We start from the raw sequence: 64762 nt of genomic DNA on the forward strand, positions 1-64762 counted from the left end.
AATTATTTAATAATTTTATATTTTATTGTAAATAACTAATTTTCATGATCAATTTTGTCAGGGTTTTTGCACAAATTTGTGGTATGATTGATTTAGATAAAAATTTCTGATTTTTTATTGATTTATATAAAATCATTTTTGTCATGTACATTTCTTTACTTACTTTAAGATATGCTCTATATTTTGAAGGAATTTTATTTATGTAAATATTGTCTTTATTTTGTTGGGGTTCTTGTAAATATGTTGAATTATTTAGATCATTTTTTGCTTTTTCCCATATTTCAAATAAATTCAAATTTTGTTTGATGGGTTTTGTATTTTTTTTCTTAAAAAAATCTCACTTTTGAAAGTAAATATTCAATATAGAACTTCGATGCTTCCTTTAATTAATACTTACACATTGTATTTAATCAATAATATGGATATGACTATTAAGATTTCCTGCAATTTTTATTATGATCGACTTTGTGGCACTCAACATAAACTAGAATCTCGCACATATTCGATAATTCAATTGAAATAGGGTGCGGTTTGTACAGAGCATAAGCTCTAAACAATCAAATAAGAGCTTACCTTTAAATAGTGTCGAGAAATGCAGTTTCAATACTGGAAATCTTTGTGATAGCCTTAAAATATATTTTCATCTTTATTTATAAAGTTTAAAGCTTCAAAAATAGTGTAGATCGATATATCTATAAAAACTTGATAATCTTGAAAATTGACGGTCAAAAAATGCGTTACAAAATATACTATTTTTCAAACTTGAAATCCATTTTTTTCTCATTTCCATGCATCTTGATGTCGAGATGATCAATTTGAGGATATTTGAGCATCAAAATAACATCTTCTAGTGAAAGTTTTGAGGTAGAGCTCAAATTTGATTGATAAGAGCCTCGGCTCTATATAAACTTTTCCCATTGAAATATATGACACATTTATCCAAATTTCCCCTAGAAACATAAAATTTTGATGTTTAAAAAAAGTGAATATTTTTCAAATATTTTTATAAGCTTGAGATGACTGAGTTGGTCGAACCGATCCAAGTCCGCAGCTCTACCAAGTTGACTAGGACTGATTCAACTGCCCTAGGGGACTTTTGGAACACTTCTTATAGTGTTTCAAAACCACATATTTTTTATTGTTGGATCAATGATCTGGATTGAGATTGGTTTGAATCGATGATCTAGGAAATAAAAAACATGAAGTAGGAGATTATAGAGTGGGGATAGAAAGGGGATCTAAGAAAATGTTGAATAGGTTCAGAAAAGGGTAAAAAAACATAAATAGGGCATTTTATGGTGAACTCGTACCGATCTCAATCCAGATTGGCTACTGTTGATATCGGACGGTTAACATCACGTTTGAGACTTCAAAGCAAGTGTCACGCCATGCTCTTGTCCTCCCGCGCTACAATTTTTGCTATTTTCTTTTTATTTTCTTCATATTTTAAAAAAAAAAAACAGTGAAAACCTTTTAGGGCTAAACCCTCTCTCTCTGTCTAAACATGCAGGCTCGATGACTCTGAGACGAACTCTAGCTTTACTTGCCCGATGTTGCCTCTCACCTCAAACTCTAACCCTAAATCACTTTTACGCCCTCAAGCCCTTGCCTCTTTACCGTATTCCTAAATGTCATCGCTCTCTCTTTTCAATTTCTGCATCGCACTTCCGCCAGATTCCGGCCAGGCAGGCGATTTTTCGGCCGTTTTCAATGCCGGGAAACTCGAAATCCGACCATGATTTCGGCGAAGAATTAGAAGAAGATGATGATGCTGATGAAGAATCAGAAGAAGATGATGATGCTGATGAAGGATCAGAAGAAGATGATGAATCTGATGAAGAAGAAGGGGAAGGAAATTCAGTGTCGAGATGTGTGGTTGAAAGGGCGGATTCTGCTGTTGCTAAAGCGGAAGATGCAGCGAATATTGGTTATAAGGTGATCGGCAGTTTGGGACCCTCGGATCGTCCATTCAAGCCGTGGGAGCCAGTGTTTGCAGTTGTTCAGGTATGTCTATTGTGTCTGAGAGTGTTTTGAAATTGCTGTCTCTCCATTTCACGCCATTGTAACGATCTGCTGCAGCAAGTTTTGCTAAGTTGTCTATTGAATTGGCATCCCTGGGAGGCTTACTGTTTTCTTATTTGTTACATTTCTTCTGTTTATTTTCTTGGTACCAATTAAAGTGAAAATGTCTCATTTCAAATGACTGTTTGCTTCATTATTTTCACATTGCTGTAGTATTCAGAATTTTCTGTTTGAATTGAGAAATAGCCATGCACATTTGAATCACAATGGACATGAGTACTCAGGGGGGTGAGGGTGGGAGGGAGAGCAGGTAGCAGAAGTCTAGTTTCTAGTCAGGGTATTACGTTTAGGTTGGTCACAGAATTATGGGGTGGTTCGTAGTTGGTTAATTGATATCATGTTACTCACTTCTCACATTGATTTTGACAAAGTTCATTTCTGAGCATTGCTGTAAATACTCTTTCTTTGAGTGGTTAATGAAGGAATCAGCTGGTAACACCAGGGACTTATTTTTCAAATGCATTGATTCCATTGAAATAAAATCTAGAAACATTGTGTACGATAATTGTACTCTTGATTCCTGAAATGGAAATTGGTAACCGATAAAAAGATAATTCCATCCCTTGTCAAATTCGATAGAACCAGCAAGTTAGTAACTAGAGTGCTTTCTATAATTATTATGAGTTGTGACCCTGACCAACAGTTTGGAAGTGGCATCCTGCACAGTCCTGCTTGCTTCAATAAAACTGTCGTTGCCAACAATGTGACATAAAGTTCATGATGATGCTAGGCAAACTCCTTTATTGTCCGGAAAGCCTTAAGAGAAAGTTGTGGGAGGAGACATCTCAGAATCCCATTTGTTAATTTTTTTATCAGTTCTTCCCATCTGTAGAAGTTTTTTTTTCTAAATAAAAAATTTCCCTTCCATTATGCTAGGCTTATTAACTTGAGAGAGTGAGTAACCATTATGACTGCCAAAAATGTAGAGGAAAAAATGGTAAAAATATGTTGGACGGGAAGATGTAATAGAATGGCTAAAAATTGATGTACAAATGTGAATATTCAGTGCTTCATCACAAGCGGGAACTGATACCAACTGAAAAACAAAGTTCTAAAGTTTATAGATATCTAACTTCTATTACTATGTGTACTTTGATGATGCCTAGGTTATGACACATGTTTATTGAGGTGCAGTGCATATAAGTTGGCTGTGCGGCACTGGGAAAGGTCCTGTAGTATGTACATGAGAGTGAATACCTTGATGGAATTGAAGAAGCCTATTGTTTGTAGGTTCATGGGCATGGGGACCAAGGGGATTTGGCAAGTGGCAATGGGGTTTCTTGGACTGGAATGAAAGTTGATTGAGCTTGGAAACTTTACGGGGTGAGGCTGATCTTTGAAACAAAAGACTGAGAACAAGGAGATGTGAACATCTAGAGTCTCTGTTTTAGGAAAAGGTGCTCCAGAACTGCTGAAACCTGAGTACTATACTGATGATCTATAGTTTATACCATGCATCATCAGCACACTCACGTAATGAGATAGAATCGATGACAAAAAGATCACATTTCCCTTTCTTGCCAGCCAAATAGACTTCACTTTTTTTGAGTCAACGGCCCCAGCTTCTACCAAGTGATCATAGGCCATAGGCGCATAGTCGCCTGAACCATCCGACGAATCATATGATGAGTGGGCACCATTCGGCGTATCTGAATAAAGGTATGGCGGATTTGCCAAACTTGGGCTGGTGAGATCAGAAAAAGCTTGCAATATGCCAACGAAATAATAAGTGTTACGTACTGATGTTCTATAGCTTATACCATGCATCATCAGCACATTATAGAATCTATATGCCAAAGAAATAATAAGTGTTATGTACTTATATCAATACCATGCACACATTCTTTAATGCCTTATTTGATCTTTGAGGTTGCAACTTGTTTTTTCTGCCTTTTCGTATTGTTATGTTTAGTATGAGATTAATCGAATGATATAGCAGTAATAATTGTTAATATAGTAGCAGTTCTAGACTCTGCTTACATGTCTAATTTCTGGTGTTAAGTTGTCAGTCTGTCTCGCACTTGTGGAGTATTAGATTCTTGAGGGCTACATGAACTGTTTCTGGCTACTGCTGCTTATTATTTTGTATATGATATTTCTACTTTGCTGGAAGTTCAAGTATGTGAATTGACTATCAAATTGGTAACTACTATTCTGCTTGTTCTTTTATATCTTTTGGTAAGTTATGTGGACATTTTTTTGCTGAATTTGGTCTTCTTGAAGATGGACGATATTATAATGTATTCCTTTTCGCAACCTGGGACTCCTTGAATTCGTGTTCTCACTATTTAATATGGACTTCCGCCTTTGTCTCTTCCAGATTGGTTCTCATCAATTTAAGGTCTGCAATGGTGATTCCATCTACACTGAAAGGCTGAAATATTGTGAAGTAAATGACAAGGTATAAGGTACCTCAAAATGCACAAACTTTTGGTTCCAAAAAAATTAAAATGCATGCAGAATCTTTTTTCTTCCTACTTTCTTAAGAAAGATAAACATGGTGTTTACATGGATATGTGGGTTTTTTCCTATTCTATTTGTCCTTTTTCCAGTCTTTTACTTGGGTATGATGCTTAATAATTCTCTATAAGCAGAATAAGCAGAATTTTGATGCTGAGTTCTCTTAGCATGAAAAGAGTTTCTTTTGGACTCCATCTTGAGCAAGCTTAAAAATGGATATGAGATTAGCTTTCAGTAAAGCTGGGTGTTCCAGAAAAAATAAGATATCCGAGTTGTTTTTATGAAGTTAGACGATATCCATATTCTTAATACTTTATTTTCAAGCAGCATCATGGACTAGAATCGTAATGCTTATCTCCATTTCACAATTCCACAAGTGAAAAAATATAGGGTCTGTTGAGGTTGAAATTGAAAAACACGGGGTTCGTTATGGGGCAAGCAAAATAATTTGAGTGAATGGAGCAAATAAAATATTGAGATGCATATTTTGAGAATTAAAAAAGAAGAGGAAGAAAAAGAAGAAGAAGAACAAAAGGACTTGGAATTTCCAGATATACTACATCAATTTTTCATAACAAGAAACACAATCATGTTTCTGTCGGCCTACTGATATGTGAGCATTTTGCAGTTGATTTTGAATAAGGTTCTGATGCTTGGGTCAAAGACACAGACCATCATTGGTCGGCCGACTCTGCCAGATGTGGCTGTACATGCAGTGGTTGAAGAACATGTGAGAGACCATAACTTCTAATTTACATTTTCTCTTCCTCTCACTAATGCTCTGAATTTAACTGTCGATAAAATTTAACACTATAATGCATTTTTACTCAGGCCCTGGATGCCAAAGTGATAATTTTCAAGAAGAAAAGGAGAAAAAACTATCGCAGGACCAAGGGTCACCGCCAGGTAATATTCACTAATATGGTTTGAGATTGGCTAATTTATTTCAATAGTGGTGGGATTGTTAATTTGGGTTTTCTTTATTTTCTTTTTACAGGAATTGACTAAGCTCAGAATAACCGATATTGAAGGGATAGATAAACCAGAAGCGGCTCCAGCTGCTGCTTAAAGACCAAACATCTGTGTGTGTGTGAGAGAGAATATCTGAGGATAACGTGAGTCAAACCGAACTTTGGCTTAACTCAGAATGGGCCCCTCCTGTTATTATTAGAGTTGGGGATGATTTTTGGAGATAAATATCTGAAGATTTTTGGAATTCCATTCATTGAATGTTTCATTAGTAAGGTGTCGTCAGTCTGCTAACTTTTGCCATGGATGTTTGGTTATTTCATGATAGACACTGTTGTTTTTCATCTGTCAATCTTGTTTTTCTTTTGGGATCTAGCCTCTTCTACCTCAAGATTTTGGGTACTAGAGATGGTTGTCGGTAAGGAAATAACATTAATATTCATTAGAAATAGGGTTTTGATATGCTATTTTAATTATTATTTTTTAAGATTGCTCGATTCCATTTAGACTATAGAAAAATCAGAGTCCATGTGGTTATAAACTTATTTAACTGTTCAATTGATAACTGTCCTATCCATGTATGGATGGTGATTGTGAGCGAGTTGGACCCGCTAGAACATGACATGATACGATGGTGGAACCCACTTATTTCGATCATTGACTGTAGGGATGATTGTAGGGAGAATTGCTAAGACTCTCAAAAATATACTTTTTAGACACTCTACCCTCACTTTAAACTTTTCTCACTTATTTTTTTCAAAAACCATCTTTTATACTTGATACCCTCAATTCAAAAAGTTATATTTTTTTTTTATGAAAATACCCTCCTTTCACATGACAAATCATTTTCGAATCCTAATAAAAGAAACACCAGACCGTATTTGTACAATGCCGACGGACAGCTCAGTCTGTCGTTTTTTTGCAAAATTTCGAATTGTCATATTAAAACATTGGACCGTAACTTTCAAATGTCGAACCGCCACCATGAAATGTTGGACCGCCACCATGAAAAGTTGAATCGCTTGGGCTGCCACCCCAACCAAGATCAGCACCATGAAATGTCGAACCGCCCATTCTCGGACCGCCACCAGGACCGTCATAATGAAACGTTGAACTGCCCATCCATTCTCGGACCGCCACCAGGACCGTCACCATGAAACGTTGAATCGCCCATCCATTCTCGGACCGTCACCATGAAACGCTGAATCGTCCATCCATTCTAGGACCGCCACCAGGACCGTCACCATAAAACGCTGAACCGCCCATTCCAAGAAAAAAAAATTGGGGGACCGGTTGGGGTGTAAAATGATGATGATGCAACCATTAATTGGACGGTGATGATTGGACTGGCTATAACCTTCAAGACTGGGGGCATAATTTTGATAGTGTATGTGGAACTCGCAATTTTCCCTTCATTGTATGGTGATGATGCAACCATTAATTGGACGGTGATGATCCGAGTGGCTACAACCTTCAAGACTGGGGGCATAATTGTGAGAGTGTATGTGGAACTCCAAGGAACATGGTGTAGACTTGTGCGCGTAGACTTCTATGGGGGGGATGTTTGTGCTTTATTTCGAGGAAGTTTTCCTTGTTATGATGAGCTTTTAAAAGTGATATTGAACTCATGAAAAATATTTATGAGTCCGAGAGAGGGAGTGATTTCAAGTCTACAGTAATATATGAAATGTACATTTAAAAATAATATCATGGGCATTTTTTCTGTACTAGATATTAAATATATATTTCATACGTTCGGTCTAAAGTGGTTTGGTCTAAAGTAAAAAGATAGACTTTAGTTAAAAACCAATTAAAACCAATGTTTAATTAATTTTTATTGGCTGAATCAACCAGTTTTGTATAAATAAACTTGCCAAACAAAGTTAGGCAATTTTTTGCAATAAATTCTATGACTTTAAATTAGGAAAAAGTTTATGAGGTGTTAGGCTTGTACTATTGATGTTAAGTGCACTCCAAACACCTTTTGGAAAAAGGTTGCTGGAAACTCTCAAACTAATCATCGCGATATATGGATACGAAGAGAAAAGAATTTGAAGTCATGAAAGAAGTGCATCTTATGATGCAATATTTGGACTGACCATTTTTCTAAATTTTTAATTGTTTATTTTGGTTGGTCTTCACTATTTTTTAGAGCTTTAAATTTCAGAAGCAAGTCCGATAATAGGTTTTTGTACCATTTAAAGGTTTTTCGGGACCAAACTTGCATTTTTCCGCATAATTTTAAAGTGTGTTGTACTTTGATTGTTTAGGGTTGATGTCTTACACAAAACTCACCTTTAAAATATTAATCATATTATTTTTATAATTCTAAAATTTCATTTAATCAGTTTGACCGATAGTTGAACTAGTTTCGACTGGATCAAACCCTTCATAAATTCATTGGCCAGTTCGATTACTGGAATACTATTATGCTCTCCTCGTAATAATGAATAGTCTAATACAAACAAATTTTTTAAATACACCCAAAAGTTTCTTTTTCTAACCCAATAAACATAAGCGGATCATTTGATGAGAATATTAGATATAGGCATTATGGGGATTCTTTTTTATCCCAAATTTGTAGATGGCCCTGTCATCATTAGAGGAGCAATTGTTAAAGAGAAATAAATGATCTTGAGTTATAAAATGCCTACAAATAGACACTCCAGTTTAAATGATTGAGGAGGACACAATTAAATGTTGGAGAAGGACTCAATGACATAATTCTTTTGCATTTCAAGGAGGGCCTTTGGGACATTTTCACCCAAAGACAAAAAAAAACATTTATCAATGATATATCTCAATTATGAAATGGAAGAAAGGGAAGGGTTTATAAAACGGATGTGGATGTGCCTCTTTGTGCAAGCTATGTCTCTTTCCTCCACAATCTAGCTTAAGGTGGAGGTGGAGTATTGAGTATTTTGTACAACTTATTTTTTTAGTTTGTAGAGATTGACTTTGCGATATTTGTAGTTTGTAGATATCTCTTAATCACTATCCGTACGATCAAGGGATGTTGATGTATATTGTTATATATATTTATATGTCAATAGAGAAACACACATTTTTCTCTTCAATTACGATTTTTCATATAACATGGATATGTGTATATAGTTGAGAATGGTTTGAGGTCTTAGCGGTAGTATTGTTGAGTTCCATGGTGAGGTTTTTGATTTCATTCTCACTAAAAAATAGGGGCTCAAAATCTCTATTGACTTACCATTTTACTTACCCAAAAAAAATATATGTACATAGTTTTTCGAGTGTGCTAGATGGCAATACCCATATCTAATGCTTGAGAAATCCAACACTTTATCTAAATATTCATTCTTGAAATCTTACTATACAAGTAATTAATGTCACGTGAAAACCCGCTCTCCCTTTTCTCTAAATGGTAGATGGAGCAATCTCATACTCCCTTTTCTCGAAATAGTGTATGTAGTGGTAGTGACCGGTGGTTGAGAGGCTAATTTGGAGATTAGCATTACTGACGCTTACATGTTAAGACATATATATATATGCAAGGAAAAAGCTGATGTAGGCCAACTAACCTACAATTACATATGAGTTCAATGATCCAAATTGAAGATGAACCGATTTAATGATTACGATTGAATTTCATATTAAAATTTTATTTTATATTTATATGAGTCCAAATAAGTTGAAATTTTGACAGTGTATTCTTTAAAAATACTAGAATCTAACAAAAATATAAAAAATAATAATTTATAAAAATTATATTGACCAAAATATCCCTAAAAGCTTTCAAAGGTATTTTGGTCAATTTGTATTTTATGAATTATTATTATTATTTTACTGGGATGCACCTTGATGATAATAATGGACAACTAAATTTTCATTTAATTTGGATATGTAAAAATAAATAAAAATAAAATATAAAATATTGTTGTGACCGTCATATTGGTCTATATTGAATTTGAGCCGTTTGACTCATATGTTGTTGTAGGCCAATAAGCTTATGCCATCTTTTTCTTTTATGTAAATGGACCTTAACAATATGTACATGTTGTGTCTTTCTAGTGTCTAAACATTGTACTGGTGGGTCAAACTAGTAGTCCACTAGTTCAAATCAATTAGAGCCACCTGGATCCATAGTTCACTATATATATGGAAAAAAGAAAAAAAAAAAAAAAAGGGTTGAAAAGTAAAAATGGGGATTAAAAAATGACTAAAAAGAGAGAGAAAAACACTTAAATTAAACTTGAATATTTTCTTACAAATAATAGGACATTTAAATCAAAATCAGAAATTAAAATAAGAAATACTTTAAGAAGAAAAACATAAACAAAAATCAGTCTTAGATATTTTTGGTTTTGATTCAAAATTTTTATAGCGCATTTGTAAATCAATGGGATAGGTACAATTTGGAATGAATTTGATGAAATAAAGAGAGAAGATTATCTATTTCAAGATATAAAAAAACTCCATAAATTTGGACTATTTTGCATTTCAACAGGGATCTAAGATGAACAATTCAAAACAAATTTAAATTGATTTGGTAAATAATTGAGAGAAAGATTGCAATAAAGGTGGATTTGGTTTCGAGGCTCAAATGACAATATTTTTATAGAAAATCTCCCCCAAATCAATTTTTCATAAAAATTGGTTTTAGTGGCATCGTGAAGGGGGTCAAATAAGCACTTAACAGTGCAAAAAATGCCAGAAAAAAAAAAAAGGAAAAAAAAGGTATAAAAAACCTAAACCTATTATTTAGCTAGAAAGGGGTGTGGACCAAGTGGCTTGTCTGATTATAGATATACACCCGGTTCCTCACCGATACTGAGTTGACTGAGCGATTATACACCGGCCCCTACTTCCAGAATCTTGAGTTGAATCGAGTCATACCAGTCAAATCGTGTTCACGCCCCAGTGAATGTATTTTGATCAAGAGAGTCGCTCACAGTTTGATTTTAGTTCCGATGTCTCAAAGTATTTTATTTTTAGTTTTTTTATATAAATTGTATGATTTTGAAATTTGGTATGCGCCATCTTCTCATACCTATAAAAAATATTAAAAATAATTTTTTGATAAAATATAATGACCAAAATACCTTTTGAAACTTTTAAAGGTATTTTGGTCATTTTATTTTATTTGAAATATTTTTTTATATTTTTCGTTAGTGCGAGTTTAATAGAGAATTGGATGTCCAAAATTTGATGTCAAAATAGTTTATATAAAAATAAAATAGTGTAGAGATGTGACATTGCGATTGGAGCAATCTTAGCCCTTCATTCAGAATGGACGGTTGGATAAGGAGAAGTATATAAATTTTATGCTAAAAGGCTTGTCCAAAAAAATAACCAGCCTTAAAATATATTTGCAAAGTTGGGCCTCTCGTATCATATTCAACTTATATATTGAAATTGAATTGAACCGATATATCATCGTATGCCCGTGTACACCATTGATCCTTGGCGTTCATGTGGTCCCATTTATCTACGCTGTACATAGTAGTCCCTTCCTCACCATGGAATCTCACCAACTTGACTTTTTGACATATTGGTCCATAGAAAGTATAGAAGTAGAAATAGATGCCTTCAATAATTATTTGAATGCTTACATGGTCCATAGAAAGTTTAGAGATATAAATAACGGTGCGGCTTCTATAAGGTTGCAACCTTAAACAATCCAGTTATAGCGCACCTCCAAATTCTATCATGACATGTAACTTTGGTGTAAAACATTTTTAGGATTATCTCAAATAGCAATGATCTAATGCAACAGTTGTATTATAGTATAATGCAACGACACTTCTAGAAAACCATGTTTGTGGTATTTGTATGACCCCAAAATTTGCACACATACTCTCTTCATCTCAATAATCACGACTCAAAAAAAAAATGAGTCCCCTCCAAAAATGAATCTAGACCATTCATTTTGTGAATCTCAAGATCTTAGATTTTATGAACTCAAAATCATTTTTTTCTTTTTTAACATTGTTCATCTAATGATGATAAAGCCATCCAAAAAATTTGGAAATGAAAAAATCCTTCCAAGGCTTGGATCTAAGCATCTAACCAAAATGAACAGCCTATGTTAATTGGGTTAAAAAATACTTTATAGGTTGTGTTTTCAATTTTTTCTTTTTTTGTGATTGTTAATTAGAATGAAAAGAGTGTATATGTCAAATTTGGATCAAACAAATGGCCATAAGATGGTTTTTTACGATTATTTCATATCTAATTATAAAATTTTAAACTCTAAAAATGGTTAAAATCAAGTAGATCTATAAACATATGAAAATCTAAGAAATTGATGATCTAGATAATGTGTCGCAAGATGCACTATTTCTAGGACGCAAAAACTTTTTTTTTTTTTTCCATATTCATACATCTCGATGTTGAGATGATCAATTAGAGGGTTTTTCAATATTAAAACAACCTTTTCCAATTGATTTTTTAGGTGTATCTTTAATTCTACATTTTAATGTTGGAACCTTGTACAAACATTTTCCTATAAATAAATGCCTTTTATTATTGGAAAAAGTTTATATGAGGTTGCAACCTTAAATTGTAGAATTAAGGTGCAACTATAAAATACATCATAAAAATTTGTTTTGATGTTGGAAATCTCTAATTGATCATCTTGACATTGAGATGCATGAATATAAAAAAAAAAGAAAAGGATTTTGAGTTTTGAAAATAGTTGATTTTGCAACACATTATTTGGACCGTCCATTTTCAAGATTTTAAAGTATTTATATATCGAATTGATTTGGATTTTATAATTAGAGATGAAAGTAGATTCTCAAGCCTTCCTAAGATTTTTTTTTTTACACCAAAATTATACTTATGATAAAATTTGGAGGTGTGCATTAATTTGATTTGTTTAAGGTTGCAACCTTATACCAGCCACACCCCTTTATTGTTTTTAGTTTGAAAAGTGGTGGATTTTATTTCAAGGTAACATGATTTTAAACTATAATAGAAATAATGATTTTTGAGTCACACATTGGAGTATAAAGAAGAGAAAATGATGTATTTTTATTGAAACATTGTTTACTTTCGTGTTTATAAAACAAAAGGAGAGGTGTAGACTCATGCAAAGTACACAAAACGTGTGACACCTGAGGGACAAGTCACACTTTGCACACTTTTGAATAGTTCTCAACTTATGGAGCCACTTTATTCGTTTATAAATAATGAATTTCATCCGTCAATTATTTAGATAAGCTCTATAACCTGATTTTTATGGCTCTCTTGTTCACCTGCACCCATATTTTCCGTTCAAATGCCTTTCTGACTGGACGGAGCACATGAACAGTATGATTCTGCCAGAGCATAACACATGCCTCTTAGGAACATATTGTTTTGGTTCAAATATTCAAATATTTATAAGTAGAAACCCGTTGTATCTAACAATCTTCGATAATTAAGGATAAGATGGTATCCATAATGGTAGGCGCCATAAAAATAAGTTTAAATATGGACCTTCTAACCCATTTTACCTACAAAATGCAGTGGAATCAAGATTTCATGACTCCAAGGTTATCTAGACATCGTTTGTAAGCCCAATATTTAGAAGTAAAAGTGGTTTACGTGTCTTAAAGATAGATGTATAGTTGTGGTAGATGTATAGTTGTGGTCTCTCATAAAAAAGAAAAAGCAAAGGCAAAGATTAAAAATTTTATTAAAAAAATAATTAATTTTGGTTTTTAAATTTATCTTTTTTTTTTGCATTCATGATCTCTATGTTAGAGATTATATACACCCAAAAGAATTTTGTCAATAATCAATAGGAAAAATTAATCAAGGGCATATGAGTCCTAGGACACATAAAAACTTCGTCCTATTTAGAACATCTAAACATCTTTCTTTGACTGCATGGAAGGATGTAAGAGAAAGAGCGATGCAAATCACAATAGGGGGCTGGCTGGCTGGCTGGAACAAGTTGTTTTTTTGAGTCTCTATGTGGATGACATCACACTTTCTTAATGACAAAAAATATCTTTATTAAAAAAATGATCACTATATAAAATAAGAGTATAGAAATATCCAAAATTGTGGAGTACAGTGATAAATTACTCCATAGTGTGAACACCCTAACATAACCCTATTTTATTTATTATCTTTTCGTAATTTGTCACTAAACGGTTATTTTGGGTTTAGTTTAAAGATAATGGCATATAAAATGCTGTAGATTTCCCATGTAGTGGACGAGTCTAAGTAAAAGTAATGTTATTTTGAGTTCCCATGAGTAAATTAGTCAATTATTTAGAGCTCTTATACATGGAAATTTGTTTGTCTAAATGAGGACTTGCAATATGGAAATTAGTTTGCATGTAAACTTATTTATGTGGGGAAATGTCATACAGGTAGATTGGTCATTTTATTGTTTTATTAATAGTAGCTTAGTTAATGGCTTGGGCCTACAAGTGGGTTTATACATTGTACATTGTTGTAGTAATAGTTGATGTTCTTTTGATTAATGAAATTGAAAAAAATTCCCTACCACTTTAGTGTAACAGAGAAACCCCCCTGCTTTGTGTAGAGTTGCAACCTTTATTGTAACAGTGGCATGGTTAGGGTTGGAAAGACCATTGTTCATTTCCCTTTCTTGACAGTGGTCAAGGAAGTTTTATTCTTGTTGACCGACGTGATCAACGGGGTTTTCAATCTCTCCTTCTCGAGTGCTGGTTTACACTAGAGAGGGAGAGATAGAAAATATTCATAGGAGAATTAAAGGGTTTAGAGAGAGTGAGAAATCCTACATCCAAGATCGCCGCCCCACTACTGCAATTATTTCCTTCTCACCCAAACCAAATAGAAAATCGTCACAAGAAAATGTATCTCATGATTTTAAGAAAGGGGAAAAGTTTATATAGAGCTGAGGCTCTAAACAATCAAATTAGAGTCTAACCCAAGAATTTCACCAAAAGAGATTGTTTTGATGCACAAATACCCTCAAAATGGTCATCTCAACCTCAAGATGCATGGAAATAAAAAAAACAAAGATTTCAAGTTTTGGAAATAGTGCATCTTGTAACGTATTTTTTTACTGTCAATTTTCAAGATTTCAGAAATCTGCTTGTTCTACACTATTTTTTAAGTTTTAAATTTTTATAATTAAAGATGAAAATATATTATAAGGCTATCACAAAAGTTTTCAGTAGTGCAACTATATTTCTCGACACTATTCAAAGGTGAGCTAGACTTTGATTGTTTAGAGCCTCAGCTCTATACAAAAGTGCAAACTGCACCCACTAGAAAATCGTCACAAGAAAATGTATCTCTCATGGTTTTTAAAAGTGAGTTGGAATTCCCTTCCAACTTAAATTTTTTAAAAAAGCTACAAAAAATAAATAATGGTATGCATTGGTCTTTTCTGTTTTTTTGTATTGGAGATTCCAATTTGATGAAGGCATTGCGGAACTAAAAGAGACTTTTTATGTTTTTCCCAAGACAAACTTTGTGAAGCCCCCTTGCCTTGTTGGCTTCTTCTACCCTTTTTCCTACTAACTTCGCCCCCAAGCAATTTAGTATGGTACAAGTTTACTCAACACCCTCTCTCTCTCTCTCTCTCTCTCCAACTCTCTCTCTCTCTCTAGCATCTAAAAGCCTTTCTCTCTCTCCAACTCTCCCTCTCTCTCTATATCCTCTAAGAGCCTCTCTCTCTATATATCCTCTAAGACCCTCTCTCCAACTCTTCCTCTCTCTAGCTTCTAAGAGCCTCTCTCTCCAACTCTTCCTCTCTCTAGCCTCTCTGTCTCTCGCTAATTCTCTTTCTCTCTCTTAATTGGAGCCTCTCTCTCCAACCCTGTCTCTCCAATTCTCTCTCTCAACACTAGCTTATTGTCTCTCCAATTCTCTCTCTCAACACTAGCTTCCTATGGACTCTTTAAGAGAAAAGGTTCCGGCTCTCTCTCTCTCTCTAATTGAAAAGGTTATTGCTCCCTCTCTCATTTCAACTCTTGCTTCCCAAAGACTCTTTAGGACACAATCTCTACCTCTTGAGTCAGCAAAGAAAATGCCAAACATAGAATTCTCTTTCTCATATAATAAAAATAATTAGGAAAGAGGGTGCATGTAATCATGGTGGTAGCTCTCCACACCCGGTTACTCCATCGTAGTATCCATTTCTACAATTGACATCTTTAATTATAACACCTTCATAATATAACTCCCCAATCTATATTCGAAAAAAAATAATATTTATTTTTCTTAGGGCTTGGGCTCATGTGGTTAGCTGAGTTAATGTCCTGTGTCTCAAGTTCAATTCCTACCAATGATCCACCTAAAATAAATAAAATATTATTTTTATCTCTCTACAAGGTCCTATAATTCCAACACCACCACCACGTAGAATCAGTAGGGGTGGAATTGGAGATGGACCTGACCTGGGACCCGAAGGGTAGACCCAACTTAGGTCCGGGTATGGGTCTAAAAATTGGACCCGACGGGTCGGGCCGGGTCCAATTTGTTGCCTCCCCCTAACTTATTCACCTTTTCTCTCTCCTCTCCCTCAGTTTTTTCGTTAGTGTTCTCCCATGAGGTTATCTACACGAAACACAATTTCTTTAAGGGAAATTGTTTCATGAGGCTGGACCGCATTTCTACATATGCAGTCAAAAAAGCATAAAGTATCCATCTTAAAGATGGATGCAAGTAGGTTTTCCATCTAAAAACAACGGAAACTAGCGATTCAAATGTTTTATTAGTAGAGTTATTATTTATAGTTTTAAAATTTTATTTATTTATTCATATTCATGATCTTCATGTTAGAGATCACAAGTCTTTAAAAGTAAGTTTTAAAATCTATCTCAAAAATAGATTTATTAAGAGGCCCGTATTTCTACATATGCAGGCTTGGCCGTATAGAAACCAGGTTCTTTATTTAAAGAGGGCCAAGTGCAAATATAGTTTTAGGGGACCTTAAAAAGCGAGGTAAATCCAAAGAAACTAGAGATTCAAATTTAGAATCTAATCCCCAGTTCAATTTTTAAAAAATAATTTAGCAAGAATGCAAATAAGCTTCTCTCTCAATGTTTTAAAACTAATTTAGCAAGATTGCAAATCAGCTTCTCTCTCTTCTTTGTCGTGCTAATTCAAACAGGGAAACGTTTCTATATTTACCATACAACATAGAAGATCAATGCTTCCTCTACCATCCAGTTGTTCAATTTTGATCAAGATAGCCATTCACCGTTTGATCTTAGATTCGATATCTCAAAGTATTTTATTTTTAATTTTTTTATACAGATTGTATGAATATGAAATTTAGCACGTGACATATTCTCATTGGGATGCACATATAAAAAATATTAAAAATATTTTTTCGATAAAATATAATGACCAAAATACCCATTGAAACTTTCAAAGGTATTTTGGCTATTTTATTTTATTAGAAATATTTTTTATTTTTTATTTTTTGCTGGTGCAAGTTTAATAGAGGATTGGACGTCCAAAATTTGGTGTTAAAATAGTTTATAGAAAAATAAAATAAAAATAAAATAGTGTAGAGATGTGATATTGTGATTGGGGCAATCTTAGCTGTCCATTTAGAATGGATGGTTGGACAAGGGGAAGTCCATCTCTACATAGCATACAATCCCTTGATGGCGAAATGGAGAGATAGGCTTGGCACTTGAAAAAGTGAGGTAAATCCAGGAGAAAGAAGCAACTAGAGTAGGGCTGGCAATAAGCTTGGCAGTCCAGGCCCGATTCGTTCAGTTCAGCCTTAAAAAAGTAGGGGCGGGGCTGCATGATGTGGCGTGAGGGCCGGGCTAAGCCAAGATTGGCTCGAATTGGCCTAGCCAGGCCCTTAGGACCTCGGCCTAGCTTGCCCTAAGGGGACATGATCGCCCGCCCGATTGCCCCCACTTAATCTTGAGATTCAAATTTTATTATCTTAACTAAAACCCTGTTAAAATTTTCTAAATTACTTCTAATAATGTCATTGAAAGAAATGATAGGATTACTCTTTCGGGCAAGCTTTTTATGCCTCCCCTACATCAGCATAGAAGTTCTATCCTCCCTTTTATCCAACCATCCATTTTGAATGGAGGGCTAAGATTGCCCTAATCACAATGTCACGTTTCTACGCTATTTTATTTTTAATTTTTTTTATAAACTATTTTGACACCAAAATTTGTACTTTCAATCCTCTATTAAACCCGTACTAGTGAAAAATATATTTTCAATAAAATAAAATGATCAAAATACTTTTAAAAATTTCAAAAATATTTTGGTCATTATGTTTTATTAAATTTTTTTTAAAATATTTTTTATAGGGAAAAGATAGACCTTCTATATTTAGGGAGAGCATAGAAACCTGTCCCTACTCTTTTAACATTCACTTTTCAGTAGGGCCAATACCGATATTTTATGGGACATTTACGCGCATTACCAACCGAATTTTTTTTTTTTTTTTGTCAAAGTGAGAAGTGAAAATTTGAGTGATCTCTCCTCCTTTCTCACTCTTTCCAAAACTTTCTCCCTCCTCCTCTCTCTCTAAATTGACCCGAAGAAGCACTTTCTCTCTCTTGCTCTCGAATTGTTCATCTCACTCAGTACTACACTCAAAAAATATTAATTTCAGTCCATTCCCATTTCCCTTTTCTCGCAATCGCGAAATGTGCTTTACTTTCTCTCTCTAAAATCTTTTTTTTTTTTTTTTTTCCTTTCTCTCTCTCTCTCTCTCAATAAATGTTCGCCGTTTTCAGGGTTCTCTCTCTCTCCTTATAATCTGCTCCTCGCAAATACCCCATTTTGCTTGTTGTCTCTTCGACTCTTCGTCTTTTACGCGAGTTTTGGGTTTGAGTGCAATTCGCGATGAAGCCCATGTAAATACCAGCTTATGTGTTGATAAATTGTACTTAGTTTCACCTCTTTAATTTGAAAACATCGTTTCTGCGATGAATTTTGATCACGATCATTTGTTGGGAATTTTGATCACGATCATTTGTTGGGGATTATGGGTTTTCTTTTATTTTTGAAGGAGTTTCTCGAACTTTGTTTCTGAATTTGGGGGTTTTCTTTTTTCTGGTTTACGGTCTCTGTTGTATTTGATGAGTATGTGTTTTTGTTGGATTCTTATCTCTCATGCGATGCTTTTCTCTCTTTACATTTTCCATTTCTTTTTTACCGATACTATTTTTTTTTAGTTATTCGTTGTGTTTCTGAATTGTGTTCTTCTTTACTTTTTGGGGTTTTGAGTCATTTACAAGAACAGAGGAAAATTTGCTGTTTCTCTTGATATCAGTGATATCTATATCCATATCCCTCGATTTGGTCTTTTATTCTGCTTAATTTCTTCCCCCAACTTCTTTCTTATGCATTTTTTTCTTAATTCTGCATATTTCACCGATATTCTCATTACTGGTTGACAAAAAAAATGGTCCATTTTTATTCTAGAGTCGATAATTAACTTATTTTATTGTTTTCTGAAATAGGTTCTCCAAATTGATAATTGGGAATTCATCGACTAATTTCCCCCACATGGCGGCAGAGATGGGTGCAAGTTCAAAGGGCGTGAGCATTGACTCTCCAATTGATAATAAGAAGAGGAAGCTGAAGGAGGTATCTGTTTCTTTTAAGTAATTTGTCTATTTACTCTTACTGTTTTTCTGAAACACTTCAAACTCAGGGTTGTATTGGGGCTCACTATGCGCTGTATCCACTTCATGAGCAATTATCATCTTTCAGCAAGAAAAATTAGTTTTTTATGTGTCTTTCTTGTGCCATTGCTGTATGGAGTATACTACGGCATTGTTAAAGTATTGTGATCACATTAGCAGTTTTTGCAACAATATATTTTAATGCCTAAATGTAGCGTATCTGTGTTATCAATATGACCAAGAGTTAGTTTTAGTCTAGGGCTTGCTGACTTATATGCAAAATGCAATTTTGGAAGGTTTTATTTATATTGATAACTGTAATCCTGTTCTTTTCAGAGACTGTAACCCTGTAACTCTGTTATTGGTGCTTCTGATATTAATTGTTGCCTTTTTATGTAATTGCCTGGGATAGACATAATTAACGTTCAGATTATGCATGACACTCAGATTATGCATGTGGTTGGCCTACTTATCACTGCGATCATATTGTGACTGGTAGCTTTATTGTCTTTGGTTGTTTTGGATTGATGCTTCTTTTTTATCTTACCATTACTGAGTCGAGCTTCATGTGAACCTGGGATCAATTAGAGAGAATGATTTTGCAGTATGTAGTGAAGCCACTAGCGTGTAAATAAAAGTAGCTTGGGCCCAGATCATATGTCTCATGTTTGAAGTTCTGACTCATTGCATACGAGAGATACATATTAGGAGTTCTGACCTAACCTTAAATGCTGAATGCTAACTTGCTAAGGAGGAAATGTTTATTAATAAGAAATGGTTTTGTAAAAAATTGACAGTCTGGTGTTTGTAGAGGAAGAGTGAGAGTCCACTAATCAACGTACGTATCACCAAAAAAAGGCCTTGGAAGTCCACTCTGTGGATATTCTGCTCATGAAATAAACATCATGGATGTCATAGTAAAAGTAGATATATGAGTAAATCGTATGGTCAAGTCTTCTAAAGCTGTGTTGTTTGTCTTATTTGGCTCACATCTCAGAGTTGGTTTAGGGGAATGCTATTTGTACAGTTGTTGTTATTTGTAGTTTCTTACCCATGTAGATGACTGGTGATTCTAGGGAGCCAGTGCTTTTAATATTAGCACATATTCTTTTGGTGGTAATAGCTATAACATAATTGAGAATGTGTTCTAGGGTGGCCGAGGTGCTCAGGGTAGCGGGTGCCACAATGTGACATGTTGATTCTCCATCATCAGTCCCCAGTTAACAACAAAAAAAACTATGACATAATTGCAAACAGCAATCCTCAATATTATTCTCTATGTACTTTTCAGTATTTATTTCCATGAATAAGTATTTAGGAACAAGAGGCCTCTTTGCTGCAGGAATAAATATAATTAATTGTTGCAGATCATCTACTAAATTTAAATGGTTCTTTTTCTTTCGTTATTTTTATTTTCTGTGTTTTGGTGCTTTCTGTTTAAGGTTCCATACGGATCAAATGTTGAGCTCATCGTGGATGATCAGAATGACATTATTGAAATTGATGAAGACGAAGATGTTGAGGAAGTTGACGATGATGATCTCGATGATGATATGTGCATGCAAATTCTTGAGTGGGACTCATCCATCTCCTTTAAGACTGAAAAGAAGGTCAGGCCATGCTTTCATTAGCATTGTTTATACTCTGGAATATATACTATGATCCAATGCACTAATGGAGAACCATGGTTTGTTAGGGTAATCGCTGTCCACTGAAATGATGGATGTTGAAGGGGCATTCATGTGACTTACCTTTGAGTCACATCTTGTTTTGGTGGCCCTACTCTCCTCCACAACCATTCGTCAATTTATTGGATTGTGATGATTCTAATGGACAATGGGTTACCTTATAGATTGTAATGCAATTGACTGATGACATTTTTGGCTGTGGTCATCGATTAAGAGGGTTTAATCAATGAGTTTTAGGTTCATATCAAGGGAAAACGTTTTGTCTGCCCTTGGGTGGAAGGCTACATTGGTCTGCCCTCACTCATTTTGTGGGCCCTAAAGACATAGGTTTTCATGCAAAAGTTTGCACACACATCCTCTTTGCTCCTACAAAGGAGCTCTTGTAGAATATTTAGAATTGAAAAATGATATTTTTGTGCTTAGTAAGTTCAATCTAGCCCTTTAAGACCTTGATATTAATTTATTTATCCATATATTAATTTTTTAAACTATTCATCTGGTGACGCAATCTACAAAATTTGGGGTTAAATAAACCCCCATAGGGGGATTTAACACCATTTTTCCTCTCTTAAAATCTCAGACCCTGTCGCTGCATTTCCTCTCTCCTAAAAGCGGAATTTTTTCTTTCCATCTTTTTAATTTCTTTCCACGATCTTTTTAGTGAGGATCAGGATGGTGTGGGTACGGGGCACCAAATTTGGAGTGAAAAAATTGCCCCTAAGGCCCCTAAAATCAGGATTGGGAAAGGTCAAATGTTTTCTTTGATATCAATTATAATGTGCTTTGTTGCTTTAAAAAAACAACAAAATTATAATGTGCTCTGTAAATTTGATTGCGCAGGAACCAGTAGGCAAGGCTCCTAAAACAATTGATCAATGCATAAAAATGTATCACCCTATGCCAAGCCAAGGTCTGTGTAACTATCTAAAAATGTTCGATTATATTCACCCATCTTATCATGCAGAGCTGGTCACTCACATGGTGTTGGTGGTTCTAATTTGCAGAGTTAATTGTGGAGTTGGACTTGAATGGGCCTCATTGGGTGAAGAATTACCAGAATGTGGCTCAGAGCAGTGACAGGGCAACAACGAGATCAAGTAGCTTGCTGCCTCCTTTGCCTCCAAAAAGGGAGGAAAAGATTGGGGAAGCTTTACCAAAATTCAAGCAATTTGACACTGTTAAAGATTTTTTGGACCACCATTATTTTTCAGGGAACCAGTCCACGAACTTGTTTAACGGAGTATGGGGTGCTAGTATAAAACAACGTGCTAAGGTAGGTTGGAAACTTCCTTTGTTTGCATTTGAAGAAATATCATGGCTAGCTTGAACACCAGTCAGGTGCCACAAGAACTCAAAATATCATGACAGCCTTGGACCTGTCAAATTGTTTTTCTAAATGACGGTTTTATACTCTTCCAACTTTAAAGATACGGATGAATGAGGGTGTTTTAGTCAAATGTGGTTTTGTAAATTCATATATTTGTCTTTCTGCACTAACTTCTATAGTATTCTTTAAAAACTATTTTAGGGGTAATATAGTTATTTCAAATATTTAAAGGGGAAGTAAATACTTCAGGCTTCTGGACTACATGTGGGTGTTTTTATGTGGATTGTTGTTAAATTGGCTCTGTTCTTTTTATTATAGACTCAGACAAGCCAAGGTTGGTCAAAGAAAATACAGCAAGACTGGAGCATCCTGGAGAAAGATTTACCAGGTTATTCACTTAGGGCTATCACATGTTTAATATCTTTTTAAAGTCTTTCTATGTTGAACATCCTTTTGGAGGCATTTCCTTTTTCCCAGTGAGAAACATTTGTTCCGAAAATGATCTTGTTAATCTGTTGCTTAATACCTGATTTATGCATGTTCTCTTTTCATATTTATGCATGTTGCAGGCAATGAGCTTTGAAACTTTATCCCTAAAGTTGTAACTGTTTAATGTATAACATAAGAATTTGTTTAAACAAATCCATGCACTTGTTTGTGTTTGTTGTGTGTGAAAGCTTATGCATGTGGTTTATATGCATCGGGTGGTGATCTAAACATGCGCTTGCATGGGTCTTTTTGTGTGCAATGTCATTCAATAAAGGGTGATTGACAAATGGAAACTATGTGGAAGCTTGAAAGCGAGTTTGGGTACTTGTATTATGGTTATGAATAATTTTGGCAACTTGACTTAGTGGTTCGGGTGTAAGTGCTGGGAAGATGTCTTCTTGAGTTGCAATCCCAGTTCAACTAGTCAAATAAAAAGTAGTGCTTGAAACTAAAAAGGTATGTGGCTCTTAATCTATCAATATGAGTGCCATAAGGAACAGAAGAACGAAGTGGATGAGTGAGAACCTAAAACTTGTGCAGTGAGGATGAAATGATCACATCACATTCCTCAATTGCCTGAAGAAAGAAGGAGAGGAGAAAGAGCTACATCTTTATTGGCTCTTTGAATGGCTGAGCCCTTTATAGGAGGTATTTTGGGTTATGCAAATGACTAAATACTGTCAGACTAACCTGTGTGTACATATGCTAGAAAGTGAACACATTAAACATGGGTTTGATACATTAACGCTAGAAAAGATACATATAACATGGTCTTTGCCTAAGTTCAAAAAGTCTGCCACCCAGTTACCTGGGAGGTCTCACTGCCCTGCCCTGGGCTTATATGGCCCAATTCGGGACAGTGGCCCTGGGTGGCCAACTAATCGCCTAGGGCCCTTTTGGCAAAGCCCGAAAATGGGCCTTGCCAAAAGGGCAAAATTCTTGTTTTCAAGGGGGGAAATTGTATTTGGGTGGCATTTTGGCCCCCAAAACCCAAGAGAACTTGATTTGTGTCACAAAGGCTAATGTTTTTAGTGTTTCATATTTTTGTGAGTATTGTGTTATGCTAAACTTTTTTAATCATTTTCTTGTATTTGTTCTTGAAGTTTGGTTTACAATTATGATGAAACTTCATGAGTATTTTGTTTAGGGTTTGCTATTTTAGTGATTATAATATATTTTGAGCTATGTTTCTAATTTTAAAATACGAATTTTAAATTTTATAATATATTTTTGGCTATGTTTGGCTTTATTTCTAATTTATAATGCAAATTTGAAAATATTACTCTTTGTTTGGCTATAATATAGTAATATACAAATTTATAGCCAAACATAATATAATATTTCAAAATTTATAGCCAAACATAAGAGTAATATTTCAAAATATTTAATATATCCCCCCCCTGCCCTTCTTTTCACACAGTATCGCCCTGTCAGCTGCCCGGGCGGTTGGGACCCAGACCGGCCACACGACCGTGCCCATCTTCTTGAACATTGGCCTTTGCTGGAGAAGAATGATGAGTTTCTGACATTTAATGTCCATTTAGAAATTAAAGAGCAATTGTTTCTATCCATTAGAGGTTTACTTCACGATATATGTATATCTAGATGCTGAGTGTGCTGTTGCCGACTGCAGTTTTCTACATTGCAGATTTTAGGTGTGAGGCTAGAGCCATAGAATTCGTCATCATATTCTCGTTTTTGTAACCAGGAAACATGCAGGAAATATGAAAAAAAATACTGAAGTGGGTCATTTAAAAATTTGGGGATTTAGAAAGTTATATGGAGAACTTTTTAAGGTGGCCTGAGGAGATGGCTCGTTCTCAATCTTTCCTGTGGAGCAGTGACTTTGAACCTTGTTCCTAGGATGGTCAATGATATTGCAGGTTCCCTATCTTTAAGTGGACTTATAGAGATGCTCTTTCTGTGAGGTCTGATTTGTTTCCCTATCTTTAAGTGAACTTATAGAGATGCTCTTTCTGTGAGGTCTGATTTCTCTACCTCTCTAGTCCATGTACACCTGTACTTTTTTTTGTACTGTGAGATGGAACTTAGAACCTTGTTCGTAGGATGGCCAATGATATTGCAGGTTCCCTATCTTTTAAGTGAACTTATCGAGATGCTCTTTCTGGGAGGTCTGACTTGCATCTCTTTTGATTTGATTCATTGCTTCTCTACCTCTCTAGTCCATGTACACCTCTACTTTTTTTGTACTGTAAGAGGGAACTTAATGTATGTGGTTTTTCTGAATATATTTCTTTAATCTTTACATTTACAATGCAAAGGGCGCATGGTGGTTGTTTTTTATTCGTTCTTTGTTAAAATATTTCTTACGGGTGTGAGAAATAAAGCTACAACATTCTTTGATCTGATGATGGTTTATGGTCTCCGCCCAAAGTAGGTCTGAAGATGACACATTGGAAATGTTGGGCTTCTGAAGCCTGATAGAAACTTTATTTCGAGTAGAGAATAAACCAGGATTTTGAAGAAGGAAACCTTGGTGATATTCTAGAAAGAGAAATCTAGTGTTTGGGATGAGAAAGAAGTAATCTCGGAGCCTTGTCATTTGTTTGTGAGTTTCTCAATTTCCAGGATGAAGAGAGGTTGGAGAGGTTGTTGGAAGAGAGTTGTTTGCAGGTAAGTTGCTTCTTGGGCTTTGTTGGGTCTTCTTGGATGGGTGTTTTAATATGGGGCCTGTGGAGAATCCATTATTTTCTTGTTATGATGTTATTTTGTATCTAGTGGAAGACTGTCTCAGCCTATGCATGTCGTGTTCTGGAACTCATAAAATTCTTACCTATATAATGTTGGTATCCTTTATGAACCAAGTGTATATTTTTATGTATGTACCATTTCCCAACATGCATGTTTCCATGCACATATGTAAGTCTACGTATACTTGTGTACACGTAAATATGCATATAAAGAATTGTTAAGAACTTCAAAGTGTGTTATGGACAGAGGGCACTCGTGCATAAGTATCTTTATGAACATGATTATGACCGGTTCTCTTTGCCCTCGCTCCTTTATATATTTGAGCATTGATCAATAAGTGTGCTTTTCCAGCATCGATCAATTTATGTGGATATGATTTGATTGCTAAGCTGTCTTTCCCACCTTGGCAGATACAATCTATGTTAGAGTTTGTGAAGAAAGGATGGATTTAATGAGGGCTGCCATTGTTGGACCAGCTGGGACTCCATACCATGATGGCCTATTCTTCTTTGACATCCACTATCCTTCAAACTATCCTCAAACACCACCTGTAAGTAGGTACAGTAATGGAATACTTTCCCTGTTATGATTACTGTAATATTTAATTAACTGTTGGTTCCACTTTTGCAGGAAGTGTTCTATCATTCTTTTGGGCTTCGGCTGAACCCAAACCTCTACAATAATGGGAAGGTCTGTCTTAGTCTTTTGAACACTTGGCATGGCAGAGGTTCAGAAATGTGGGACTCTTCCCGCTCAACCATGTTACAGGTGTTGCTCTCCATCCAAGCGATTGTTTTGAATTCGAATCCATATTTCAATGAACCAGGATATGAGATCCAAAAGGGAACTCCTCATGGGGATAAGAAGGCGATCGCTTACAATGAGCAAACATTCTTCTTATCATGCAAGACGATGATATATGTGTTAAAGACGCCACTGAAGGTAGGATCATGAAAATGTAGTTTGTGCTTTGAGAATATTTAGAAGGAAATTACTATAATCCCAATGGATATACAGAAAACCATAGTCCATTGAACCACCACAGGGCTTTGAAATGATGGGTGGTGTTAAGCACATATACTGTGGTTTTTCCATTGGTTTTCACATGTATGTCTTCTCCACGGGTCTTATGCTTTCCATTGTCCATTTGTTTTATATGCTTTCCATATTTAGTATTATGAATGCGTATCTTCTTTGTTATTCCAACTACTTGTTAAGTTGTACTTATTCAAAAAAAGAAAAACTGCTTGTTGAGTTGTACTAGCAGCTCCTTTTGGTCATTATAGCGGTTCAGATGTTCTGGATAAACTTTAAAATGCTCTTTGTGGTTCTAAAAGTTTTTGAAGCTTGTGATTCTTATGTCATAGATGGAAGTTAACCATTACTTTTCTTCTTTGCTCTTGTTTGTCACCACAGCATTTTGAGGCCCTTGTGGAGGAGCACTTTCATTCACGTGCACAGGCTATTTTAAGTGCATGCAGGTCATACATGGATGGCGTGCAGGTTGCATGTCTTGTAGATGGGATTCAGGATGTTGATGAAGGTGATAAAAGTAGTTCTAAGAAATTTAGAGACGCAGTTGGTATTATTTACCCAGAACTTGTGGCAACTTTTTGCAAGGCAGGAGCTGATGTAGAAGACTTCATAGATAGGAAATCGAATAAGTTCATCTAGGTATGATGTTCATTATTCATTCCTGCACTGGACTTTTCTGCATAGTTCCTTTGGAAAATTATTTGTCTCTATTTTCAGTTTGAGGTTTTAAGTATATTATCTTATATTCCTTCTCATGCAGAATATGTGAGTATGTTGTTATGTATTGAGTTTGTCTAATCTTTGAGATTGAGTTTGTGTAATCTTTGAGACTAAAGTTTATTTTAATGTGTTTCTTTTGTTGTCCCCTTGGAAGTTGGCATCTTCATTTAAATTCCAGCTGCTACATTCGTCTTGTATGACAGATATGATAATTGATTATTCTCCAATTTGTGGCTTTTCCGTGTGCCATGTGCTGTAGGTTAGGAATAAGAGAAATCTGATGCTGAGAAATCTTGTGAATTCCTAAGATTTCTGTTCCTATTTTTCAGTGTGATTGGAATTTTATGTACGATTGCCCAGAGCCTATGAGATGCATGGGTTGGCACTTGGAAAGAGAGTGAAATTCCATAAGCTTGGGAGTCCATGGGTGAGAGACCCTTAATTGCCTGAGATTAGGTCAAAGAATCCCAATAGTGTACAAGTCGTGATGGAGATGGAATTGAAGAGATCACTAAAGGGATTTCCTATCTATTGTCTTTATGAACTTGAGAGTATCCTTTCCATCTTCCTAATGATTATAGGTGATAATTATTATTATTGGGGTTTGATCTAACGCTATATTTCAAGGTTGGATACATTAAGAACAGTCCCAATTAATATTGGAAATATATTTAAACAAAAAATTATATGTTTATCTGATATTCAGCTGAAAAGTTTCATATTTTTACCTTATCATAAAGTGGAATGTCTTAAATGTTTGCTCAAGAGATTAAACTTTAGAAAGTTAAGATTGTAACACATATTGAAGATAGAATGCTAAATATTTTGGAAGCTTTTAAAAATAAGAAAGGTATTTTGAAATTTTAAGTTGTTTCTAAATTGATAGGCTTGACAACTCACTAGCTTACTAAAGTTGAAAAGAGACTAAATATTTTCTCATAGGTACTGCAGATAAATTTTACAAATACCTTTGGTTGAAAATATATGTATGTACTTATTGTTCAAGAAAAATAAATCCTATTGCTGTAAACGACGTAAAATTATATTATATTATATTTATTTGTATTTTTTAACTGAATAAAATTAAATTTCATATATACCGACTTTTAAAAAAAAAATCCCATGAGAAACATATTAAGTTCTAGCAAATTCTATGTAAGTTGACCACAATTAAAATGAGGGTGTGGTTTGTATAGAGCTCAGGCTCTAAACAATCAAATTAAAGCCTACCTTCAAATAGTGTCGAGAAATGTAGTTTCAATACTGGAAATCTTTGTGATAGCCTTAAAAGATATTTTTATTTTTATTTATAAAGTTTAAAGCTTAAAAAATAGTGTAGATCGACAGATCTATGAAAACTTGAAAATCTTGAAAATTGCTGGTCCAAAAATGCGTTACAAAATACACTATTTTCAAAACTTGAAATCCAATTTTTTTCCTCATGTCCATGCGTCTTGATGTTGAGATGAACAATTTGAGGATATTTGGGGCATCAAAACAACCTTTTCTAGTGAAATTTTTGTGGTAGGGTCTTATTTGATTTTTTAGAGCCTCGGCTCTATATAAACGTTTCCCTTAAAATAAAGGGGAATTTGTCAAATTAAAAGGTTAAAATAAGGCCTAAGCCGTATGGAAAAAAGTAATGCCTCACCTTAGAACTCACCAATCAGAAAACCTTCAAATCAATCTTCTCGACCTTGACCATTATTGTTGTTAAAAAAAGAAGGATTTCAAGTCCTAAAAATAGTGTATATTGTAACACATCATCTAGACCGTCCATTTTCAAGTGTTCATAGATCTGCAAGACTTGTACCATTTTTATAGCTATAAATTTTATAGTCGGAGGTGGAAATAGATTTTAGAGCCATCACAAGGATTTTTCATGCCCGAAGTGTTCTCCAAACAGGGTTTCGAGGTGAATGTTTACTGTTTTTTTCATATGGCCTTGGCCTTACAGAATCTGCATCCTTTGTCAGAATGGCCATTACAAATGAAGTATTTAACATTTTGCCCATTTGCGACTATTCCTTCCAACTCAAGATCATGTGTTTTTCTATGTGTATTTTGAAATTAAATTAAAATAAATATGTTAAATTGCTCATTTCTGTAATTTGATAAACTTCCCTTAAATAAATTCTATATGAGATGATCCAATATAATATAGCCCTACAAAATACCCTACCAAGACAGAATAAAAAAGGCTGGGTTAGATTGTTTCGGGTTTTTGGAACAAACGTCAAGGTTTGAACCATTGACCTCCCTCACTAAAATCAATATGTCTAGCATTAAGCCGATGTCTAGTCGTCGAGAGCCGATGTCTAGTCATCGAGAGAACATATATAAAATTTAAGACTTTATCCATTAGAAGCTAATTTAGAACACACTCTTTCTCTCTCTCTCTCAAACTAATTAAGGTCTCTTTATTCTCCATACGAAAAAAATTAGGACTCTCATTCCCTTGGAATCCTTAATATTAGAGAGACTGGTGATTCTATTCCTGATGAATGGTTGATATTGATCTTGACAAAATCAAGTGCTGTTATTGCCCGTTAATGACGGAGAGATGCCACCTCTAATTAGTGTCATATTAATGCCAGATTTAGTCATTGAGTTGGGATCTCAACATTTATTCAGTGCTTTAGACCACCTTCGCTATGGCCCTGTTCTTATCTTTCATCAAGAGACAATGATCTTCTGTAAATATACTAGCTTTACTTGTTATCCTTGTACTACCATTCACCAAGGAAGAATGCTGGCAAAATTAAGGACCGAAACAGGTAGGTAATTTATTAAAATTACATTCCAAGTATGAAGAAATTAATGGAACAATCAGGGTTATCAGGTTTCCTTTGGAGCTTGCTTTGGTCTGTTTGTGGAAGCGAAGCGCTTTGGCTAATTTGAGGGAAGTCTTCAAGTGTTCTTTTAGAAAAATGAAAAAAAAATAGAAGTTGAAAAAATACATATATATATATATATATGTATGTATTTTACTGTAAACAGGTATGGTCTTTCATGAATCCTAAACCAATGATTATAGAGCGGAATGGTGGAACAAGAGCTGTGTAGCCGAGCCCAAATAGTTGGGATAAGACTTGAATGATGAACAACCAATCAAGAGAACTTCAGGGAGCATCATTTTTTTCTTGTTGATTTCATACTTGTAATTTGGAAGACTATTGAAAAAAGGGCAAAAAGAAGAAGAAAAAGATCTCATGCACAATGAAACTGTGTTTATGCTCTCTTAGTACTATGCTCATGTTTAAAAATAAGTATGCACATCATTTATTTTATATTTAAGCTCAAGATATTTACGTCTTTTACATTAGTTTGCCAATTTTAGACGGATGAGTGGAGGTTTCCCCAACCTTATTTACTCGTCTACAATTGACTTGTCTTCAATAGTGGTAATCTTTTTTAAATATCTGACATTTGTATTGCTAGCTACTAATTCATTTTGTCTTACTAAAATAAATAAACCTGAAAATGGTACCTTCGAATCTTATTAACAGGTGAATGTGAACTCTAAAATTTCCAAAATTGATGTTAAATTTCCAAGGACTTACCAAAAAGGGAGTTAATCTCCACAAATAGGCTTGACTGCAGAAATCCTTATTAAAGTTCTGTACTTCCAGAAACTAGGCAAGTTAGCGTTTTCGGTAAACTTCATATTTTTTGTTCTAATAAGTATTAGCGAGATTTCAAAAACTAGGAACATTCTTCAGTTATGATAGCGGTTCCCTTCGGTTTGGAGGCAAAGCCAAAGACTTGGGCCCCGTTGGCCAAAACAAAGTGAATCTGCAAGACTCTTTACATGTAAAGTTTGTCATTTATTTCCAACAAGATTTCCTTAATCATAAAAAGAATAAATCTTGCATTTTGCAATATGCATAATGATACCTATCCTGCATTTTTCTCTTGGAGATTTTCAAGGCCTTTTGGGACTTCATCCTACTTCAGAAGGGCCCAAACGAAATTTTATAGAAGATTTATTGTAATCAATGTCACTAGATATGTGTATAAATTCAAATCTTCTAAATAGGTGAATGTGAACTCTAAAATTTCCAAAATTGATGTTAAATTTCCTAAGACTTACCAAAAAGGGGGTTAATCTCAACAAATAGGCTCGACTGCAGAAATCCTTGCTAAAGTTCCGTACTTCCAAAAACTAGCAAGTTAGGATTTTTGGGAAAATTCATATTTTTTGTTCTAATATATATTAGCGAGACTTCAAAAACTAGCAACATTCTTCAGTTATGATAGTGCTTCCCTTCGGTTTGGAGGCAAAGCTGAAGACTTTGGGCCTCGTTGGCCAAAACAAAGTGAATCAGCAAGTCTCTTTACCTGTACAGATCGTCATTTATTTTCAACAAGATTTCCTTACTCATAAAAAGAATTAATCTTCCATTTTTGCAATATGCTTAATGACACTTATCCTGTGTTTTTCTCTTGGAGATTTTCAAGGCCTTTTGGTCCTTCAGGTGAAGTCCTACTTCAGAAGGGCCCAAATGAAATTTTATAGAAGATTTATTGTAATCAATATCACTAGATATGTGTAGAAATTTTCTTGTACCCTCATTGGATCCAAAATGTGGCATCTGGATAACCCTGATGCCATCGTTAAGTGGAATTTGTGGCATTCTTTTTGAGGTCCCATGTGTAGTTTGTGGTTGATAAAGCAGTGGTGCTCATGGGTATCACTCAAAAATAATGTACTGAAAAAAATCATGCTCGCGAAATTATGGGAACAGAATGAATCTGAAATTATGGGAATACAGTAGGGTCTATCTAATTATTCTGTGGAATGTGGTAATTATGCCCTATTGTTCCTGATTTTATCCGAGTTGTAAAGGCCTTAGTAAGACAACACTGTTAATTGGTGACCTTATTGAAAAGCACTTGTGTGGCATGTTCTGATGGTGCTGCAATGCAGAACTGCTATGCGGTTTGAGTTGTTAAGACTGTTGTTTGTTACTTCTATTTTTGATAAATAAGTTTACTTAATTGCAGCACATGTGACATATGGGCAAGCACTGTGTGAGAGAGAGATGTTTAAACGGAACTATAGAAGTTTCTAGATATGAACTGATTGTCTAGGATTTGAGATAAATCCTTCTTTACACTTCATGCATATGTGTGCATGTATATATAAATGCACAGAGTGAAGGGCAAGGGGGTGGTTTGCATTGGAGATAAAAATTTTTTACATTCTTATCCTGGGGCTTTCTAAATCATCTGGAACATATATTTTGACGCTAAATGTGCTTCACTTAAACCTAAACTCAGTAGTTTCGTCTATCTACATTGTAGAAATCTTCTCCATTCAAGGGGAAGTTGAGCTCAATCCAAACCATCTCTCAGCCCACTTGCTAAGAATAAGACTAATATCTCCAATTATGGTTCTAAAGACCAAGGGTGACAAAAGGTGGCTTAGTTTCAAGCCTCCTGAAATGATTGACAGTCTTGTGAGATAACCATTAAACATAAGTGAGAAGCTATGAGTGGCTATGCATTCTGACATCCATTGGATTCATCTATTCGTAAATTCTAACTGGTTAATGTGGTCATGTGCTTCCTGCAGGGCAATTGGAAAACGTAATCCTCGAGTCCTGAAACTTTGAACTAGAATCCAACAATGCATGAACTTCGTAGGCATCCATCTGCCTTCAAGAACTGCATGATGAACAAGAGGCCTTAGGAAAATTCTGAGAAGGATATTCTCCTATGAATTGTTTGAAAAATTTGAGAATCTTGGTTAATGCGTAACAAAGGTTGCATCTTCATTACAGGTTGATGGATTTAGAGATTAACCTTCTCATGGGTTTTATATGATGAGGATTATTATGAAATACGGCCTTTTTTAGGAAATAGCTACTTTCCATAGGTGTTGTATATCTGAAATGGCCCCCCTGATATGTCGGTGAAACTAGCCTCATGGACCTCTACTGTGTTTCTTGGAGTCAGTAAAACTTATGCACACTAAAAATTTGGCATCCACATGATTGATTGAGCGTACCACCACTTCGTTCCTTGTGATGATCGTTGAGCTGGTTGACAGTTAGATTATCAATAAACGTTTGAGTTGTTTTTGCATTAAAATAACAAAGTGTGGTGTGTATAAGCGCTACCCATTTGAGTAATTTTGTATTAAATTTACTTGATCTAATTAATCTCTAGCATCATTTTGTTTTGTTGTTGGGGTGCTTTTGTTCTCTTTAGCACACATGACAACATGTAACCAGTAAACTATCTCAATGTCATTTAATATCTGAGTCCTGATTTTTTGTTTTTTTTTAGTAGGTTGATATTTGAGATGATGAAGGTCTTGAAGCAGTGCAAGATCTGAGAAACATCTCCACTGTACAGCATTGCTTTCCAATTTTGTGCAGCAACTAGCAGGAACATTTGATCTGGACTGCATTTCTATTTGATTTATCTGATCTCTGGGGAGAATGGATGTTGAAGAACTACAAACTTGTTTTGGTATATATATAGGAAGTATCAAGTCATAATCCGCTAACACTACTCAAATGGTAAGACTTTTCATTTACCCAAGAAAGGAGCAGTACAGTAACATAGGACTCCCTTTGCTTGTGATATGGTCAAATAATAGTTTTTTTCTCACACGACGAGTCAGAGAAGTAGAGAACTCTCTTTTTTGAGTTTCAGGGTACCTGGAAGTGTTTGTGAATATCAGTCTATTTTTGGAAGGGGTAATCAGAAAAGTTGAAATGCAAATTTGGAATACTTTCTTCTTCCCCATCTGGTTTATGTGTTGTTTTTAATTTGAATCGTGTGTAGGTTATATGTGCATTATGGTGGCATGGGCCACTGGTTAAACAAGAACAAACATATTAGGAGGCTCTCTCCCTATGTTCCTCCCTCCCTCTCATAGTACTTATGTATTGAGCAAACCATGCGTTGAGGTAACATGTATTAAGCATGTTACTCTTCACCCATGATCCCCGTTTATAGACATGTGAGATTGGTGAATGACATGCTTGATGCATGTATACTTTTTCCTTCCGCAATGCATCACACACACATATCATAGCTCTCTCGCTCTGTCGCTCTCTCTGTCTTTTGCAAAATTAAAACCATGTCCCAATTATTTTGGCATTGGGTGTGGGCAATTCGTTAATTTTGGTTTTCTTAATAATCATTGAGATTGTAAATATGGGTACAGATCTTTAAACGAGCTGATGGATGCTGTTACTCAATATGTATGGGTGTAAGAACTGGCTTCTATCTAGTTCTTCCTTTGATTTGAAATGAAGGGCATTGATTTTCTATAGTTTGATTTCTTTAGAAACATGTCATACTTGTAAGCTCATTTTCCATAATTAGGAGCAATATGTTACGCCACTTTTTTCCTGTTAATTGTAGTTGTAAGTCTATCATATAACATGTCTCTGATGAACTTAGCCAGGGAACATTGACTCCACTGTGGTCGAGTATTAAACCAAATATATGCACTGTTTTTAGGAGTTTTAAACAACTGCTACAATGCATGCAGGGGTTTGTACTCATTATTAGCAGTTTCTCCTCTATTTCTCCTGCTCCATTCCATGTGAGTTTGTCCATATTTCAGTTAGATCTGGGTTTTAAAAAAGGTCTGGTATGTGTGAATGGATAACGTTATAATTGCTTAGCCCAATCCGTTGCAACGTTTGTAGGGTTGGCAATAGGCTGGATGGCCTGGGTTGGCCCGCTCCAGCCCTAGAAAAGTAGGGCATGGGCCACGAATTGTGGCTCGAAGGCTGGGTCAGGGCTAGGGCCAGGGCCAGGGCCGGCCCAGTTTGGCTTTCCTGGCTCTCTTTTTTCCTTGTTTTCACTTTTAATTTTTCATTTGTTTATTGCCCGGCCTTAACAGAGCTATGGCTTGGGCCTGGTCCGGCCTTGTAGGGACAACGGCCAAGGCTGGCTGGGGCCTGTTACAACCCTTAAATGTATGGAGGTGAATGGAGGGGATGAAAGAATGTCACAACGTTTTTTTTTTGGCGTAAAAATAGATGTTAGAAAATGGTGTTAAGAGCTGTGGTAACTGGTCTTAATGGAAAGGAAAATTGTTTGGTGCGTACAATCCCACGCCTGTTACGATGTGGGCTTGGAGGGGCTTGGAGATCTACACCGTCCGCTAAAACCAGACCCCGTAAATAATAATATTCTAAAGAAAAAGTAAATCAACAGTTCAAATATATTTTATAAAAAAATCATTTTCAGTTTGAAAAATTTATTTATTTTTACAGTTAATAGTCTCCAAGTTAAAAATTATATATTCCTTAAAAATTAACATCAAATTCTATTTCAAAATTAAATTCTTAAGCTGACCGCATTTCTACATGTTAGTTTGTGGGCTCATAGAAACCGTCCAATAGATAAACATACAAATATGCTGGACAATTAATAGTTAACACGTAACTCACTTTGTTCCCTTACAAATCCTTGTTTTGTTTCCTTAGCCCTAGACAACCACGTCATTTGGTTCGGGCCACTTAAGTGGGGGTAAACCATTGAAACTCAACAAATAACCATATTAATATTAAATAGGATGAATTGAACACCTTGATGATTTAAAGGAAGGAGAGTAGGCGTGGCAATGGACCTACATTCAGAAGGGCGATTGGACCCAACCCAGGTCTAGGTATGGGTCCAAAAATTGGACTTGGTAGGCTGGGCACTATTCGGGTTTGGGTCCATGTGGACCTGACGGGACCTGACCCGAACAGTGCTATTATTTAAATAAAGGTGCAGTTTGTATAGAGCTATCGAGAAATATGGTTTTAATATTGGAAATATTTGTGATAGCCTTAAAATATATTTTAATATTTATTTATAAAGTTTAAAGCTTCAAAAATAGTATAGATTGACATATCTATAAAACTTGAAAATATTGAAAGTTGACGGTCCAAAAATGCATTGCAAAATGCACTATTTCCAAAAGTTGAAATCCATTTTTTTCTTGTATCCATGCATCTTGATGTCGAGATTCTTGATATCTAGATGATCAATTTGAAGATATTTGGGCATCAAAAACCACTTCTAGTGAAATTTTTAAGGTAGGCTCAAATATGATTGCTTAGAGCCTCGGTTCTATATAAACTTTTCCCTTTAAATAATATTTAAATTAATATAATTATATTTTAAGTCATAATATTTAAAGACTAATGATCCTATGAGACCTCCCACACCCATGTGTATAGGACTCCAAAAGATCATCATTAAATTTGACACAGATATCTAGAAAAATCAAGTCCCACATATGTGATAATTTTTTTAGAGATATGTGACAAATTTAATGGTGATCATTTGAGGTCCTAAACACATAGGTGTGGGAGGGTCTCATAGGATCATTACTCATATTTAAATAATACATATATATATTTAATATAATATTGAGCCGGGTCCAATCGGGTCCGGGTCCAAGTCCGGGTCCGGGTCCATGTCCGGGTCCGGGTCCGGGTCCGGGTCCGGGTCCGGGTCCGGGTCCATGTCCGGGTCCGGGTCCGGGTCCAGGTCCGGTAACTTCATGTCCGGTCGGGCCACCCCTAAAGGATAGAGACTTGTTTGTTGTTGACTCCTGTGGGCTCTGTTTATAACAAAATATAGTGTGTAATTTCAAACTGTTTCCTATGACCTCACATCCTCCCAGTGTTTGAAAACCTGGCTCAGGTGCCCCAGTCGTGTACGTGCTGGGTCCAAGTCGGCCCTGCAGAATAGGCTCGATCAACTTGGGTAAAGAATGAGACTGATAAAATATAAAAATTTGCGAAAAGAAAAAGAAAACAGTTATTCAAAATCAAAATTCGATTTTATTAAGAGGTATAAAACAAACTTCAAATAAAAAATTAGAATAAAAAACTATTTGAGTGTAAAAGGTGGAAAAATCGTACAAAAAATTGATCTTGGAGATTTTCTGTTTTGATTCAAAATTATCAACATTTGTGAATATCATGACAATAGGCATCTTAGGATAAATTTGAAGAAAGATCTTGGAGATTTTCTGTTTTAATCAAAATTATCAACGTTTGTGTATATCATGACATAGGCATCTTAGAATAAATTTGAAGAAATTTGGTGAAATAGTGAGAAAAAGTCATGCTTTAGATTCTGTAATTAAAAAAATCCCTAAATTTTGGAGACTCGATTTCTGTAAATATTTTGGATCCAACAAATAGTTATACATATGTTTTTTAGAGGGCTCCAATGCCAGCATTTTGAATCAAATTTAAGATGGTTAGTTTATAAATGTGAGAGATTACAAGAATGGCAGGGCTTTAGGGATAAAAAAATGAAGATTTTCTTCTTTTTTTTTTTGAAAAAGTTTTGCTTAATGCAAATTTTGATGAAATGAATAGATAGGGCCTAAGAGGGATGAATTTGGTTCCAAATCGATCACAATTTAAAAACTGTTTTGCATTTTCTTCATTTGACAAAAAGAAGAAAAGAGTAACCGGTCGACTTGCCCGCATCCGGGCGGACCCAACCTAGTCGCTCTCCACGGCTGGTGCAAACTTTGGATTCTTGAGTTGGATCAACGATTTTTTATTTTATTTTTTATTTAACATTATCGTCAATCATCACCAGCTCCTAGCTTTGAAGTCTATCAATGTGTTTACCAATGTTTTAAAAATCAGACTACAATTAATGTGTATGTTTATGTTTTAAAAACGGACAATCGGATTAAACTGATCACCCACCAGTTTTGAGTTGCACTGTTCGAGTTGAACACTAGCCATGTTGACGGCTCATTTGGTTCAACTCTACGATAGTAGAACAAAAATAAAATAAAATAAAATTTAAAATATTAAAACAAAGCTTAGGAACTTCAATTCATTCTAAAAACACTTTCAATTAAAAAAACTTTTTTAGTATTATTTGTACACCCTTAGGTTTGAGTCCGTGTTGAAGGAGGAACTTAGACGAGGTGGTTGTCGGTCTTGGTTCGATTGGGCAGATCCGACTTGAACCGGCAATTTGCCATTAAAGGAATATGATGAAAACACTATAAATATTTCAAAAACTCGAGCAAACTTTTGTCAAAATTTAGAAATAGTGTTATATATTTTTATTTAATTTTCAAGTTCCACTTTTTTGGAGTTCATATTGTATTTTAATTTGGATGCGGTTTGTATAGGGCCGAGGCTCTAAACAATCAAAGTAAATTGCATCTTCAAATAGTATTGAGAAATGTGCTTTCAATGTCGGAAATCTTTGTGATAGCCTTAAAATATATTTTCATCTTTAATTAAAAATTTAAAGCTTAAAAAATATTGTAGATCGAACATATTTATGAAAACTTGAAAATCTTGAAAATTGATAGTCCAAAAATACATTACAAGATGCACAATTTTCAAAACTTGAAATCCATTTGTTTGTCATATCCATGCATCTTGAGGTCGAGATGATCATATTTGAACATCAAAACAACCTCTTCTAGTAGAATTTTTGAGGTACCCCTAATTTGATTGTTTAGAGCCTCTCACTTATATAAAACTTTTTCCTTTTAATTTTATTTTCTTCTATACACACCGTATTGGGCTTAACTTTGAGGATACTTATTCTCACATTTTGTAAAAAATACCAAAACCTATTTTATAGTAAATAAATGTCAATAACACCTCTAAAATTTTGAAATTGTAAAGGTATTTTGGTTCTTTTCATTTAACAAGTATATTTTTAAATACTTTTGCAAGTGTGTAATGCTGAGAGTACGGATTCCCAAAATTTGACCTAATCTAATATATATATATATCAAAGAATAAAAATGAAATACAACGTCCACTAAAAAAAAATAGAACTTCAATGTGAAATATAAAATATATAATACTTTTTTTAAGTTTTGTTTTTAAAGATTTTTCTCTTAATTTACCTCAAGTATAAATGATGAAAGAAGCTTATTACTTTTCTATTTTGGTCCTCGCACTTTAATAGTTTTATTGGGGTTTGGTTTTTTGCCCTTTTAAAAAAGGGCAAAGTTTATATAGAGCCGAGGCTCTAAACAATCAAATTAGAGCCTACCTCAAAAATTTCACTAGAAGAGGTTGTTTTGATGTCTAAATATCCTCAAATTGATCATCTCGACATTAAGATGCATGGATATGAGAAAAAAATGGATTTCAAATTTTGAAAATAATATACTGTCAATTTTCAAAATTTTCATAGATCTATCAATTTACACTATTTTTAAAACTTTAAACTTTCTAAATAAAGATGAAAATATATTTAAGGCTATCACAATGATTTTCAGTATTGAAACCATATTTGTCAATACTATATGAAGGTAGGTTCTAATTTGATTGTTTAGAGCCTAGGCTCTATACAAACCGCACCCTTTAAAAATTATGCAATTATGCAGCATCCTTTCTTTTCTTTTTCTGTTTTCATTTTTTTTTTGACCCACAGGGCAATATATAATCTTGGGATAGAAGCGTGCGTGACTCATTAAGGATATGGGGGAAAGAGACAGATAACTGATACAACTTTCATTCCATGAGTAGAAATAAAACAAACAAATGGGGCCAAATACACCACCTCGCAATGATCTACATGGGAACCCATTTAGGACCCTTACGAGTATCCCCCATTTCCATCTATGGAAATATCGGATCACCTCTGAAACGGTAAAAAATTCGAAAGAAATGTATATAGTGAGACTATTTATTTTTGATACAAGAAAGTCATAATCATCATCAAGAAATGTATATAGTGAGACTATTTATTTTTGATATAAGAAGGTCACAATCATCATCAAGAAATGTATATAATGAGACTATTTACTTTTGATATAAAGAGGTCACAATCATTATTAACTTTTAAATTTGTAATCAGGTGGTTGAAGATGTGTCATTATTTGAACAAAAAGTCTACAATAAAATATTTCGAATTTTGTTACATGCTTTCAAGATGCTCTAGTGTATAAATTGATGACCACTAAGCTCATGACCCACTTTGCCAACAATCTCAAGTGGCAAACCACTAGGCCACATTGACTTTGCCCAAGATAAACATATGTGGCTTCATTGATGAGCAGTTGAAGAGTAAAGGGTGAGGCTTGTAAAAGGTTGACACCTTATATTATTGAAGTAATGCAACCTTCAAAACTATACCGAAAGATGCAGTTCCATGGCGAAAAGCTTTACGAAGTATGGAAATCTATTGTTAACCTTAATTACAAAAAATTAAAGCTTTAAAACTGATGCGAATCAAGCAGATCTATAAACATTTGAAATTTTTGAGAATAGATAGTCCAGATAATGCATTGCAAAATGCACGATTTTCATGACTTGAAACTTATTTTTTCATTTCTATACATATTGAGGTTGAGATAATCAATTTGAAGTTTTCTAGCATCGAACTAAACTTCCCAATGGTTTTTCAAAGGTGCTCCTTTAGTAACATAAGGTTGACACTTTATATATATCAAGATTAAAGTGGGTTTTAAAGCATCTACCTAAATCGTCAGCTACCTAAATCGTCAGCTCAATCATCTCCATTAAAAACTCTCTAAGGAGACCTTCAGAGGTGGAAATGGCTAACCGTTTGACAGTTTTATAAGAGGGGGAAATGGCATAGCCTTTGTTAGGGACTTGAGAAGAAAGTATAGAGATAGAGAAATAGTTGCTAGAACATGTCAAAGATTGGGATCTTAACATGAGTCCCATAAAGCCTGTATGCATTACTCCTCATTGAAATTTGATGGCAGAATTTTGAAATTTGACAAATCACTATTTATACATTATATTTCTCTAAACTTTAGGTTGCAGCTTCATTTTAAAAAAAAATTAAATAAAAATACTAAAAAATATATTGAACAAAAAATATCGACTAAAATAGATTAGGGGTATTTTGATTTTTTAAAATATTTTTATTTAGATCTCTTTATAAAAAAGGAATATCCCAAATTTCATATAAGTATATTATTTAAATAAAAATAAAATAAAATACAAAATTAATTTTTGACTATTAGATATGGCCTTGTAAAATCTCTCCCATTGCCACATGGTGTGAGCAAGATACTCTTCCTTTTATTTATGTTTGTTTCCAAGGTTTAAAAAAATGGATTGGTGACTCGAATCCATTGCCACATGGTGTGAGCATGATACTTTTCCTTTTATTTATGTTTGTTTCCAAGGTTTAAAAAAATGGATTGGTGACTCGAATCGGTCACACCTATACCCGTATCGGATCGGGAGAATCAATGGATCGGATCGGAAGAATCGGTGGAATCGATAATTTTTGTTTCAATTTTTTTAAAAAAAGCGTTCATCCTTTTTTTTTCGCTCGACTCGGTGAAAAATTGGTCGGAATTGGTGAAGAATCATCGCAGTTCCGCAAAAAAATTGGCGATTCTGCTACGAATGTGAATGTTTTGGTGTAACTGCTGTTGTGCAAATAATATTATTTATAGCATGGTTTCTACTTTCTACTAGCTTGGTATGCCTCCTTTCAAGGTGGTAATTTTGGGAATACAACCCATTCATAAAAAATAGCAAGTTATAGAAATGTTAAAAAACCCGGATCGGCAACCGGCCATTTGGGAAACTAGTCCAGCTCGGTGAATAACCGCTCTAGATTGGAAAAGTGCTGATCCAATTGAGAGCCATTCGAAAGAATCAACCAATAAAAAAAAAAAAAAAAAAAAAGAATCAACTAATAAAAAACTAAAAAATAAAAAGAATTTTAAAAAATTAAAATAGAAAATAAAAATGGATCTCCCAAACTGGCCAGTTCTTAGTGAGACCCTCTCGGTTCCTAACATACTACAAGAGCCATACTGGCCCCTCAAAAAAAAAATATGGATTAAGCACTTTCAATTTAAATCGAGCATTTCCGATCCAGACCAACATGTTTTGAAAAATATTGGCGGATAGCATAGTCATCCCGAAAGCAACTGGCCCCTCAAAAAATAAATATGGATTAAGCACTTTCAATTTAAATCGAGCATTTCCGATCCAGACCAACATTTTTTGAAAAATATTGGCGGATAGCATAGTCATCCCGATAGCAGCTAAAAAAACAAAAACTTCGATACTGATCATTGTAACCATGAAATGTAGGAATTGTATACAATGAGACCATTCACCTTTGATACAAGGAGATTACAATTACTTATAAGCATCTGATGTGAAATCTGATAGCTTAGGTGTGTCACATTGTTCGAATTATTATATTTTGAACTTTGAGCTTGGTCAATGAAATATATACAACCACTCAATTTCACATCCAATGGTCAATATTATATATGATCTCCGTGTACTAAAAGTAAATGATCTCATTATATACTTTCCCATTAAAATGCCCATTTCAATAAGAGTCGTAAAAGCAGGTAAAGATATGGGTCCCATATGACTGTTAGGACATAAAATTTTTTAATGTTATTGTTGGTTTCTTTTTTACTAAGTTTAGGTTTTTTCAAGTTTCCTTTAATTCAACATTGGCAAAAATATGTATATTCCGAGTTAGAGAAATACCTTATCCAAAGGGCTTATTTTCTCTCTACTTCAAACCACTTCTATCTTTCATTACTCTTCTCTTTGGTTTAAGAATGGGCTTAAGGTTAAGCGGTCAGGGTGATAGGTCGTCATAATATGATGTCTTGAGTTTCATTCTTTATCATTAGTAAAAGATCTCATCCCTTGAATTACATGGAAAAATAATAATAATAAAACACTCTTTTAGTTCGTTTTCTGGTGAAGTGAAAATTTATCGTATCTATTTTCCAGATTTTGTAATCAGTTTTCCATTTTTTTCAAATCTGGAAAGAATATCAGGTAAAACGTTGTACTTTGGGAATATAATTTAGGGACAATTACGAACATATATGTTATAGTTTACGTTATTACAAAGCTACCGAATAGTTTCGGTTATTATCTATTTGTCTGTATTTTTCTTGTCATAACGAATTTTTTAAAAAAAAACAATTTTACCCTCTTTCGATTTTGAACAACCGAATTCAATGGATTTTCGATTGTTCAATAACCGAAACCAGGCCAATTTCGGTTTTTGAAAAATAAAAAAAAATTTCGATTCTACAAGAACCCAAATTTTTTTTCATAGGAACTCTACATATTCTCTGGATTTTCCTATTCTACGTGTTCTTTGGATTTTCCTTTTTTCAGCTCTTAAAGAGCCGAAAAAAATTTCAATTATTCAACCACCGAAATCTTGGATAAATATAGAGAAGAGTTTAAACCCAAGTTACAGAAAAAATGGATAAGCATAAGAGAGAGAATATATAAAAATAGAGAAGAGTTTAAACCCATTCAAGGTATAGAGAGAGAAGAGATAAACATAAGAGAAAGAATAGAAAACCATAGAAGAGAGTTTAAAGAGTAAAAAGAATTTAAATCTATCCAATGTAAGGTATAGAGAGAATGGATAAACATTGGTGGGTTTAAACTCTTCTCTACCCTTTAAACTCTCGCTTATGTTTATCCATTCTCTCTATATATTAGATTGGGTGGGTTTAAACTCTTTCTATATATCCATTATCTCTCCTATGTTTATCCATTCTCTCTCTATACCTTGCGGTTTAAACTCTTTTTTATGTTTACCTATTCTCTCACTAATTTTGTTAATAAGCACATTACACTTTACCTAGTTCTCGAAATAGTGCACACGTTCCTAAGCCGTTAATAAGCACATTACATTTTACCTAGTTCTCGAAATAGTGCACACCTTCCTAAGCCGTTAGATGTGGAGAACTATGCCAATCCTTTGCTAAAAAGTAGCAAAGATGTTTTAGACTTCGAGCACAGGAACAACACGTATAATCAATAAGACATCCTGGTTGTTGTTTTTCACATCTTACGGCTAGGGAGAGTGTTAAATAACGTTTTAGAAATAAGCATATATATATATATATATATATATATATATATATATATATATATATATATATATATATATATATTGTACTCTTACGGGATCAATTAGTATATTTGGTCCTCTAACAAAAGATCGATATAAGTGGATTTCTTTTGGATAAAAAAGTTTTTCATGCACTTTAGAATCACTAGATGAATAAACTTTCAGTGAATTGAGTTCTTGTATACCTAGATCTAGCGATCCGAAAAATTAGACGGACTATTGTTCAGTCCTAAAGTGTAATTCAAGGCAATTGCAGAGTGCCACTCATTTTTATTTTTTGTTTTGGCACCCCGCAATTTGTATCCGAATCCCTTTTGTATTTGCATATTCTATTATAGAATAAATTCTAGAGAGGGAAACAAGAACAAAAATTATTTCAATAACAACAATGAAATTTTTTTAGTTTTTGAATAAGGTAAATCATTTGATAATTGGAATAAGAAAAAAAATGGCCCGGCTTAAGTACTCGTCCCAACGGGCAATGAAAGAACTTTTGAGGGAAAAAAATAGAAGAAAAAAGTCACATAATCGAAAATTAGGGCCCTACAAGTACTCCTTGCACGGGTTTTTCATTAGGATCACTCAACAAATTTGAAAATTAGGGCCCCTACAAGTTCTCCTAACAAGGGCTTTTCCTTAGGATCAACACACCTCTCACTCAACAAATTATTTGACAATGAAGGAATGGCCTCTAGTGGGAGCAAATTGTAATGTGATAAATTTATCCAAATACTCATGAGAGATGATCTACTTAATATTTTACCAATTTACTTTTAAAATACCCATCAAAAGACACATACTTATGATTTAGAATAGTGCCAAATGTAATGTTAAATAGTGTATCTTATAGATTTTTTGATTAATGCCCTTTGTAATATTGATCTTTCGATGTATATATTGTTAGTCCCAATAAAATAAATAAATAAATAAAATAAAATTGACAAACAACTTACTCGGATCTGTCCTCAAATCACATGAAGGACCTAAGGTTTCATACCAAATCCTATAGACCACACCATCTGGTGACGGGCAACTTTGAGAGTCCTCCTCTTTGATGAATCTCATTTACCTCTTTTCTATCATTCTCTATCAATTTTACTTGAGGGGTTAACTTCTTTTTATGGAGAACCATATTCTATAACTCTCACATTCATGGTCTATAGGAGTTGAGATCCAAGTATAATTCCTGCTTTAATTTCCTTAAGTGCAGCCAATTAGAATTGATAAGTTGTCACTAAACTGTTAATCCTATGCAATGAGCTAAATCTGTCATTACTGAACTAATGACTCACATAATAGGATGTCATCCAAGCATTCTTTCGATTTGATCAAATATATTTAGAAATTAAATAATTTTGTATACTATAATAAAAATAATAATTCTTACAAAGAATCCAAACACATCACTGGGTTTTCTCTCCAGTGACATTGGGCTTTCCCTTTAGTACAACATCCTCTAAAATCTCCAAAATGGATCCTAGTATATGGTATTTCACATATACTATACAATATGGCTTTTGTACCATTATTGAAAAATAAATTCTCAGAATAAAAAGGCCCGATAGGCCATATTTCTAACATATATTATATTCTTGTGGGAGCAAATTATGAGATTGCTCCCTAGGTAAGCAGATCCATAGAAAAGGATTTTATTAATCAAGAATATTGGATCCACTTTAAAATTACTAAATGAGTAATTAAAAATGGAAAAAGTTTAGACAAGGTTGCAATATTAAAACGTAGAATTAAGGTGCCCCTTAAAAATTTATTGTGAAATGTTGTTTTGAAGTTGGGAAACACTCTAATCAATCATCTCAACATCGAGATCTATGAATCTGAAAATAAAAAAAGATTTTGATTTTAAAAAAAAGTGCATATTGCAATACATTATTTGGACTGTCTATTTCCAAGAATTTCATATATTAATATATCTACTTGATTTGAACTGTTTTTGGAGTCTAAAATTTTAGGTTTAGAGATGAAAATGGATTCTCATGCCATCCTAGGAATTTTCGATACTAAAATTATATGGCACACCTTACTTTGATGGTTTAAGGTTGCAACGATCGTGGTTTCTATAAGGTTGCAACCTTAAACAATCCATTTAAGGTGCACCTCCAGATTTTATCATAATATGTAATTTTGGTGTAACAAATTCTTAGGATTTTCTTAAAATCTAGTTTCAACTCTAATTGTAAAATTTTAAATTAAAAAATAGTTAAAATCAAGTAGATCTATAAACATATGCAAATCTTGAAAATGGATGGTCTAGTTAATGTGTGGCAAGAATCAAATGCACTATTTTTGAGACTCAAAATATTTTTTTTTTTTGAGGTGCGTCTTTAATTGCAACTTTATATAAATTTTTTCCTTTATGGAACATATAATCTTTATTCTCTAATATGGAGATGACGAATATATAAAATAAATAAATTTTAAAAATAAAAAATAAAAATTTTATGGAAAAAAAAATGTAGACCCACACATGTGCATCATCTTCAATATGGACGTTTTATGCCTTAGGGGATACAGATATAGAAATGCGTCCCCCAAACGCATACAGCACTTTTCCTTTTTGAAATTGATGTTAGGGATGAGGAAAAACAATATAACATTTACCATTTGGAAGAAAACCCAACTTGTTTTAGGTGTCTAACATGGTGGTCTTTTTCTTTACTTTTGACCAACTTTTTCCTGAATAATACATAACTCGACCAAATCCGAGTTTACCTACTGAAAATCGGGTAGCATCGAGTCTCTGTCAAGCTCGTAGTCTTTGTATTAAGAAAAAATATATAAAGAGACCATTTGCTTTTGGAAAATTGCTTCACAAGGGTTGGACCGCATTTCTATAATATGCGTCCCAAGGTATAAAACATCCATCTTCAAGATGGATGCAAATAGGTGGTCCATCCAAAAACAATTGAAACTAAAGTCCAAATGTTTTCTTAATAGAATTATTGATTTTCAATTTTTTTAATTTATTTATTTTTTTATATTTATGATCTTCATATTAGAGATATTCTTAATAATTAAGTCAAAAAATCCATCTCAAAACTAGATTTTAAGAGGTGACTCATTTCTAGATGGACTCATAGAAACTGCGTCTTTTACTTTTGGACCCGGTTTTTATGAGTCCTCCGACTCATACTATTCTAATGTGGGCTCCCTCTAGCACGAATTTTTATATAAATCTTGGACCCAAATTTGTAGAGATCCATGATCTACACTATGATGATAATGAATATAAAAAACAAAATAAAATATTAAAATATTTGTGTTAAAAAAATTCCTATCATTTGGATAGGAATCTTTAGTTGTGGAGGTTCATCTTAGAGATGAATGTTTGTAAGTCAATGAGCTAAAGAGTTTGCTTACTCATAAAACACTTTTTTCTTTTTTACTTTTAATATAAGGAAGTCACAACCATTTTGTCCATCAAATTTCAAATTGGATGAGTGTGAGTGTATCATTTACTAGACTCCAAGTTAAAATAATTTTTTTCAAACTTTTTGACACATGTCAAGCCATTCAATTTGGCATTTAATGGTTGGTGCCAATTGTGACCTCTTTGTACTAAAAATAAATAGTCTCATAGTATATAATTCCTTGTACTAATGAGCACAATTTTGATTTTTGGGTTTGGCAATTTAGGGTAGGTAGTCCTGCGGGAGTACTATGGTGTTTATATGGACTTTATCGGTAAACTATCGAGACTGTACAATATTTAATTAATCTAGGATATTATTTATTGTAGAATACCTTTTATTAGTATTAGTAAACTTCCATAAATAAATATCTATTATAGCTTTTCCTCATATTCCACTTTTTTTTGTCCCCTTTTTACATGTTTTTGAAAATATCCACAGTTGAATTTTCTTTTGTTTTTGATTGAGAGGTGTCCCACTTATCTATTGTTTAAAAATGAGGGTGAGGGGGTTAGAACTTGAACCACTTTATCATAGTTTAGTATTCATGAAATAGATGTAACAAAAGTTTATATTTATTGTCAACCGAACATGATCCTCCTCCTTAGTCTCGGCTTAGGACCGGTCCTAAAGTGGTTAATTTTTTAGGTATAAAGCAAAGACTAGTACAGAAGTAGTTAAGTGTATGGAAAGGTTGGTTTGGAACTTAAAAGTTTGGATGAGAGGTATTGTGGTAAAAATAAAAAATACACAAAAAGATCATCATCATCTTTACATCCCAAATAATTGGGGTTTGTTGGTTTGGAACTTAAAATTCGGGATGTTTAGTAAAAATAAAAAATACACAAAAAGATATCATTCTAAAATATGGAAAATAGCATATACTTTTTTAAATACCTAAAAAAATAAACGATATTAGCAAAATTTTATTTAATTCGAATAAATGTAAGCATTATGTGTATAATATTTTCTATTGCATACGAAAATTAATATATCAAAAATTGCTACCAATAGTTTTGTAATTTGCTCCCCAGTTGCTATATATTAACATTTTGGAGCAAATTTTTAGGCATTGGCATGCTTTTCTCTCAAATTGAAATCAATAATTTGCTTTCACACCACATTTATATTACCAATAATTATCTTACTCATGATAACGATAGGGTCATCCTCAAATTTATACGAAAATGTTATTTTACCATGATAATTGTAATGGGCACCCAACGGAATATCGTGTGATAAAATAAAAAACGATAGATTGAATACATCGGAGATAATTATCATGATACCTACCGGTTTTATCTTTATATTATCAGTAATTATTTTACCAATAATTATTTTAGCAATGATAATTATAAGGGGAATCTTAAATTTCTACGAAAATGTTATTTTACCGTAATGGGCATCCATCGGAATATTGTGTGATAAAATAAAAAACGATAGATTGAATCAGCGTTTTAAAAAACGCCGAGTCGAACCGGACTCGCCCGGTTCGACACGGAAATCGTGAAAAGGGACCGGATCGCCCAAAAAATCGGAAATCGTCCGGTTCTAGAGAGAACCGGACGATTATGTACAGTGAATCGCCGATTCACTGTACGGAATCGGCGAGTCCGAACAGTGAATCGGCGATTCCGTACGGAATTTATTTATTTATTTATTTATTTATTTATTTTTTTTTTTTTTTTTTTTTTTTTTTTTTTTTTTTTTTTTTTTTTTTTTTTGTAATCCATGATAGATTTTTTTGTAATACTTGATCGATTTTTTTGTAATCCATGATCGAAATGTTTGTTTTCTTTTCTTGTAATCCATGATCGATTTTTTTGTTTTTTTTTTTTTTTTTGTAACCCATGATAGAATTTTTTGTAATCCATGATCGAATGTTTTGTAATACATGATCGAAATGTTTGTTTTTTTTTTGTAATCCATGATCGAAATGTTTGTTTTTTTTTTTGTAATCCATGATTGAATTTTTTGTTTTTTGCTTTTTTTGTAACCCATGATAGAGTTTTTTGTAATTCATGATTGAATTTTTTGTAATCCATGATCGAACTATTTTTTTCTTTTTTTGTAATCCACGATTGAATTTTTTGTTTTTTTTGTTTGTTTTTTTTTGTAATCCATGATCGAATTTTATGTAATCCATGATCAAATTTTATGTAATCCATGATCGAATTTTATGTAATCCATGATCAAATTTTATGTAATCCATGATCGAATTTTATGTAATCCATGATTGAATTTTTTGAAAATTTGTGATTTTTTTTGTTTAATCCATGATCGAATTTTTTTTTGTAATCCATGATAGATTTTTTTGAAAATTTGTGATTTTTTTTTTAATCCATGATCGATTTTTTTGAAAAATTGTTTTTTTTTTTTTTAATCCATATTATTCAAAGAGAAAACGAGAGAGATGATGATTCTGAGGCCACCCTATCCCAGTCATATTATTCACATATCGAGTCCCAACAGCAACAGTGTAGGGATGAGCACGAAATACTGTAAATTAAATGCTGAATGGCGGTTCATGCAGGGAAAGAACATATCAATATTCGCATATTCATTCAAAAACATGAAAATTCTTAATGGAGTACCCTTATTTTTATTGAATTCCTAAAAAACAATATTTATAATGAATTTTAATAATTTTTTCGAATTTTTTTTAAGCTTTATTCTGACCGATTCACCCGATTTTCGATCCGAATCGCCGATTCGTCGATCCGGATCAGTTTTTTGGAAGCCCGATCCGAGTCACCGATCCGTTTTTTAAACCATTGGATTGAATACATCGGAGATAATTATTATGATCCCTACCGGTTTTATCTCTATTTCATATCTAAAAAACGATAGACTGAATACATCGGAGATAATTATCATGATCCTTACCGGTTTTATCTCTATTTCATATGTACTTCCTTATTTATTTCCTCCTCATCTTTCTGTAATATTTTACTCTTCTTTCCATTGTTCGTGGCTGCAACTCCCCTTCTTTTTCCTTCTGGTTTGGAGCTCTCTGTCAAATTGGGTAATTAGTCTCATTGTTTCTTCTTAACTGTATTTTAGATTTTGGGTTTTTTTATCCTTTCTTTATTTTGATTTTGTATTATATTTTACTGCATTCCCTGTTAGTTACTTGTTAGGTACTTTGTACTGCAGTGTGTGTGAATTGGGTTGCTCTCTTATTCACTTTTGAGATTAAATTAGTCTGATTTTTGGGCTTTTTTTTTTTCCTTTTTTTTTATCGGGAATGGTTATTATTTTTACTGCATTCCCTTAGTTTTTTACTGCATTACATTAACTTGCTTTGTTATTTACTTTTGGAGATTAAATTATCTCTTACATTTAGGCATGTTTTCTTTTTCTGTGGGTTTTCTTGGATTTTCTCGGCCTATCTAAGAACTGGATTGAATTGTTTATTGATTTAGACCATGAAGTGGGTTTTCTTTCCTATTTAATATTGTTGAAACTGGGGCATAATGGTTATTATGCTGGAGTATTTTGATATAGAGATTTTGTTTGTTTCCTTCTTTCACTACATTGGACCATGACGTGGGTTTTCTTTCCTTCTTTCACTGTCTTTCTCTCTTATCGAGAAAACAAAAATTTAGAATTATATTCAACCACTAAAAAAGACAAGTTCAAGCTATAGACATGTAGTTTTTGTTTTTTCCTAATTATTAAACTTGTAACTAACTGAATTAACGCTTAATTTTGCATTCACAAGATGTTTTTCTTTCTTTTTATTGCTTATAGATTGCAGATATTATTTTAATTTTGTTTTTCTTTTCATTGTAGTGAAAGAAGTTTGGGGAGGTGCTACGGCAATGTCTAGGTGACTCTCTCTCTCTCTCTCTCTCTCATCTAAGTTTCCCTTATTCTTACAGTCATTTGGTACCCTTAGTAGATTTCTCTCTTAATTTGAGTAATATTTCGAAGTATCATCTCTCTTTCATTCAGCTTCCTATCTGATTCCGAATAATGTATCTAAATTATACTACATTATCTATCTAACAGCCAGTTTTCGAGCGTCTCAGAGATTGAGACTCCTTCCTCTTCTGAAGAAAAGGAAGAAAATGGGCAATCTTTGGAGAATTTCACTGCTTCCTCTTCAGAAAAAGGGGAAGAAAATGAGCAATCTTTAGAGAAGTTCAAGAAATTCGACAGTGTTAAAGATACATCAGACCACTATTATCATGATCCAAACCGGGGCTTCTTTAGTAAATTGACGTCTGGCTGGCCATCTAAGGTAAATATGATATTCTATGTGTTTTCTTTTGGGGAAATATCAGGACCCTGCCTTTAGCACAAGCCATAGGTGGCTCAGGAACTTGAAATATCAGGACAGTACTTGGTTTTGTCAACTTTTTAAAATGCTATCTTACTTTAAGGTGTTCAAGTTAAAATATGTTGCATGAATATAAAACAGTCCATTAGTTTTGACAATTGATAGATTTTATCTCTCTACCCTTACGCGTCTGGTATTTTAAAACCCTGTGATAAGGGCCAAATAGGGAGGGAGGATTAAGAGTACTGCCTTGATATTTCAAGTTTTTAGACCACCTAATCATGTATGCAGGTGTTCCAAGGACTGTCTTGATAGTTTCTTCTGTGGATTGATAATAATTCAGTATGTTCCTCCTCCTGTTATGTCTCAGCAAAACAAAACTTGGGCAAAGAAAATCCAGAAGGACTGGTGCATCCTAGAGAAAGATTTACCTGGTTAGTGGTTTTTACTTGAGGCCATTGTCTTCTTTTACCTTTTCTTTTAGGAAAAAAAAATTGTGTATATATTTATTAAGAAAAACTGATTTTGTTGATCAATTCCTTGATGCACTGTATGTCTGCGATTATGCATGCAAGTTATTTTTATGTATGTGCATCTAACATGCTATGATGCTTAAAATCTTATCTTTTGATTTTGAATTTTTTTATATGTGATGTAGGAAATGTGTATCAACAGCATGCACTTATTTATGCTTGTTGCATATTAATATATATGGGTACTTGCATGTGGTGTATATGCATTGTTGCGGATCTAATCATTCACAAACATGTGTATCTTTGTGTGCACTGCCATTCAATAAAAGAGGAAGACTGACAAAAATTATATGGAAGCTTGATGGTATGTTTGCTTCTTTGCTTAGTGGTATGAGCATAACGGCTGCAGTCATGTGGCCTTGTATAGGAATCCTAGCTTTAAAATGGAAAAATTGAGGTTAGAAAAGGAGTTTAGCTCTTAACTTTATGTGGATGTGGGAAGCTACAAACTTGGTTTGTATAGTTACGATGGAAGAAATGTACGTTTTACCTGCCAAAGACAGAAAGAAAGGATGCAGAGCGACATGTTTATTGACTATTTCAATGCCTGAAACCTTATTCACCCAAAAAAATGGCTGAAACCTTACATTAAGAAGGTGGTTTGTGTTGTACAAAGGAATTTAACTGCTAAGTCCACATACACATCCTAGAAGGTTCAATATTAGACCTTGGTATAATACATTAAACCTTGCAAATGACCCATATAACAAGGACTTGCCTGGACAAGAATGAAAGCTTATGTCATTAAATGTGTGCATTATTAGAATTCCAAGTGCGATTTTCTTTGTTTATGAGATTGTTTTTCTTTATATTATATCTAAAGTGCAAGTGATGTTGCCCACTACAGTTTCATTTCATACAGTGGCAGGTCCAGGGTCCTAGATGAGATTGAGTCATAGAAATTACTGCTTTTTTGGTGGGTTAGCAGCGGCCATTATTTTCTTCTCCGATGAGAGTTCCCATATAGGACTTATGGAGAACTCATTATTTTCTCTAGGCTTTCTCGGATGAGATTTCTGTAATGTCACTTTTATATCTAATGGAAAATACTGTTCATCACATCTATGGTTTTATTTTTTCATTATATTTAAAAAAATATGAAATTGGAGACCACTAAATCTATGTAAAGTAGGACCTTTTGTGGACCTAGTGTATTTTCAGTTTGTTGTACCATTCTGAGACATGCATGTGCCAATGCATATTCACATGTGTACATCTCTACTTGTTTACATGTGTGCATACACGACCTGGAATTCTATTTCACCTGGCTTCTTTGCATATTTGAAATTTGATCACAATTCTATATTTTTCATCTTGGCAGATTCAATCTATGTTAGAGTCTATGAAGAAAGGATGGATCTTATGAGGGCTGTCATTATTGGACCACCTGGGACCCCATATCATGATGGCCTATTCTTCTTTGACATCCGGTTTCCTTCAAACTTTCCTAATTCACCACCTGTAAGTATGTACATTGAGGGAATGCTTTTCCTATTTAGAACATTGTGAAAAATTAGGTAGTCTAGCTGTTTTTGTGCTAGTAAAAGAAAAAAAGAAAATTATGTTAAACTGTTGGTTCAACTTTTGCAGAAAGTGTACTACTATTCTTTCGGGCTTCGACCTAACCCAAATCTGTATGGCGATGGGACTGTCTGTCTTAGTCTATTGAACACTTGGTGGGGCAGAGGGGTTGAAAACTGGAACCCCTTTCGATCAACCATCTTGCAAATCTTGCTCTCTATCCAAGCATTGGTGTTAAATTCAAGTCCATTTTTTAATGAACCTGGATACGAGAAATTAAAGGGAACCCCTGATGGGGATAAAATGGCGTTAGCTTACAATGAGAATACCTTTCTTTTGTCATGCAAGACAATGTTGTATTTGCTAAAGAAGCCACCAAAGGTACGATGATGAAAATTTTGTGCGCTCTGGTAATGTTTGGAAAGAAAGTTTGCTATAATAAGTTGCATATGGAGAAGCCATTGTCCATTGTGTCCGGAGACCTAGGTTCTTCAGAATAACCATTTGAATGTCTTTGCGTTGGAAATATTTTGATTGTGATTATTATGTCATATATAGTAATTTAATCAACAGCTTTTTTTATTGATTTAACCAATGTTTTCTGTTCTTGGTCTTGTTGGCTGCCACAGCATTTTGAGGCCTTTGTGCAGGGGCATTTTCGTGAACGTGCGGATTCTATTTTAGGTGCATGCAAGGCATACATGAATGGCACACAAGTTGGTTGTCTTGCTGGAAATGGGGTTCAGAATGCTGGTGGTGATGGTAAGAGCAGTAGTAAGCAATTTAGGGACTCGGTTGGTCAATTGGTACCACTGCTCGTGACAAATTTTGCCAGGGCAGGAGCTGATGATATGCAAAAGTATCTTGCAAAGGAAGGAGAATTGGTTTAGTTAGGTATAATGTTAATTTTGAATGCTTGGACTAAATTTACCTATGAAATCTATCTTTGGAAATTTATTGAATTTATGATTTGAATATTCCTTTTTCCTTTCGCTTCAGATTATCCAACATGAAAGCATTAGCCTTGATCCACTTTCTAATGAAGGTGCATCTAGGAATGGTTTAGTTATCTTATTTGATTTTTTCAGGCCATAGAGATGGCAACTTGGCACCTCCTTGAGACCAACTTACCTGGTTATATTTACAACAACAAATTTTTTATAATGATGAGGAAAAGGAGAATTTATGTATGTTCTCTCTTACTTTTCTCTTGTGTAGGATGCATTGTGTATGTAATGTGCTGTGAAATCATCAAAATTAAAGATTTGTTTCATTTGCTTTAGCTTTCTTGTTTTTTGTTCATTTGGAGCTTCGAGTTTGAAATCTTTAGACCTGAGCGAGTCAGTTTGGACTTGCTCCAGTTACTCAGCTTGGCAAGGGGCTGAGTTCCTTGCCTGAGCCTTGGAATAAAACACTGATTAATATCACTGGGTATTGATCAACATTTTCTACTATCAAGATTCAATACAAAATGAAGCATTGGAGACCTCTCATGCCATCATAAGATTCATATTCTGATCCTTCTTTTCGGACTCCCCAATATGCATTGCCCCGATGGGATCACTTTTGTGTTCTAATTCTCCAAGTAGAATGGTTATCAAATGCAGCCAAATAATTCATTATGTGGTTGTATTAAGAGGGCTGCATCGCTTTGGCCCAACTAGGAGGGGTTTTACCTCATGCACCAACCTAGGGACGCATAGGCACCTGCATGTGCAGGATCCTATGTGGCTGCATCATTGCGTGTTGCCCATAAGCAGGCTATTCTTGTCATTCCCTACCTCCTCTAAAAAAAAAAAAAAAACTCAGGATCAATTTCCTTTTTGGATCCAAGGAATTAACCTTCAACTATTTGGCAAATGAATTTTCTTTTTTTCTTTTTTTCTATTCATTTTGATTATGCTACCAAAACCTGGAGGATTTTTTAAGCAGGATCCAAGATGATTTTGTGTTCACATTGGAAGGATTTTGGGTCTAAGAAGGGTGATGACCTTAAACTTTCCCTTAACCCATCCCATGCGTGGGTAAAGAGCCTGGGTTTTTTAGGTAGGCAGCCAATATAAAATTTTGCCAAGGCTTATCATCATTGGAAGGATTTTGGGTGTTCAATATCAACTCATTGAGGTTTTGTATCGAACCAAGAAATAGAGATTGCGCTAGGGCCAAGTAAGTATTTGTCCATGTGCCACGTGTTACACTTATGCCTTTGTGGTAATGTGGTGTATGAACTTTGGTGAAAGCATTTCATGGAGAATACTTAAAAACACTTTCCAGTTTCTGCTATTAGTATTCATATTATACTTGCTTGCTTGCTTAGTTGCATGGCGTCATTTGTGTTTCAATTTGATGAATGGATTAGATCATTTTATCTTACATGCTAATTAAAACAAGGTAAGGAAGCACTAAGCAGTAAATATTTTGTTACTCCACCAGCGAGCGACTGAGAGAGACACATACTAAATTAAATGTTTGCCATTTTATAAATCTCACAATTGTGATATTCTTTATATTTTGTTTATGAATTCTTTATAATTATCACCCACAAAGGAACTTTTGCTCTTGCCTGGTGGCTGCATTGATGGCCACATTGCACATCGGACTCCCAAGTCCCAATCTCATGAATTTGTATACTGTATCTGATAACACTTTTAGAGTAGAATATCTTGATTTGTTCTCCAAACTGATATCAAAAAGTCCAAAATTTGCATGTCAGGGGATCATTAAAGTATTGTACTGAATAAAACCATGTTTATGAGACCACAGGAAGAGAGTATGATCTGCATTTCTTATTGTTCTTCCTACTGGTATGTGGAATAGGTACTTCAGAACTAGTTTTCCAGATGTCATCTGAACTTCAAAGAGAAGTGTGCTTTAGTAAATGAAATATATATTGGGTGAACTTATTGCATGATGGTTGTGTAAAAATTACATTTCTTGGACATTGTTGTTAGTGGTCCTATGAAAGGTTGCTGGAATGATGTGATGGCTCTGGAAACCACTGGCAATTGTTCTTTTTGTGACCTGCAAAGAGTGGTGATGTCTATCATGTTTGTTTCTTAATTTTCTTTTCTCTTTATGAATAATAAACCATAGGTTGAATAAATTTTTATTGACAGCCACAAGATGAATCTAAATTCCATCATGAACTGAAAGCCACTAGGAGGTAAACCAATCCAACATATCTGTTGGCCTATATAGAGATTTTGTTTCATCAAGAACAGGAATAAACTCCAAGATACAATTGGAAGAACATAAATCTATAATTTCCCCAAAAATCCCCACCAATTAAAAAAATGGGCCAATTACCCCTTCTAATCTCCATGACCACAAAATCGGCTTTCTTTTATGGAAGAACCTAAAATCAACTCTCTACCATCATATATATTCAAGAATTGGCTTCAAGTACACAGAAATTGGTGAATCGTGCTGCCTAAATATTATCTACAACTGATCATTTGCTTCTGCACAAGTGGAGCTCTCCTCTGGATAACTTCAAGCAAGTTTGCATAGCTGAAGAGTTTTTTTAAGGGGGATCCTACTATTCCTCTATTTCCATTTCCTCAAAATGGCAGCCAACCCACCAAGGATCTCCCCTCTTAGATCACATCTTAATTGTACTCAATCCTACAAACAAGGTAGAAAGCAAGCAGCATCCCTTTTAATTATCTGGCCTATAACTATAATTGATAGAAAGATGATTCCACTGTTTCCTCCTCATTAGCCATTGAAAGTCCTCTATGCTTTGGATCACCAAAATGGTCTGTTTTTTTCATAGCACATCCAATTATCCAATAAAATGCCACAACCCTTGGAGCTTATATTCCCCCACATTCATCAAATATGGAAGTCTGTTTTGTCGCCGTAATAGCTCTGCTCCCCATGACGTCAAAGTTTATTCCAAGAACAAAAGAAAAAAGAGCTTTGATCCCTATGAACAGACTTGATTAGGAACACATTCCAACTCCCACACCTCTCTATCCTTTGTACCTGTGACTAAGATCTTTCTAAGATTTAAAATCATTTTCCATTTGCCATCCAAATTGACATGCCTTGCATGGGTACCTAGCCTAAAGGAGTTTTCACCAAAGGTCCTCAATAGCTTAAAAGTCATATCATATAACCGAAAGAGCTTCATTAGTGAATTATTTTTCTTGAATGAAACTCTTTTATCCTTGAGATTACAACAATTTCCACTGTCTAGATGAAATCTCTGACAAATGACCGCTGCCCCATAAGAAGTCCGTTTGGTGTTTTTTGAGTTTGTCTGCGAATCAAATGAAAGACAAAATGGAGCTTAGTGGATCAGGATATTGGCCAATATTGAGGGGGCCATACTTCCCTTGTTAGGTAGCCTGTGATCTGCGTAATATATCTACAGCTATATAGCTGTAGACACCTTCTCTAAACCACCGTATATCTCTTTTGGATATCCATAGTTGCTGTATTAGACAATTTTCCCTCCTTAAAATATACCTTTGATAGAGTACATACAAATATATTCAGCCGGAGCCTTATCCTGACTATATGACTGGAATTTGTAAATATGCTGACAAATTTAATCCTAGTCTTAGGCCTTTGGAATTTTAAAAAGTCATATTAGGTAACCATTAAGCTTGACTGAATAGCTTATGGGTGGAGCAGAGAACTGCAGAATAGAGTGCACAACCATTCAACACTTAATGAATTGGTTTCTATTAAATTTCTTGCTTAAGTGCATCACGTGATTTTGTTCTATTGTCAGCTGCATTATATTGATTTCAAGAGTGCTTGTCTTTTGAGAGAACTCAAGACCTTGCAAATTCTTTACAGCTTTGTCAGCATATTCAAACATGATACTTGAAGTATATCTCATTATTATTCATTTATTGGATGGTATTTAACTATTTATTTACCAAAACCCATTATAATATCAAACATTGGTACATCTCAAAATATCTTTCTTTAACCTGAATGCTGATATATGTTTTTTGTTATTAGGTGGATTTTTTACGTGAAGGTCTCAGCTTGATAATTGAGAAACATATTATACTGTACAGCATCACTTTCCTGATTTTGTGCAGCAACTAGTTGGAACGTCTGACCTCAATTCCATCTTTCTTTGATTTTTCTAATCTTTGGGCAAAATGAATGGTGAAGAATCTATACCCTTCTTTGGGTATATATTAGGGAATCATCAAGCCTAACCAGCTAACCCTACTGAAAGAATCAACTTTTTTCTACCCAAGAAACATATATCCTTTTGTTTGTAAGATGAACATATAAATTTAGTTTTCTCGCGCAAACAATGAGTCAGGAAAATAAGAATTCTCTTATTTGGCTTTGGGTGTGCCTGCAAATGGTTGATTATATAATTAAAATTGCAAATTGACATATAGTCTTCATTTTCTTTTTTGGAGTTGGTTAATGACATTCTTGCATTATGATGCAAAGGTATCTTCTTGTTATCGAAGAACTAAAAACACTTTTGGTTACAATAACTTTAATTTGTTCATTTTTCTTTGTCTTAAGGCTACATTACATAATGGAAGAAGTTTCAATAAGGGTGAGGTCCTAAACAATCAAATTAAGGCGTACCTCAAAAATTCACAAGAAGAGGTCGTTTTGAAGCCCAAAAATCCTCAAATTGATCATCTCAACCTTAATATATATGGTCATAAGGAAAATTGGATTTCAAGTTTTTGAAATGGTGAATCTTGTAATGCATTTTCTGGAGCATCAATTTTCAAGATTTTAATTTGTTTATAGACTTGCTTGATCTACAATATTTTTGAAGCTTTAAATTTTATAATTAGAGATAAAAATAAACTTCCAAGCCATCACAATATTTTCTGTTGTTTATAGACATGTTTGATCTACAATATTTTTGAAGCTTTAAATTTTATAATTAGAGATGAAAATAAACTTCCAAGCCATCACAAAGATTTCCAGTAATGAAACATCTTTTAACACTAATTAAAATTTAAAAGTGCACCTTACTTTGATTTTCGGGGCCTCAGCCTTATACAAACTACCCCCTAAAATAATATATACTTGGTTTTGGATTCGTCTTTTAGATTGGAGCAATTTCTTAAAATCTGTAATGAGGTTGCTCTTTGTTTTTATTTTTATTCTTATTTTTGTTATTTGAACTTTTACATATGATATCCTGGTTCATATGCTTTCTTTTTTATTCTCCCAACTGCTGCATTTTGGACACGGTTTCTATGCCGCCAGTCCTCATATTGTAGAAATGCACGCTTGGCTATAAATATATTTTTAAATATAATTTAATCATAATTTTTAGATAATATATAATCTTTAATATGGAGATCATGAATATGAAAAAAAATAAAAAAAAGAACAAAAAAACTAGAAGCAATAATTATATTAAAATAACATTTGGACCCGTGTAATTAAACTTGTTTTTAAATGGGCCATCTATGCAATAGATGCTTTATATCTCTGGACCATAGAAATGCAATCCAGCCTGCATGAGACAAATTTCTTTCTAATAAAGGAATCAGGAGCTCTCTCTCTCTCTCCTCCACAGCTTGTGCGACATAGACTTCGACAGTCCACATCGTGTGTGCACAAACTCCATTGGAAATGTGGATAACTTTTCAGACCTCTTACCGTATTTTAAAAGGAAACGTTTATATAGAGTAGGGACTCTAAACAATCAAATTTGAACCTCCTTCAAAAGTTTCACTAGAAGAGGTTCTCAAATATGTTCAAATTGATCATTTGGATATCAAGATGCATGGGCATGAGAAAAAAATGGATTTCAAGTTTTGAAAATAGTATATTTTATAACCCATTTTTTAATTGGTAATTTCTAGTTTTTATAGATCAGTCAATCTATACTAATTTTGAAGCTTCAAATTTTATAAATAAATATAAAAATATATTATATTACAAAGATTTTCAATATTGAAACCTTTCTCGATATTATTTGAAGGTGGGTTCTAATTTGATTGTTTAGAGCCTAGATCAGTCAATCTATACTAATTTTGAAGCTTTAAATTTTTTAAATAAATATAAAAATATATTATATTACAAAGATTTTCAATATTGAAACCTTTCTCAATACTATTTGAAGGTGGGTTCTAATTTGATTGTTTAGAGTCTAGGCTATATACAAACCGCACAATATTTTAAATTGACGTAACTAACTTTAACTAATAAAAATCCATATTTAAAAATAAAAAGACATTTTTGATTTGAGAAGTGAATTTCATGTTATGCATACAAATCGATCGTATTTATTTGAACACTGCTTATGGTAAATTACTTTTCGGATCACCGTTTATGGTAAATTACTTTTCCTGATCACCGATTTTTAAATTACTAAAATCTTTTAAACAAGAAATTCGTATTCAAAACTCTAAAAAGTAGTGCTCAAGGACTCAGCGAAGTCCATTCGGACTCGCGGGTTTACTCTGAATCTCTTCAATCAGCCGACAACCCACGTAAAAGTCCGGTCATTTAAAAATTAAGAAAATAATAAAAATAAATAAAATTGTAAGAAAATGATAAAAAAAAAGAAAAAAAGAAATTGTGAAATCATTGTATAAGTGTTCTATATGTCATTTGGATGTTTTTGATAACGATTGGTGAGTTTTTTTTTTTGTCCCTATTTATATATTTTCCTCCTTTTTTTGGATGAAATGTTTCCAACTACAAATCAATTTCTTTAAAATCCATATTTTATAAAAATTTTAGCTTATTTGGGTATTTTATTTTGTTTTTGGTTTTGTTTGACTTTTGCTTTTTTTTTATATTTAAATTTTGACTGTTGTTTAACTTTTTTGAGGCCTTGTTGGGCACACTTGCCATCGCCACTACCACCGAACTATTCGTTGCTTGCTCCTCCACCGCCGCCACCACCACCACCACATAGCATCCACTGCTACCACCATTTTTCTCTTTTTCTGAATGTTTATCACCACTACTACACTACCACCGGTCCACCACCACGGAGCATTACACCACCGCTACACACCACCACCGCTGCAGCTACTACCGCTCTACCATCACCACTCCATGGTCGCCACCCCATGGTTGCCACCCCACTTTTCATACTGCTGCCGGCCTGCCGCCAATAGCACCACTATACCTGCCCCACCGCCACTACCATTGCTCCGTTGTCGTTGCCATTTTTGCATTACCATTACTACTTGAATCATTGCTTCACCACTACCATTGCTACCGCTCTCGCCATCGTCACCACCAAATTGCACCACCACCACCATCGTACCACACGGTGAGAAATTTCAATTCAAACAAGAGGATCTAACAGCCTAGATAACACATTCTATCTCCTATAATGAAGGCAAAAAGCTTTACATTAAAAAAGGGGATTGTATAGGAGACCTGTTATAATTGGAGTAAGTCGCTCACAACCATTTCTAGTTATTGAATGTGAAATCTAATAAATGAAAACGCTGTCATAAATTTGAAAAAATTTAATTTAACTTTTCCCTAAATAATGATGGATGTGATTTATACGAGGGTTGAGGCCTTAAACAATTAAAAAAATGAGCACGTTCAAATAGCACGGGAAATCTTTGTGATGGCCTTAAAATTTATTTTCATATCTAATTATAAACTTTAAAGCTTAAAAAATAGTACAGATTGAGCATGTCTATAACCATTTGAAAATTGATAGTTCAGAACATATATTACAGTATGTATTCTTTTCAGGACTTGAAATCTATTGAAATTCATTTCTTTTCATGTACATACACCTTGTTTTCGAGATGATCGATTTGAGGATTTTTGAGCATCCAAACAACCTCTTCTAATGAATCTTTGTTATGCGGCTTAATTTGATTGTTTAGGGCCGTACCCTTATATAAATGTTTTTCAATAATAACATATCCTGAACTACCCAAATCTAATAGTCAATAATAAGTGTGATCTTCTTGTATAAAAAATAAATGATCTCACTAGTTAAATTTCTTAAATAGTAGGATATGAATACTCAAAGAGCTGCACAAATACACACACAGTAGAAAGAGAAGTGTTTGAATAAACACATAGATGTGTTTGGATAAACACAAGAAGAGAGAGAGGTGTTTGAACAAACATGGGAGGATAGAGAAGTGTTTGGACAAACATCAGAGGAGAGAGATGAATACAAGAAGAGAGAGAGAGGTGTTTGGATAAGCACAAGAGGAGAGAGATACTTGGTGGTCAGATGTTACAGGGAGGAGAGAGAGGTATTTGGATAAATACGGCAAGAGAGAGAAGTGTTTGGATAAATATAGAAGCAGAGAGAGAGATTTGGATAAACAAGGGAGGAGAGAGAGTGAAATACATAGCACGAGAGAGAAAGAGAGAAGTTTGGGATATATAAATGAAGAGAGAAGGGATTGGGTTTAGAAAAAGCATGTCTTTCTTATATTTGTTTAGGTTAAAGTTGGAAGATATTTTTTGAAACCTTGGGTTTATTAAGAAATAAAATCTAAAAATAGGAGATATGGAGATATTTTTTCTATTTAAAAATAAATAATAATAACAATAATAATAATAAAATGGAAAAAAGAAATAAGAAGAGGAGTAAATAGGGATATAGCAGTGTTTGTAAAACCGACCGGTTAGAATCAACACCTGCCAGTTAGATCACTACCGGTGGGGTGGCGAGTCTGGTTAGGGCTGGTTTTGCGATACATCTCATTAGATGGCCTTCTCCAAAAAAAACCGGCACCAAAACCGACTGGTTAAATGTCGAACGATGGTTTTTTCTAAAAACTGGCCGGTTTACCTAATCGGTTTGGTTTACCGTTTTTATTGCCCGATATAACGATACAACGGTAACACCAATATAACAGTCGTTATTTATCACAGAGCCTGTTATATGTAAGAGGAAAACTATGAATCCAAAATTTCACCTTTTTTATTCGGTTTGAGGTTATTTTTTGGTTTTTTGAGTGTTTTAATGGTTTAAATCACTATATAATGAATATAAAACAAGTAATTTAGATTTAAACATTGAAAAAAAAAAGTTTCTTGGATTGAAATGACGGATTTTTTAGGTTTTTGAAAATTTCCGCCATTCTTCTAATAATCTCCTCAATGTCTAATGGTTCTTGAAGAAATTTGAGGGTTTTGATAGCTATTCGAAGTATTTACTAGATTCAAGTTTTAATTTATTCACAAAACAAAAAATCAAAGTTGAATTTGTGTTCTACCCAAAATGCAGATTTTTTATCCATTTATTGGTTGTTTTTTATCAAATTGAGTTGTGGATTTCGATCATTAATGTTGCATATATCAAATAAAAATTGGTATGTTTATTTATGATTGATTGAATTTTTTTATATGAATTTTTTCGTTGCACCATATCATGAAATTTTCGTGTTTTTTTCAGTTAAATTAAAAATACCGAATATTTTTTTATGATATTTAGTACGTTTGAAAAATGATCAAAGCCTTTACAATGCATGGATGTTTATTTGTTCGATTATCTAAACATTGAGGGTTGTTTCTTGCTCGAAATATTGCTTTATTTTTTGGGTTTTTGAAAAATCGATTTTTCTAAAAAAATATATTGTGCAATAAAATTATGTTTGTTGATGAATATGGGAAGGGTTTTGCTATTTTGCTTAAATAATTATGATTTTTTAATAAAATTTTGCTTTTTGATGAATATGGGAAGTGTTTTTCTATTTCGCTTAATAAAATTAATTTTTATTAGAATTAAGATTTTTTAATAAAATTATGTTTTTTGATGAATATGGGAAGTGTTTCTCTATTTTTCTTAATAAAATTATTCATTTTGATAAAATTCTTTTTTTTGATGAATTTGATTCTTCTTTTTGATAAGTGCATGATAATGTTGCTCGATTTTTTTGAATTATGTTTTTTTAAGTGTAGGATATAGTTATATTTGTATGAAAATGGGACATTTTGTTTTTTTAAGTGCATGTAACAATTTTGGTTGGCTTATGTTCAATGAAACACTACACCATCATCGTCTTGTATGTGCTTGGTTCTTCTCCTTCTCATTATTATTATTTTATTTTCTATCAAGGTTTTTGGAATATTATGGAAAGAGCCTTTAAAAAGATCAACAGATTTTAAAAA

The 64762-nt window shown here is 33.9% G+C and overlaps 2 protein-coding genes across 5 annotated transcripts; both read left to right on the forward strand.

Annotated features, from left to right (window-relative positions):
- The first annotated feature begins 1137 nt into the window (after nucleotides 1-1137).
- Nucleotides 1138-5960, forward strand: NFD1 (Ribosomal protein L21). 4 transcript variants are annotated; one of them, XM_088870882.1, is made up of 6 exons: nucleotides 1138-1374; nucleotides 1511-2004; nucleotides 4403-4483; nucleotides 5171-5272; nucleotides 5374-5448; nucleotides 5540-5960. In XM_088870882.1, the coding sequence occupies exons 1-6, from the start codon at nucleotides 1296-1298 to the stop codon at nucleotides 5609-5611; spliced, it is 903 nt and encodes a 300-aa protein (XP_088727008.1). In that variant the 5' UTR covers nucleotides 1138-1295; the 3' UTR covers nucleotides 5612-5960. The 4 variants fall into 4 exon arrangements, with proteins under 4 accessions (XP_088727008.1, XP_088727015.1, XP_088727012.1 ...); XM_088870889.1 differs by having other exon boundaries at nucleotides 1158-1374; nucleotides 4403-4490; XM_088870886.1 differs by lacking the exon at nucleotides 1138-1374 and having other exon boundaries at nucleotides 1497-2004; nucleotides 4403-4490.
- A 12315-nt stretch (nucleotides 5961-18275) lies between these two features.
- LOC18448926 (uncharacterized) lies at nucleotides 18276-59067 on the forward strand. The gene is made up of 17 exons (XM_088846284.1): nucleotides 18276-18314; nucleotides 18924-19050; nucleotides 20531-20698; nucleotides 21617-21686; nucleotides 21781-22049; nucleotides 22422-22491; nucleotides 25715-25854; nucleotides 25935-26246; nucleotides 26721-26975; nucleotides 50207-50381; nucleotides 51152-51188; nucleotides 51371-51602; nucleotides 52012-52075; nucleotides 53496-53635; nucleotides 53765-54076; nucleotides 54325-54589; nucleotides 58673-59067. The coding sequence occupies exons 1-16, from the start codon at nucleotides 18304-18306 to the stop codon at nucleotides 54583-54585; spliced, it is 2643 nt and encodes an 880-aa protein (XP_088702410.1). The 5' UTR covers nucleotides 18276-18303; the 3' UTR covers nucleotides 54586-54589; nucleotides 58673-59067.
- Nucleotides 59068-64762: the final 5695 nt, after the last annotated feature.

This window comes from Amborella trichopoda, chromosome 1, assembly GCF_054954075.1.
Source record: "Amborella trichopoda isolate Santa Cruz 75 chromosome 1, AtrichopodaSantaCruz75HAP2 v2.0, whole genome shotgun sequence".
Lineage (NCBI taxonomy): Eukaryota > Viridiplantae > Streptophyta > Magnoliopsida > Amborellales > Amborellaceae > Amborella > Amborella trichopoda.

Excerpts from the sequence above, each read along its gene's own strand:
- NFD1 (XM_088870882.1), top strand. The coding sequence starts at position 1,296 with ATGGTGAACTCGTACCGATCTCAATCCAGATTGGCTACTGTTGATATC. Across the intron at positions 5,273-5,373 it reads ATGCAGTGGTTGAAGAACAT|GCCCTGGATGCCAAAGTGAT; the intron begins GTGAGAGACCAT and ends ATTTTTACTCAG. Across the intron at positions 5,449-5,539 it reads GGACCAAGGGTCACCGCCAG|GAATTGACTAAGCTCAGAAT; the intron begins GTAATATTCACT and ends TTCTTTTTACAG.
- LOC18448926 (XM_088846284.1), top strand. Across the intron at positions 20,699-21,616 it reads CCTTTAAGACTGAAAAGAAG|GAACCAGTAGGCAAGGCTCC; the intron begins GTCAGGCCATGC and ends TTGATTGCGCAG. Across the intron at positions 26,976-50,206 it reads GGAAATCGAATAAGTTCATC|ACTGAATACATCGGAGATAA; the intron begins TAGGTATGATGT and ends AAAAAACGATAG.